Source organism: Ixodes scapularis, unplaced genomic scaffold (assembly GCF_016920785.2).
Source record: "Ixodes scapularis isolate PalLabHiFi unplaced genomic scaffold, ASM1692078v2 ptg001152l_1__unscaffolded, whole genome shotgun sequence".
Classification (NCBI taxonomy): domain Eukaryota; kingdom Metazoa; phylum Arthropoda; class Arachnida; order Ixodida; family Ixodidae; genus Ixodes; species Ixodes scapularis.
In genome coordinates this window covers 387,067-459,155 of record NW_024610105.1, presented here as the reverse complement: position 1 = coordinate 459,155, position 72,089 = coordinate 387,067, and the positions used below count along the sequence as shown (strand labels likewise).

The following is a 72,089-nucleotide window of genomic DNA, read 5'->3' as shown; positions in this document are numbered from 1 at the left end:
AACAGATGATTTATACCGGCGAGGGTGCGCATTGTGTAGGCGCGTATGTGTGCGTGGTGATGGTTGAAAAGGAACGCCGCGCCGCTAGTCCTCTGGAAGAGCATTCGTTATCCACATCAAAACGTACAAAAATATGCGTGCACACACACATGCTTCAGCATCAGCTTCTCACCCACTGTGGATCCTTCTCCCAACCCGACCCCCAAACACGCTTTCAAAGAACATGTTGCTGAAATAAAAAGTAACGGCCGGCTTTGCCCGCTTTGTAGATTTGAATGCAAGCAAGGCCCGTTCCCGGCCCGGGCCCTTCATGAATGCAGCCGTGAAGCCCGAGCCCGGCCCGCGGGCCGGGCCGGCCCGTGTTCCGCGGTCTGGCCCGTGGTGCAGATCTCTACCTGCGAAGCTGACGGTGCCCCTCACTGTTATGACTGGGCAGACATCGCCACCTCGCGGTGACCGACGGAGCTAGCGCAATTACACGCGTACTGTTGGGGAGCGACCCGAATGGGTCGGCCGGAGAAGCTTTCGCGTGTGCGCTTCGGAATCTCAGAGGCCATGTTTGGGTTTATCAGGGGATAAGGTGGTAAGCTGGACGAGTTGGTTATCGTTGAACCAGATAAAAAACGGCGCACAAAGAATCAATGACATATTTCACCCTTGTCTCTTTGTTCGCAATATTTTATTATGTGTACAAGGAAGCCGCAAGTCACACCTGGGCCTCCGCAAAGCAGCAAGAGGCGCGCGAGGCGCGGTTCGGCGACCCTTGTTCTACACGTACACTTGGCGTCAACTATTGTGTGCAACCTTGTCAAGGCTAGTGTAGCTTCCACGGTGCCCTCTGGCAAGCCCTTCTTAAATATCAGAGGCGATACAATGTTTTTATACAATGTTATTGAATCCTAGAACTTACAACATATTGTATGGAAAACAAAAAGTTGCGAGAGCGTATGGATACAAAACGTTACAATATCTTGTATGGATGCAAGAAGTTCCTAGATTTTGTATCGGAACGAGAAGTAACGAGATCTTGCATGGAAACGAGAGGTTACTAGATATTGTATAAAAACATATATTGAAGCGTCATATCAAGGAATCCTGGGCACCATGAAGCCTTGCATGTAGGATACGTTTATTACTGATGATTGTGTCTATCAAATTTATCAAAAGAAACGTGGTATGTATAAAAATTGAATTCATACATATCATAATAAAAAATGTACCTCTTTTAATCGCAATATGCATGGGAAAAAAGAGGTAATCATATGATGTTTATGATGTCTATGGCACTTCACCAGTCATTCTAGAGAAATTGTTGTTTCCTAACTATATCATATGTAGTGGGGAATTCAATGTTTCAGGCTTCAGCTGAGCTAGTTGGTTTATACAATGTTTCAATAAGCCCGTTCAGAAATAACTTTATTGAAGCTTGTCAAGGTGACTTTGAAGTGCATCGGAAAATATGGCTTCGGTAAAACGTATAAATATTGCCGAAAGATTAAATATTTCCCGACACACTTAGTTCCTCCTCGGGTAGCAGTCTACCAGCTCTCAGCAGGCTGTTGGCAGGCCTGCTGCTGGGCAGACGGCTGCTGAGATGGTGGGCGCTCCGCTGCTGGATTGGCCTCCAGCTTTCTTCATTAGCTGGCCTCGTCTTGTAGAATGTGGCCACATACCTATTCGTTTGGGCCAGCCGCCTCTTCTCGTCAGGGGCACCCCAACAAAGCTGGAGAAGACAGCTCGAGACATTGAGTAGAACAAAAAGTACCAATGTCAGCATAAAGAAATAAAATTCCAGATAAATACCGGAATTTAACAAAGCAAACGCATGGGGCTATATAGACCATCACGCTGTCTACAAACAAGTCGGTGTTTGTCCTCACCACATGTGGGCACTACACATGCGCAGAAAACAGATTCGCGTGAGGTAAAGTGCCTGCGCTCTGCTGAAAGCAGCGCCACTGAACGTCAGAGCCGCGCCTTGGTGTATATGCTATAAATTGTCTTTTTCACAAACATCACTTGAATAAAAATACGTGTTTAATAAAGTCTTGCCAATTTACCGTCTTTTTAATGTATTAGCTTGGCCACCAAATATTTGCGCAACAAAAGCTTGTTTCACAAAAACTACGTGATCATGTCTGGCAGAGATTACAGCTATTATGACTGTTTTATGCAGCGCTGTCACTTTCAGGTAAATGATTTAACTTAAATATGCGAGTAAATGGGACATGCATGTTTACTTTGTTGTTTTAAAAATGTGCTTTGCTATTATAAGTGTCGGAAGGGGAAACGAAGGGAGGACTCGAATGCTTAAACTGGACAGGCCTCCTTTTAAACATCAAGAAGAAGGCACACACCATAGATTGGCGTATGTAAAGTGATTCCCCACTTCCCCACTGAGTGTAATCGGAAAATATTGTTATATTGTTACGTATGAATTTAGGTGTTTGCACTAAATATCGCTTCTTACTAAATGTTTGGGTTAGAAAAGTCTAACAGAAACGAAATGAAAATCTAACTAGTAGCATAAAATATTCCACCTCATATTCCGTGCACGTCACTGAGCTTTATTACATAGATAAAGCATCCACTCATTTTTCAATAAAGTGCTTACCCTGATGTCGTTCAAAATAAATATGAACTTTTATAAAACTTTAAATAAAAAAAATCAAAGCCGTTTATAACTCCCTGTAATGCCGAATTAGAGCGCAGCTCTCGAGGAGGAGGAGGGAAGGGGACTGAGGAGAGGGTATACCCCTCCTCACCTCACCCTCCCTGCTACTCCTCCTCCCCTCCTCTTCTCCCCCTCCCCTCCCCCTCCTCTCCTCCCCTCTCCCTCCTCCTTCCTCCTTCCCCTTCTCCTCCTCCTCCTCCTCCAATCCACCCTCCCCCAAACGTCACGAGGGCCACGTTTCGGCATGGTGCCGAAATGTCACCATGCCTAAACGTCACCGCGGTTACGCCGACGGCGACGCTTCTCAAGCCGGAAACGGGCGCGTAAGAGCTGCGCTCTAAAATATTTTGCAACGACTGATTTGCTAAATTTTGCAAGCATGATGACATACAACGAGCAAGTAGGCTGCTAGCATGTGCTACATTTCACAACGACTGATTTGCTTAGTTTTGCATGCATGTATTACATATCACAGACCATTGCACTCCCGAGTTGTGATGCCTGACTTGTTTTTTGTGGATAGATTTGAGCACATTTGCACATACAAATTCTTTTTCGGGAGTGAGGGTGTCCCTTGCCTCCCCCCCCCCCCTTTTCCGGCCTCCATATTCACAAAAAATCAACAGGGAGCCCCCGATAGGCTTCTATTGCGGAGCTCCCTGTCGGTCCACGTTGAGTGGACGGTACTTTTTACAAACTTTGCGTCTGCCGTAGGACGAGCGATGTGATGCCCCTTCGTCCTTGGACGGTCATGATGCCTCCAGCCTCTATAAAAAGAAATATTATTGCAATATTATCCCTACACTCGTGGAAATAGAGCGTGCTGGTTACGTTACGGAGCTGGAGGAGAATAACATAGATAACAAAACAGAGTTCGTCCTCTATGTCATTTTTGTCTAACACAGTATACCTACGGAATGTTCAATATTGTGGAAGTTAGCAGATACTGCTTTTTAGGACCGAACTTGAAATTAAGTGACTCTTGCTGAAATTGTAAAGGGGGCACATATCTTGTCGTGCATAACGTCTTTAGTGTCATCCACATTCCGAAAAAGAAATAAACAAATGAAGTGAAATTAATGAAGCATATGGTGATACTGCAATGAAGTGTGCAGTGCCGAAATTATTTAGTGGATGCAGCTCCACATGAATATGTACCACGTGATGAATTGTGCTCCACTCTATACTACATGCGAAATGCATCACACCAGGGATGTTTTGGTACTTGATTAAGCATGGTTCTAGCTTGGGAAATAAAAGGTTTGTTAAAGGGGCCGTCAAACATTCTTTTCCGAAGTTCTGAGCTAAATGTATATTTGAAATATTTTTGTTTCTTACATAACCTACGTTCGTTCGTTTAATCATCCGCATTCGTTTCCTCAAGACCATCAAGAGGAGGGAAGTTACTCAATGCAAGGCAAGCCACAAAACTCAAAGGCCTGTTGTAATGCTATACATCCACAATATCTCTCACGGTCTAAAGAAGGTTGGCAACCGCGAAAAACATTGATGTTTTGTTCTCTGCTCTGTACAAGCTTTCCAATGTATGCGGAAAGGTGAATTCTTCTTTCTTCTCGAACCGGGACTTAAGTTTTAAGTAAAAGATCCAGAACAAATTCATTCCATATACAGAAGGAGTGGTGTATTCAATTCGTCTGTCATATGGAGATAAGTATACAAGCTAAACCGACAGATATCTCAACAGGATTGCGTGAACTTCAATACCATATCCACAAAGTAATTTCCGGACAGCTGAGGATCTATTGCAGGACTGCTGTTGCTCGGTGGATATGACCAACTGCGCTGTCATCAGCAGGAGTGGCAAACAACTATCAAGGGAACTTATTAAAGCTGAGAAGATAGCTAGGACAAAAGAAGCCTATTTAAGCACCCCCTCTTTAGAGTTATCACAGAAGGAAATGGACTATCTTGCGAAAATACGAAAGGAACGACGGTTTCGTTTTATTTTAATTTGCTTATTTTAGGCGTACTATTTCTTAATATTTTTAATACTTTTTATTCTTCAACAACTTTTACACTTAAATTCTTACTGGCTAATTTTCTGAGATGCTTAGTTTAACAAAGATAAGAAGATGGTCCGAGAAAAAAAATACAAACTTGAGCTTCTAGTAAGCGCAGTGTACGTGTGTTTTTTTGTGTGCCTGTCATCTGCGTGTAGATCTTGTGCGCCGTTTCACCCAAACATGAAGAATCAACTTGCCCAAGCCTCCGTCCTCTCATTCCTATTTCACTTCGGCATTCTTTAAATAAATCACATATGTCCTTGTAAGTCCTTGTTATATCCGTATGTATCCTTGTTATATCCGTTTGGCATTTTTCATATAAATCACATATGTTCTTGTATATTCGTGTATTGCTCACATGATCTCTTGTAAAAAAATTCACATGATTTCTCAGAAGGGCATTCCAAGTAATGGGTACATAAATCTTAGCGACCGATTATTTATAGCTGACCTACATTTTGAGCGCTTGAGGTTCGAACAAAGCTATAGGGCTCTAGACCTTTTTTTCTTCATATGGGTTAGACAATTATGTGCATATTCCTACGTTGCGTCGAAGATCGAGCGCGTACGTGGTCGAATGGCTACCGTTCTTGACTGTCGCCCCAAGGATTTGGGTTCAATTAGAGGAAGTGGAACGTTCTTTTATATATTCGCTCTACTTGTCGTTCTCGCAAGTTCGAGAACTTTTTCGTCTCATCGAGTTGCGGATGTTCCACGCGCCGAACGTTCTAGGCCGGATGTTTCAGAAACACACGCCGGTACAAAAGGTGCTCCGAGTGACGAGCCAGGGTCTGTTTCGCCCAGCGTTCGATCCTGCTCTTGGGCCGACTTCGACGTCCGCAACGCTCTGTTGCTATCTTCTATTTCCTTTTTTTTTTTGGGGGGGGGGGGGGGGGGCACAAGTTCTCCTCCTTAAAATTATTTATTCCTGTTTGTTTATTGTTCTTTCGGTCACCACCCGGGACAATATGAAACCATTCTTTGGGTCGAATTTACGTATGCACTAGAATAAATAGATCCCCTATCGCGTAAAACTCATATCTTTCGCCTTATCTCCCACAGATTTTATGTTTGTTCAACTAGACTTTCTAGAGAGTGAGACGTTGTTAACCATATGCATTACTAGCGGCAGGATATACACCCGTAGTCGTTCTCTCACGTGTTGCTGCATAGACAAAACTGGAAGGTTGCGACTTCTAAAATATGCTTAAGATAGCAAAACAAAGACAGCATAATTTAAAGAATTTAATCTAGTAGAATTCTCTAACTCTCTTCAAATTTGTCGATAAAAACGGCTTCGAAACAAAATAAAATACAGGTTTGTATTTAAATATATGACTAACGTCCATTTACGTATATCTCACTTAATGTACAGATGGACTCGCCACAGCAAAATATCGCTCTCTTCTTTGTGCAATAATTATTTTGGGGACAAACTTATCTAACGCTTTAATGACGACATATATGAAATTTTATTAAATCATTTATTTCTAAAATAATAATGTTTTAACAAGATAAAAACGCAGATCTAAAATTTTAAAAAACGTAGTAAGGTAAATTTTCAACGTTATAGCTTCGATGGCTGTGGGCAACACCAGGCAAAACTCCGAAGGTGGCTCCCTTGCAAAGCTTCTATGGATCTCTATGAATTGCCAACAATTACTTCACATACGATAGCCTGAAGTAAAACGGTCACCTATCGCAAAATATTAGCGACATGAGAAAAACACTTATCCAGATTTTTCGAAATAAATCTGGGAAAACGCCGTTCACTGACGCACCATATTTGCGCGCCGAACGTATTTTATTTCGTAAACTATTTGCGTTTTTTTTTTTCACTAGATGGCGGTTTATCTCCAATTTTCAAAACTGTTTTCAGGCAACTAGGTAAAAAAAATGGGGATAAAACCCAAAAATATTTAACAAAAAAAATATTATGCGTTTGTTTTCTCAAGGCAGCATTCGTAAACGGCGTTGAGAGAATCGGCCAGTCTGTTAGAGATTGTGTTTACAAGAACTCGTTTTCATCTCCGTATTGAGCTAAGGTAGGATATTTACCATTATTGTTAGGTCTTGCCTGGGCGGAAATCGAATACCGAGAAGTTATAAATACAGGGTACTCCTCGTAGTCCCTGTACAGAACGTACCACGGCTCAGTCACTGGGAGCCCCTGAGGTAGACATTGGAAGAAACATGCTCATGAGTAAGAACTCCGATTCGCTTGGAGTATATTGGTTAGTATCTATTATATTTCTGTATTGTTTCAGTTCAGGAAAAAAAAAACGAAGGACATTGCGCAGAAAAAAAAAACCAACGTCATTGTAAGTACATTCCTACTATTTAAAATGTATTATTAAGATGACCCTTCTTAAGAATATTTGAATATCTAAAAAGTATTAACTTAAAGAGCGACTCCGTTCGATTTCGAATATTTTGAGATAGTGCGTAATATAAGCCTCAAAAGTATTCCAAAACAGCCCTAGACCGTTTGTTTCATGAAAACCAAATTATTTTTCTTGCGATCATGTTATTTAGAATAATCGCAAATCGAAACAAAAACTTTGGCACAGCCGGGCAACACTGTCCTCTACACGTCTGTTGCATACGGACCCACGTGGGTTACAAAAGGCCATGTGATCTACCTGCGGTAACCCAGAAATTATGCGGATGCACGGGGAAGGGCGAGGAGCGAGGACAGGCAAAGTGGCGGCTGCGAAAAGGCAACGCAAGCGGCGACAAAGCGGGCTAAGTAGGCGGCAACTGAGGTAACTAATCTGGCGACACGGATGTCAGCGAAACTGAACCCGTACCACCCTCTCTCTTCTGTTTTTTCTTGTTCTCGTTCCTTCTTTTTGTGTCTATCGTTCGCCTCTTCGCTCGCTCAGACGCCGAGCGCGCCGGTAGCGCCCGCCGGGTAAGCTCTCCCTAGAAAATAAAATACCAAGAAAAAAATGTTCGTGTGCAACAGACGTCAGCCACAACAGAAAAATAACGTTGGCCGCATGTCACGCGCTAAATTGGCGAATTTTGGTGACTTCGAGCATCTCAATCCTTGTTGGCAAATATAATGACCTTTTAGGTGGTATTATATTCCAATATTTGACATGCGGTCTTTCTAGGTGATACTAAAGAGAGTTGCAATCTTTGCTAACAACCCAAAATGAAGCGGAGTTTCCCTTTAATAAGGAAACAGCATATTAAACCTAATTACCTGAATTTGATTTGTAAGGATAAAGATAAACAATCTGGAGCAATAGATTAAAGTCCTTAAAAGGAAATAATTCACCTGGCAATTACTTTCATACTTCTAAAATTTTGTTGCTTTTGGACTAGCTGATACACTCACGTTGGAGAAAGCACGGCTAAGGTATATCGGGGTGAATTTAAAGCTTTGAATTGAGCTCTGGGCAATTCAGAGTTGCACTGCAATCTTGAAAAATCGAGAGAGCATAATCCACAAAGATATCCTGCCACATAGGAATTGTTATTAGTAGACAACGTGTTACAGCATTATGAGCTGTACAACTTATTCTTGTGAGAGCTTGCACGAGTTTTTATGCGTGATGTACGCAGATAACTCGACCTCTGTTTTGTATATTGCGGCGCATTTGGCGTTCCTTATTTCGCGGTGCGCGACTAATTTAAATAAAAAAAGTACAGGTACACAAACAGGACGAACTGCGCAAGTTATTGGTTTCTAACGCTTGCGTCTAAAATGACACTCCACCTGAGTTGTTTACAAAGAATGGCTTGGTGTTTATTAATAAAAACAAACAAGTTGCCCTCACTAGAAACTTGTCATGAGAACAAATTTCACGGATATAATACATTTGACAATGTTACGCTAATTATTACGGATGTCCCGCAGCGTCTAATTAGTTTTTACCTTTCCGGGTGCAATTTACGCATGTGCACGATATATTATCGTGCACATACGTTTAGTGTCTTCACGGTACATTATTCACATTAAATGAGCGACCCGTTAATCATGACACGTGCTTTGAATTTTGCCGGATGTGCACAGTACAACTAGCGAACATGCACAACCGATATGAACAGATATACCGCGGTCAAAGTTCACGTACACTTGTTGTAGCTATTATGGCATTCACGTGTTCCCAGCATCCCAATCTCAGCCCAGCTCTGGGAGGCCGTGGTGCGTCGCCATGTCGGTGCGCCTTCCGTAAGCGAGACCAGGCCGTACTCCTTGGTGGACGGCTCTCCCTTGCCCTTTCCGGGTGAATGCCTCCGAGAACCCGTGCCCGTCCATCCCCGCAGGCCATATAAGCCGGCCCAAAAGAACGGCCGGGAGCTCTCATTGAGGAAGACTCCACACGACGGAGACTTGCTTTCTTTTCGCAACCCCCCCCCCCCCCCCCCCCCCCCTCCCCTTTTCGTGATCCTGCCAATAGAGACAGCCCAAACTCCGAGCGGCGATCCTGCCAATAGACCATTCCATTTAGCGCTCTCTGGGCGGCACCATTTTGTTCGACAGCAGCACCTCCTCCATACATCCATGAAATTTAGCGGGTTCGGCGGGGTAAAACGAGAGAGAGGGCACGCGCCCGACTCCGCTAGCAGACGACAAACCGGGAGGTTGCCATTCTCCATCTTTGGGCTGTACCGGCGGGTTGTACGGAACATCGAACTCTCGCTCCTGGCTGCCGTTGTGAAGTGGTTCCCGTTCTTAGAATAGTTATGGCTATTCCAAAATCAGCCTAGAGCTCTCTGTTGTTCTATTTCGATATATTTTTTCCGTTACTTAAATACCAGTTGAGTCAGCCGGCAGTACTACCCTCAACTACTGCCTGCATTGCGGCAGGAGAGCACGTTTTTATTTATTATTTCAGACTTCCACTCATGGTCGCTAAAGGCCTACTCCAGTACGAACTTTGTAGAGTAAAAAATGTACAGCAACCGGATTTACTTTTCACCGGAGAGACCGGCTAATCTGACACAGTTTTCCCTATATATTTTTCTATTTGCACGCAGGTTACAGCGCAATTGGACCCTGTCAGTCTTTTTATCTAGCATAGTATTATACGGTAACTGTCATACCAAAATCTGCGCATTTGCGCTTGAAATTTGCAACATGACGCGATTTGAAACAGAGTTTGTACGCCAGCCGGATGCTAGGTACAGCCCCATCGGCGGAGCGGACGACATACCGCTGAGAGGGAAAGGGCATATTTTTCTCCTTTTACCCTCTCTGCTATGGCCCTAATGGAACGGTCTATTAGCCCCGAGAAGTTCGCGTGGCGCCCCCTTACGGCGAACCGGGGTGACGTCACGGCGAGGACGGAATTTTCCCCAGACTTGCACCGCTCGCCTTGTGGAGGCTGTGACGACGTTAGCTGTCGGCGCGCTCGTTTTTATTCAATTTTTTTTTTTGGAGGGGGGGGGGGGGGGGTGCGTGTTTTTCGTAGAAAGTGTAAATTTTTATATGTGGCTTTATTGAGGCATGGCCTGTAGCTGCAGGCGGAACTTGAACCAACCTTTCAGACACGGTTGACAGGGCAGGCAACGCATGAAACGCAACTGGTATATGAAAATAAAGAAATATGGCCACATTTGCGGGAGCATCACTATAGATTTACATCTCACACAATTAATGCTGCTGATGGTCTCAATGAATTGGCAGGTTGTGTATACCATTTTGTGTTTTTTTATGTATTTGTTTTTTTAACAAGATCGCCGAAGCAGAAAAGCTGCAGGCTGTTCGAGCAACATGTCAAATCCAGTCTGGGTCAAGGAGAGAGAATCACAAGTAAGACAGCCCAAGTACAAGGGCAAAATAAAGAATGAAGGAACATTTATTTATATACATTACTTGCATTTGACCTTTGCTGGATTCGGAGAGTATTTCAGTGGACCACACTGGTGGTATTTGTGGACTTGTTTATATCATCCCTCAAGTAATGTACAACAAACGTAAGCGAAGGTGTCTTGCTCGTTATTAGTCCCTGAGGTTCTAAAATCGAGATTTTAGCGAAATCAAATTGCCCTGAAGCTAAAATACCAGAAGCTTTTCTCACGCAGATGGTCACCCTTCATAGCTTCCACATTTTCTGCTACTAGTGCTGATGCAGCACTAGTAGCAGAAAATGTGGAAGCTATGAAGGGTGACCATCTGCGTGAGAAAAGCTTCTGGTATTTTAGCTTCAGGGCAATTGGACAGCAAACGGCTGTTGGACATTGGACATTGGACCAATGTTGGACATTGGACAGCAAACGGCTGTCCAATGTACCATTGGACGGCCGTTTGAATGCTTGATGTTCCTCCTGTTTTCCTCTGTCGTCAGATATTCCAGCTGTAGGGAGTTTGGAGGCTAAGGAGGGCTTTGGGGACCTGCAGCAGTATCTCTTTTAATTGGAAATGAAAATTCAAACTAAACGGTGCATTTTCCAAATATCCAAGGCTGGAATAAAAATGCCAGGAAGAAGTATAAGCATACCAAATTACGGTACTATTGCTGTGCGTATTTTGGGCAGTCAATGCATATCATACAGGTAACTGGGAGTGATTCGGCCGTTTTTCCTGCCACCATACAAACTAATTTCCAGTAATTGTGCATCTTCTAAAAAACATGCCTGCGTACGTGTACGAACTGTATAATTGATTCACGAAGAAGCTACATTTATGTAAAACAACCCTGTTCACGAGCACTTCAAAGGCCTTCAGACCCAGGGCCTTTTAAACATCTGCAAACCAGAGCATGCAGAGTGGCACGCGTAGAGTCGGGGTCGCGAGGTAATTTGCCGACCGCCCAAAGGCCCTTGATATAAATGCCATTTCAAATGGCTGCAAAGCGAGATGTATAATTCCCCGAAACATGAACATGCAAAGGAACAGAATTCCAGCGTCTGAAACACTTACGCCACCGCTTCACCGACCCCTCGCAATATTGCCTTGTGTCGTGTGGACGGACGGGAAGGTTCATCGGCGGAATTGCCTCCGCCGATAGCTTTCGGGATTTGTAACCCAATTATAAAGCTAAAAGTGACAAACAGACTTATAAAATCTACGGAAGCACGCCAATATCGGCCTTACTCAACGTCCTGTACACCGGGTAAACGTGGTTCCGCTCCTCGAAGAGCTTGCGGCACACAACGCCAACCCAGGAAACCGGAGTAGGGAAGCTAGCCGGATGCGAGATTGCGGAGCGGAGTTCTTCCCCTGACGTCACAAAACACCTCACCCAATCAGGGCGCGGCGACCGCAGCGACGCTTGTGTTCACTCTCGGGGCTAATAGAGGCAGGGCAGTCATCTCGCGCCTTCGGTCAAACGTGTTGACATTGAAGTAAATGTACACCTCGTTATTCGGACCCAGAGATACTTATGTTCCTACAAGGTAGCTCCTCTCCACCAAAAGAGAAGCCCACACTAAATTTAGAAGGGTTCCTATTATAAATATGTTTCTTTCGTGCAATTGCTCAGCAAATTTATTTAATATATAGCTAAGGTATTATTGTTGCTTTATGTTATGACCCATTGTGTGAAACATTCTTACGTATTAATGATGCGAAATAAAACCGTGACACTATTATCGGCTCATTATGGTAATCACAAACGATGATGCAAAAAACACGCTTAGGGCCACTGGCGAGGGAGCTGGAGTCTGACAGTGAGGCGAGTTCAGCACTTGCAAACCAAAAAAACGCCGGAAAGATACTTTCTCTTTTTTTTTGAGCCGACACGATGAGGGTGACGTTTAGTTATGGGGAATATTTCCAAAAGCTGGTACAAATGTTATTCGTCGTTTCTTTTTATATCTAACGAACAAAACTGGAATATTCGGTCAGTCACGATCAATCATCAAACTCAATACAGACTGTCTTCTGACGAGATACGTTATCGACCTATGTACTCAAAGCAGTGTTATTTTTACGAAATTTTCAGAAGCAATGGTAGCCTGAAATCAGTCTACAAAGCATCCACTGATGTTCAGCTGTAATGATGTTATATATTAGTATAAAAATATATTCCCGCGTTTTTTTTGAGCTGTGGCCTACATACTTACTGGCAAGCAGAAACATATCTATATATATATTTAAAAAAAATATCGAGTATGTCGTCGACGAAACCAATCGCATTGCTTTTGCTTCTTAACAACGTAAAACATAAAGGTGCCCGAATAAAGTAAACCGTGAAAGAGTAAAAATGAAGACGTTGGGAGAAATGTTCACTAAGGTGTTTGCAAGCTAATGAAAGTAAAAAAATCATTCCGCGAAACCGACTATACTCGGTTCCACCTTCAGTCTGAGCGCAGTGGACGCCACAGGCCATCCCAGCCGATCCAGCGCCGGGAGAAAATCGCGTGACCTGCCGGTTGGGCAGAGGGACACAGGGAGCTCAAGGTCACATGACACTCTCCCCACGCTGGATTGGCTGGGATTACTCCTAGTGTCCGCTGCGCTCGGACTGAAGGGGAAACGGAGTATAGTTGCGAGATATTTCCGGCCTTTTCCAATAAATGAATGACTGACATATTTAACAATATTGGACAGGAGTGTTTCACACGAAAGGTTGTGTAACCACAATAAGATCACGTACGCATATTAGTACATTTTTCTTCTTAAATTGAAAGCACCGCTCCGCTTATTTAAGAAATTATATCAATACTGAGAACATTTTCAACGCCGACGAAGGTGCCGGTGATAACTGAGGTTTGTACTTGTGATTGGCCTTAAATTCAACAAAGAGTACTGAAACAGAGGGCATTGTTATGGGGTTTTCCTGTTTACAACATACAGCAGAAAACAATAGGCGAGTTTAGTGACATCGGTATTTAATTGAGTCGTCGAACTTTAATGAGAAAAAATTGCAGATACGTTAAACTTATTGCTGGACATCTATTCAATGTTTCAATGCGTTTACCCGACGTCTTGCAATCGATGAAATATTCGACCAATGGGTCGGTTTTATATTCAAGCAAAATATCGCCAAAAGCTCAAGAATTCATTTTAATGCAGAAAATTATTTTTTACGCGTCCCAAAACATTGTCCGTCCGTCCGTCCTCGCATTTTTCGTTAAATTTAGCGGGAAAAGTGGCGTCAGTGACGTCATATGACGGCACGTGACCTTTACGTAAACGCAGTTGACCCGATAAATTAAGCGGGAAAATTAACGTCTTTTGGTAAAAACATCCATTCAGTTTCCCCTCTAAATTTAGCGAGAAACTGACGTCACTTAACCTATACACCTAATCAGTTACCCGCTAAATTAAGCGGGAAAACTATCGTTTTGTGACCTAGACACCAACCCAGTTTCCCGCTAAATTTAGCAGGGGAAATTGATGTGACGTGACTTGACCTCGTATGACCCTAAATAACCAGTCTCTTTCTTTTCGAAATTTAGCGAGAAAATGTACGTCACGTGACACACCGATTTCCTCACAAATTCTCCATGGTGCATTTCATGCGAAATAGGACTTTAAGGGTAAAGTTCACTGCCATGTTTTTATATGCCGCCTCAAACGGTCCAACCTGATCTACTTGGAGTCTTGATCATAGTATATGATTTTTTGGGAGGAACATGCTTTTTATGTAGAGCCCTATTTGTATCGCTTTCAAACTCAGTAGAATTTATTGGCTGACTCTAAATAGGTATTCCTCGATATTTTTTTTCTATGGTTTCCAATTTTGAATAAAATAGGCGGCAATAAAGCGTAAGTTTTTGGAGAACTCCTTAAATCCCAAACCTAAATACCTCATTATCCTCAAAATTTTCTTTGCACACTATTATGCATAGTTGAACTTGAAGCTTAAAGGTTATGTAGAAATATATAGATAGTTTATTGCAGAGTACATTTGTGTCTTTGCTCTATTTTTGTTATCTTGAAGTTTCTACTGGCTACAGTGAAAAAGTATCGCACGCGGCGGACGGATACTCACTGTTTGGCCTGTACAACAAGTTTGTTCCCAAGCGATTACAAGAAGTTTGTTGGCATGCAAAAATTAATACGGAAGCTCACTTTTAAATCGGTCAGTTACGCAAAACAAATGCGAGGCATACTTTCCTTTCAAAAGTCCCTTCTCGAGCTGGAACTTAGTGTTTCGGTAGCGTTAAGCAACATAGATACGAGAAAAAAATTATGTTTGTGTTTTCTCTGCACTCATATTCCGTTTTTTTTTTTTTTTTATAACTATATTGAGTTAGAAGATACGAAGTTTTATGCCGGTTGGCATAAAGCCGGGTAGTAAAAAAAATCTTCAAATGTGGCTGCCAGTGGCATTTAAGCGAAATCTGGTAACCCGCTGCCGGTGAAGTTCCAGCGAAATCTGTTTGCCGGCGAATATTCCAGCATACTAGTAAACTACGCTGGTTTCAGATGAAGACGGGTAAAACGTGACCCGTTTTTTCCGGATGTCACTGGAATTTCACCGGATGTCACTGGGAGCTTTTGCCTGATTTTTCATAAGGGTTACCGGTGTTTATATGGTACTCCCCCAAAAAATGGAAAGTGAATTTTGTTGCGAATATTTCAGACGCCCCTGATATCGACGACAATAAATACGACTAAAATGTCAGCCATTTCAAGTATATGTAATAATTTAAAGTGCATTGGTATGCAATGTTTACTATATAGTTTGGTGCGGTGTAGATTCATTTGAGGGTTCTCTTTGTTGAAAAGTTATATTTTTTTAATTTTATACACAAAGATTGCAAATTTAATGCGGAATTGTTGCCCACAACGTCAATGTTAGCGGTAATATGAGCATGTTTGCAGCCAGGATAGCAGTAGAAACAGTAAACTTTAGTTGTGCCTTTCATTTGTGAAATTCTAAAATTACGCTTCTTTTCTGCCCTTTGCGTAGAAAAATTATAATAAACAACTTTTTGTCGCCTATACTGGTGTCATTGAGGATTAACCTTGACCAGAGTCCTAGAATGGCTGAGAGTGTTTAGGCTGTCGAGGAATAATATTATTATATCTGGAAATCGTTTTTGGAGCCACCGCTTGTTCCATATGCACCCTTTCTGATTTTAAACAATCATGCTAGCTGGTTGTGAGAAAGTGCTTAATTGTATCCTCTTTTTACTCTTCATTTTTTTTCTGCTACCTTTGTTGGCAGGAACTGCGTGCATTTCAAGAGCATGGAACATCAAAGAGGAGGTTTACAATTAAACGTTATCGCTCGCTACAGTCATGGGGTTAGTAATTTCGTTACGTTTCCTCTAGAGCGAGAGGTACGCCCTCTGAGCTTTGTTGCTTCCTCCGAAATACTTGACTATTTTGCAAGACTCTGCATTTGCACTATTCTTGACAATAAAAGTCGTAACGTTAAAAGACGAACAGGACGCCCTCTCGTTTAGGCCTGTTTAATAGAAATTACGATGTGGCGGAGAAACAATACCGGTTAAGACAATGTTACAAATATGACCATAAAGTAGATTTATTGCTTAAACACCGTTAAATATTAGACATCCTTGGATTAACAAGCAGCGAACTTCACTTGAAATTCTTGCTGTTTCGCTGAATACATTTTGGAATTTATTGTAGCAGTGGTTACGGCAGCAGCCATGATAATTGTTCTACTTCCCTGATTACTACATGCAACCAAAAACAAGAACAATAAAACAGAATGGCTAAACTCGTTGTACGGATAGAGTTATGTGCCTTCTGGAAAAAAAGGACTAGAATCGAGAACAATTAAACATAATTTAGAATCCCTTCGCGTATTTAGAAACCTGGTTGGACCTGACAAAAATTACATTATATAAAGAATATAAATGCACATGCTTACTTTGCTTTTTAGTAAAACGTTCTCGTTTATTGGTCAGGAATAATATATAAAAAGGAAATACAATCGTTTAACGATTTTACAGTACTTTGGTGCTCAGCAGCTTATAGAACAAACAGTGAAAGCTCGTTCTGCCGTAGCGATTTTGATCTGGGTCAGAACAGTACCGTTCCATGACCGTAAAGTACCATAATGCATTACCCACATTAAATTCCTCCGGCTATCAGTAGTGGTCCACACTTTAAGAAACGTAGAAAAGGACCACCCAGTTGTTTTAGCTACATTGTGCTTCTCAATACCGACATTTCTACCCAAGTGACTTGACAGTTACTGACGAGTCAATTCTCTTCAGAAACTGACGCTTTGCTCGTTCCGCATCGAATGCGTGACAAGCATGTTTGTCAAATCGCGACGTCTAATCGGAAGAGAATATGACATTTTCACAAATTCTTAAACTGTCGGAAACAGCCCCATGATTTCGACAATTATTCAGTTCGTTCTATCAAATTTTTACTAAGAATTATTTAAAAAAATATAAAATTGCTCCCTGAGAAGCGCATCAAGCAATACGCGCATTTGGGACGCAAAATGAAACACTCAAACGGTAGTAATTTACAGAAGGTGTAGGCATAATTTCTTGGACGCTGAAGTGCCAGCGAATTACTACAGGGCGAAACAAGGAGGCGGCAGGCTCTTCAAATCGACCGGAAAATTCGGTTTCTTAACCTATCGCGCTACGACTTTGTGCAGTGTTGCCCACAGATGGTGCATTTTTTTTATAAAATTTTCCAAGAACGAACTTAGCTGAGAAATAAGTAAAGAAAGAAAAAGGCTTAGCTCCTATGGAAACGCAGCGACGCCACCGTTCTTCAAACAACACGGCGCCGTTTCGCACGGGAGACAAGAGATGGCGAACGAACGCCGCCAACGAACGAGCATACGGCGCCGAGAGCCGGCACTTTAGCAGACGATCTTTTCGACTCAAAAGCGGCTCGCGTTCCGCAGGCGGCGACAGTCGCAGAAACAAAAACAGGCGCGGTAACAACAAGGAACTGCAGTTCCTTGTCTGCTAAACACGCCGGCTCTAGGCGTCGTCTGCTCGTTCGTTGGCGGCAGTTGGCGTCGCGACCGCTTGCGCCATCTCTTGTCTCCCGTGCGAAACGGCGCCGTGTTGTTTGCAGACCTGTGGCGTCGCCGCATTTCCATAGGAGCTAAGCCTTTTTCTTTCTTTACTTTTTCCTCAGGTAAGTTCGCTCTTTGCAAATTTTACAAAAAAAAAAAAAGCACCACCTGTGGGCAACGGTGCACAAAGTCGTAGCGCGATAGGTTAAGAAACCGAATTTTCCGGTCGATTTAAAAAGCCTGCCGTCTCCTTGTTTCGCCCTGTAAATTAAAGACTTCGATACCGAGGGATTCTCGCACGTTTCGTGTCAACCGGGTGTTAAACCAACTAGCCCAACTTACCGCCTTGTTCAACCGGGTGAATAAGCAGGGGATTTAATTCAAACGACTCCTGTAGCCAGCCACCGCTTTTTCCTGGAAGATAGTTTGAGAAAACTATTATTTTACTAGTTTACAAATTTGAAAAAAAGCAATATTTGTGGAACTAATAAGATAGCAGCACTCACAGATCACATTGAAACAAACAGGATACAGGGAGTTGTTTTCACATAGGTGTTTACTACAGAAGCGAAAGATTCTAGAATTTCACTTACATATTTTCAGTTTGGCGAAACATTCATCTAGCAGTTTTATTTTGCCTGAATTATACTAAAAAAAAAACAAAAAAAAACCCTATTCGCCTTGGTAGTTGTAGTGGGGTAAGGCGCTGAATATTTTCTTTTCATTATCCTGCTTTTATTAGTGGGGAAGGGAACAGCAAGTCGCCATCTTAGCGCTTCGATCCCTTGGCGCCAAAAGTGTTTGTTAGCACAAATACGCATGCAGTGGTTTCAAGCTTTTCGTAAAATGTCCTTCTACAAATATCACTTCACCTTGCGTGAACGCAATGCGTGAAACTGGCGTTGATATACGTTACCAAAACAGCGCATGAAGCCAGCTGTTGAGCTGAAGAATTAATGATCTGCGCTCTCTGTACCAGTCTGTCCTACCCTTAACGTTACAAACGATGATGAACATTGGTAGAAAGGCGCCCCCTGTAATTTACGTACGCCGCGAATACCCGTTGGACATTTTGAACCCTGATAGCTTCGGTGTACTCCAAATACGTTGTCAACTACAATATTCCATTTATCACCGATAACCACGGCAGCCCCGAAGAACACGAAACTAGATCAGCAGGCATTCCTTGAACGGCTACAGCGTCATCCGTCATCTTTACCGCGTAATCACGCTTCTGCCCTTACCAGCGCGCAGAGAGCGTAGTCAGTGATAAAGAGCAGACGGTTGATTGGATCGGCGAGGGCGCACTTTTTATGCTCAATTCACCTATAAGCTGTCAATGCGGTGGACGCTACATGCTCGTGGATTCAATCATGCGTACACCTTTCGCCATGTGATCACTCTCCTTATCCATACCCATGAGTAGAGGAGCGGGGTCATGTGATGAGAGGGAGGCCGTTGATTGGTCCGGCGAGCACCTACCTCTTACTGAACTGTGAACTTAGTGTTTGTCGGAGTACACTACCCTTTCAGCTTAGAAAGGCAAGACCTCCTCCGAGATCAGAATGGGAATGCGCTTGCAAAGGGCTAGTTTGGAGGGGCTTATCCCCCCAAAAGAAACGAGCACCAAGAGAAGACGCGTCACACGTATCCACTTGTAACCTCGTCCCTAATGATTAAAAGCGCAACAAGACGACGGACACGGTCGAAGACAGAGACACAGCTCTGTGTCTGTGTCTCTATCTGTGTCCGTCGTCCTGTTGCGCTTTTTAATCATTATGAATCACCAAAATACCCAACTTTCTACCCTCGTAAACTCGTCCCAAAAGTTTATAGTGCATTGGATGCTTAGTGCGTTTCAGAAGGCTCTGGGCCAACCAACCAGTCCCCCCGGCAGCTGCGCGTTCTACGCCTTATCAACGACTTGTAGTTTGCTGTCACGAGACCCTAACCGGAGGCACGATTGGCATAGAACCAGATTTGTGCCCATCTTAAAGGGATACTTCAACTAAATTTGAAATATACCGTCGTCTTCAGAAATAGGCTGATTATGATCCACAATATCCGTAAATGACAATCGCACGTTTGTAATATGAGCCTGATGGCTGTATTTTTCGTTAAAAACGGCCCACTCTTGTTAGAGCTCAGAGAGCTGCCAGCGTAAAGTCCCTGTATCTGGGAAAAGTGGCGCATTCTCTTCCCAGCTCCTCCAATAACCCTCCTTACCCCACCCCTAACTTCCGGTTTGCTACGGAGGCGCCCTCTGGAATTTCCCAAGCGTCTCGACGTCTCGGTCAGCTGGAGTGGTCGAGTTGCCGATCGTGTGGGCTTATCTCGTCAGACAAGTGTGGCAATAACCTCATTTAGACCCCGCATTCGTATCCGATCATCCTGAAGCTACTCTAAATCTGTTCGTCCAACCATGGATGTCGAAAATGCTTTGGATAATCGCCCCTACCAAGTTGCATTAGGTCAGTGTCTCGTGAGTGTTCGGCTTCGCAGCTGGAGCGGGCGAGTTGCCGATCGTGTGGATTTTTCTCGTCATATAAGTGTGGCAACGACCTCATTTACAGCCTGCATTCGTATGCGACCGTCCTGAAGCCGCTCTAGATATGTTCGTTCAACCGTGGATCCCGAAAGTGCTTTGGATAATCGTCCGTATCGAGTTGCATTAGGTCAGTGTCTCGTGAGTGTTCGTCTTTACAGCTGGAGCGGGCGAGTTGCTGATTGTATGGACTTTTCTTGTCATACAAGTGTGGCAATGACCGCATTTAGAGCTGGCATTCGTATCTGACCGTCCTGAAGCCGCTCTAGATCTGTTCGTCCAACCGTGAATCCTGAGAGTGCTTGGATAATCGTTCCTACCGAGTTGCATTAGGTCAGTGTCTCGTGAGTGTTCGGCTTCACAGGAATCGCAAACCGCTTTTGATCATCATATCAAACCGCCAAATTGCAATTTTATTCTTAGCGATTTCCAATGAGTGACTACTTTATAATACGTGACCTTGGCGAACTTTCGGGAGGGTTTGGTCTACGGGCGCTAAAAACAATTTGGCGGCCTAGAACGCAAGATACTATTTTCTTTCTAGTCGGGGACGCGGTGATGTGGTTGACGCTAAGTTAGAATTTTTATGCTGACTGCAGTACTAGTAATGATAAAAATCGCTAGGTATTTCTGTGCGTGTATTCTGTGCCTGCTGTAAAAATTTGCGGCACCGCGGGACTTTCGCTACGGGGCTACGCATTGCCGCTACTCTTCCGAGCGTAATAAATACTTTTCTCGTTATTTTATACGATGAAACCGTTTTTAGACATCAAAACTCCGTTTTCGTTTAGGCTTGTTACTCCGTAATTTTATCAGTATCTGTTTCTTTTCTGTTTATCACTCATACTAATAAAATCCAGGTTTAATTACCATTTACGCTGCTTTTAGACTCCTCGGCCAGCGTCCTAGGGCTAGAAACCTGGTGCAGACTTGGAAACCAGCGCTCGGTTTCGGCACCTAATCGAGTCACGCAATTGCAGGTTATTTCAGTAAAAGGGAATGAGTGAGTCAAAAAATATTTCAAATCTCATCCAGAGAACAATGCAAAACAAGCGAATGCGAGATCAAAATCTCCGTGAAAATACACAAGCACAGATGACATTAAAGAGAAGAAAAAAGTCACAATTTTATTAATTTCACAAAACTGCCAGCCGAGTAAAAGGCCACGGCAGGAGTATTCACTACAAGTAGAACACATGGCGGGTACATAACAGATCACAGAATGAAAAAAAAAGAAGATAGATGACACGGGGATGCACCGTACACCATCAAAATACTTTTATTAGTTCACGAATGTGCAAGTTGCTTTACTGACAGTTGCGGTCACTTTTACGTATCATAAAGTACTTCTAAAGCCCTTACACCTTCCAATTCTGTTACTGGTATGGTACAGCCGAAGACAAGAAATTGTACAAATCACATGGGGTTAAACATCGAGCTGCTTGATGAGACGGGTCTGCAAGTATCCGACTTCAGATGCATACTCAAGATAAGGATGCATGACTGTGTTATATGCTGCAAGTTTTTGTATTTTAAAGAATCCATCAGCTCGTGTATTCTGTCTTTCACAAACTTGAAGTCCTGGAGATGCCAATGAAGTTTACGTTCTACAGGCAAAAGCTACCTTAATTCCTGAGTACCACATTCAAACCATGGGAAACACAAGAAAAATATATCCTAAAAACTTTCTCGAGGATGCCTTTACTTCACGCAGTCCTCTTCATAGTGGACTTTCTGCAACGAAAGAGCGCTTAAGTCCAATTCGTTCTCTTCGCGTGTCAACTGATTGCGCCAATATCAGTTTTATCTGTATAGAATATAGTTGTCTTTGTAGCTCTTTGTTATTCATCAGTACACCAGAAAGACCTGCATTCTGATGAAACGGCCTGATGCCAAGTGTAAACAGTGTGCCTGAAAAAGAATAAAAGATTATTATTTAGTCTTGTCAAGTCGCTAACAGTGAGACAATAAAATTGGATGTAAATACCAGTGTGTAACTGTCTGCACTCTGCTAGGAAATAAACAGCAGTCGAAAATGAAAACTCATCAGCTGTTGCTGCGGCAATCTGTCCGGGAAAAGCTGGAGAAGCAAGGGCCTATTGGGCGCTGCTCAGACCTTGTTCAGGCAGCCATGTGACAGTACACACTTCTAGAACGAATAAATAAGCAGAGACGACAGTCGCTGAGGTGTGCCTCGGTCGACTTGGAAACAGTATCATTGTGCTACACTCACCAGCAACTGGGAGGGGAGGGGAGGGTTGCCGAACCAGGCTGCTCTAGGGAAGCTGGGAAAGTTAGGTTCTGTACAGCACCGTTTGGAACTTCCTGTGAGGCCTCAGGAGGACACACTCGCCTAGAATTGACAAAGATGGAACTAGTGATAGGTGAGCCTCAGTTGACCTGGAAACAGTATCGGACTGCCAAACTCACCAACAGCCGCGGTCACTGCGGCAGATTGCCCCGAGGGAAAAGCTCCGCTTGGACATTGGTTGGGGCCCTCCAATGGATACACACTTTTAGAATGGATAGATATGGCACTAGTGGTAGGTGTGGCTCGGTCGACCAAGAAACAGTATCAGACAGCCAAACTAAAGAGTAGCTGCGGTTGCTGCAGCAGTCTGTTCTGGGGATGTTTCAGTACTGTGGGCATTGCCTTGTGGTGTTCTATTCAGTTTTTCCTGGGGGTGCCTCGGTAACTTTAGGGAGCCAACATAAAGAACAAATAAATGGAACTGCATTTCGTAAAGGAGGAATCCATAATCTTCAATTTGTGCATTGAATTTGTATTGTAAAACAGATAACGTGTCTTACTGAATAAAAAAAATAGTTTGTGAGATGTTGTACATACCACTTACATTTCCAGTTCCCTTGCAGTGGTGGTTTACACCCTTGGTTGAAGGTAACGAAAAAAGAAATGTTTGGAAGCGCATATATCATTTCTGAATTTTTTGCTCTCCTTTGTTTTGCATGATTAGTGTTTTGAATTGCTCGATACTGAAGTGGTCCTGTAATATATTAAAGAGATCGGATTTTAGTTGAGAGCCCATCATCGAAAGCACACCTAAAACGCCCGTTTCTGCAGATCCCAGGTTAGCGTGCCAAAGACCTGCACGTAAAGTTTGCGCTGTCAGAGCTGCTCGCGCGACTGTGGGGTTGATCTCAAATGTTTTATTTGCTTGCGAGTTTGTTTCAATAAGACTGCGAGCGAAGGAGACCCTATTGACACTACGAGAGCGAACGCACTTTGAGCGGGCTAAGCACATACGCTTGTCCAGTAAGAACGTCGTCAGAGACATACTCTTGCTTGTCGCACTGGCTGCGCTCGCACTTATATTTAAACGGAGTATAGATACATCCACATGCTCGGGTTCGCAGCCGTGGCAGCGTTGCAAGCTGTGTGTGCAAAACAAAGTATAGTATGCGAGCACGTACGCAACACTTCACGAGAGCGCGTACTCCGCACGCACCCGTAATTGGGAGCGACGCCGATGCCACAAGCACGAGCAGTCGCGACTGTGCGTGGGGGCGTTTTGAACGCCCCTACGCACAGTCGCGTTTGAAAGCGTTTCACTGCGTTCGACTGCAAGAACGCAGGACATCCGCACTTCTTTTATCACATGCCAAGCCATTCCTTGAATTGGACTCCACGCTTCATACGAAGCACAGTTGTGCCGATCACTCACTTTCGTTTCTCGACGCAACGCAGTTGGACGCTCTCAAACGCAACTGTGCGTAGGGGCCTTTACTTCCACTGCACGGGCATCCGTGCATGCCAAGTGGCAATGTCGTGCTCGCTATTACATCGCTCGCGTTTACGGTGGAATGGAGTGCATAACTCGCTCTAAACAGCTGTCTTCTTGCATGCTGCTCAGCTTTATACGGAGCACTCACCTGGCATAACTTTGCGGCTTCCGTCGGGTTGAAATCTTTTTGATCGATTCGGTGAAGCAATTAAGATCTTCCTCCGAGGTTCATTTTCCGTTCCAGAGGGAACACTAAAAAGCTTTCCGGCCGACTTTTCTACAGGCGCAGCAGCCCGTCAGCTGCGGCGTAGCAACCATAAAGTTATTATAATAAACGCTAGAGGCTCAGCTGGCGCTAGTGTCTACGGGACTTCCGGTTGCAAATTGAAGCAGTCAGCATGCAGTCTACTTTTCCAGTCTTCCTGTGTATTCCTATGGGAAAACGCACGTGAATTTTGTCTCGTCGCCGAAAAATAACATTAATAACTTTTGTTATTTCGGTTGTACCGGATAGTAGTTACCATTATTAATATTGGGAAAGTGTAATTGCTTTAGTTACAGCATTTTTTCTTTACAACTGAACGATGTTAAACTTCGCTATATTTCAGGCCCAAACCTCTGTTCCATGACCGGTATGTAAAAATGAGCGACAATTCTAAGCAAAAAAACAATCGAAAGGAATGTAGAGTGTGTTCAAAGTTCGCCAGCATTCCGTTGGTGCTTATATATTGCTAATACGCCTGTCCTCTCACTATATGAAAATGACCCCGTCGTGCATCTTTACGAGTGGTTAAAAAAAACGTTCGAAACGTAAAGAATAAAGTATGTGGGCTACGAAAGGTGTGTTTCCTTATTATTACCAATGTTGGGCACTTTTTATGGCGCACTTGTTCTCTGGCTTCCCCCCATTTGCAAAGAATTAAAGCGTGCGAGTGATGATTTGAACACAGAACAAGCATGTTCGCATATATTCATGAGCAGAAAGAATAAAGCAGTACTTATTTATTGCAAATTGGGCTATATTACGTGACTTTCAATCTATTTTGATCGTCTGCAAGCACAAGGAGTTACTTATCCAGTGTTACTGCGTAGTTCTTGCCGCCTCTCCTGGTTTTCCACATGTCCTCCGTTCGTTTGGCACGTATATCCCCCATGCTGGAAAGCGCCGACGCCGTGTTCGCGCTAACAGTGTCCGACAGTGCACATAAATGCATGTACGAAGCGGTTTTAGCACCGTTTTTTATGCCACGATTTTAAAATAAAAACGCCGTAACTGACCAATTATTTCATCTGCGTGTCTGGGAAATGTTCCAATGTGCCTAGTAGGTACTAATTATTCGTGATATTTGCACTTATAATCGAGCGCAGAATGGCAATGCACTCGATTATTTCCGTAGAAATGCGTTACCGGAAGTCAATTTCGGTCTGCTTGCTGTCTGCTTCAATTTGCAACAGCACACTAGCGCCAGTTGAACCTCTAGCGTAAATTATAATAACTCTATGGTAGCAAAGTGGTTTGTTGGGCGAGTTGGTAATGATTGAACATGGTTAAAATTGCGCACAAATAGAAAGGTACAGAGAAGAGGGAAGAGAGAAGAGACAAGCGCAAACTCACAACTCGATGTATTCATGGAAAAAAAAAGAACAGCCCTCGGTATCAGCTCGAGCCGAGGCCACACTCGCACGGGGGCACCCGAGCACGCGGAGGACACACACCATCAACCACATTCGAACGACTGTAGAAAGGCTATTTCCTTGTCGGTTAAAGCCACAGAAGGATGGCTGACACAACGCTCGCCTAAGCGGAGTATACTAAAGGCTTCAAAAATTTCGCGAGTGTGTTTTTCGGTGAATCTGCCAATTATCGAGGTCTTTTGTAAAGATGGTGTACACTTACACGCTTGACAATGCAGAGGTAGGTGACCCCCCACTGTTGAATTTAGAGAAAGATTGTGCTCCCTTAACCGGTCATTAATACACCGTCCCGTCTGTCCTACGTAGGATCTGCCACAGGAAAGGGGAATGCTATAAACCACTCTGGTTGAACAGGGCACGTAAGGGCGGACGTGTTTTGTGCGGCACCTGTGTTTTGTAATATTTTCTATTTTTGCTCGAACTTTAGAACAAATTTGACCCATTTTTTGGGGTGCTAACATCACTAAGGGGACTCCGTACCTATTGGCTACCTGTTTAAGATTGTGGGATATTCTGTGTATATACGGAACCACCACCACTCTTTTTTTGTCGATATCACGTGCAGCTTTTTCGCAACCTTTTACTTTTTTTATCAGAGTTCCTACCACTGATCTCTATGACAATTGCTGGATCGCGCTTCCCCGCTTGTTCGCTGCAGCGCAAGTGAAGCCACCGAACTTCACTCGCTCGGGATACGATTTGCCGTTTTTGCTAGCCTTTGCTGCGGTTTTCCAGCGTGCTGTGGATACGTTTTCTACTCGTTCGTCGTCATTCGCCGAAGAAGTTTTTTGAAGACTCTGTGTATTGTTGAGACTTGCCGTTGTGAACACGTGGAAAATTTTACGAAAGTGCAGTGTCGCAGGAAAAAGGCACAACTCGTCGAAAGGAAGGGCTGGCGGCGTGTTCAAAGCTTCCTTGGCACGCCGAAGTGCCGTGTCTCTGTGCCTTCGCACGCTTGGATACCGACCAAGAACCGACGCCGTGTGTATGTGTCTAGCGAGTGCAATGTGCGTAAAGCTGTTCGTGCCTCTGGATCAGCGTCTTTTCCCCTCGCGGTTTAGGAACGAGCTTAATCCAGCGTCCACTAGCGACGGAAGATGGGGGGAAGGTACGTCTTTTTTTCGTCCTTAGACGATTTACACAATACCGTGCACAACAGCTCCTCATCACTGATCAGTACTGGCTTATTATCAACCTACTTAATTGCACTTGACGTTTGAGCGCGGCTCGCCTAATTGTAATTGGTCAGCAGATTGCACACGACCATATCGGCCGCGCTTCAAAGATTTTCATTCTCGCCGTCTTGTACTTTTGCTTTCGAAAACCCCCCTGGCTCCACAACGTTGCCCTATTCGTGCTCCCACGGAATCTATTAGAGTAGATTTGGGACATAGCCATGGTTAATATAGTACATAAGAACACGTACAGATCTCTCCCTTTTATTGATAGCAACTCACCGGAACAGCTGGACGATCCAGAACTCCGTGGCCGATATATATAAATGATCTAAAGGCTTCTACACGCGACACACGTTCAGAACTTTGGCGCGGCGTCAATTCTTGACCGGTATCCAAGCGTGCGGAGGCACAAAGATGCATCACTCGGCGTGCCAAGGAAGCTTTGATCACGCCGCGACACCGGCGACACTTGTTTTCGACGAGTTGTACCTTTTGATACGGCTTCACGCACATTGCACTCGCAAAACACATCCACACGGCGTCGATTCTTGGTCGGTATCCAAGCGTGCGAAGGCACAGAGGCACGGCACTTCGGCGTGCCAAGGAAGCTTTGAACACGCCGCCAGCCCTTCCTTTCGACGCGTTGTGCCTTTTTCCTGCGACACTGCACTTTCGTAAAATTTTCCACGTGTTCACGACGGCACGTCTCAACAATACACAGAGTCTTCAAAACACTTCTTCGGCGAATGACGACGAACGAGTAGAAAACGTGTCCACAGCACGCTGGAAAACCGCAGCAAAGGCTAGCAAAAACGGCAAATCGTATCCCAAGCGAGTGAAGTCCGGTGGCTTCACTTGCGGGAGCGGCAAGCGCGATCCAGCAATTGTCATTGAGATCAGTGGTTCCTACCACTTCGGTTAGCACCTGCGCTGGAAAGCCGGACGCTGTAAGCCTCTCAATTTGAGCATTAAAACTGCTTTTGATGGTGTGGAGGCATGACTTCTTTAGGGCTGAAGTAAGGCAGGAAAGAGCTATGCCTCTCTTTACGACTTTTGAGTGCGAGGACGTATAGTGCAGTAAACCTTTTTTAGAACGGGGTGAAAATGACCAGCACAGGTGGTTTGTTTGCAAAGATAGAGAAAGGTCTAGAAATTGCAACACACCTTCCTTAGGAGTTTCACAGGTAAAAATAAGTCCTGAACCGCACTTGTGGAATATGTCCATGATGCCACTAATTACATTATTGTCCAATGTCTTTTGGTACACTAGCAGAAAATCGTCTACATACCTAAACACGTGAAGAACTGGCATAGACGCTATGGCCGTCTTAATGGCGCGGTCGACCCCCGCAAGAAAAATATCACTTAGGACCGGTGCAACGCAAGAGCCTATACAGACTCCTGACTTTTGCAAAAATACCCCGTTTTGCCACCCAATGAATGTCGAATTAAGATAGAAATGTAGCAGCTCAAGAAAACTTTCTATAGGTACACCACTTGAGTTACGGAACGAGAGCTCACCGTGGGACTCAAGACAGGACTTAACAGAGGCAAGTAGATGTTCGTGGGGCAGCGAGTAAAAAAGATCTTGAACGTCCACGCTGAAAACACTGTGACTGGACAGTTCATTGGACCTTAGTACTTCAACGACGGCTTCGGAATTGCAGACTCTAAAGGGATCCGTAATCTTCACACCCGAAAGGTGCTTTTGAAGATAGGCCGACATCTGCCGTTGCCATGACCCTCTTTCGGTGACAATTGCTCGGAAAGGGCAGGCTTCCTTGTGTGTTTTGGCACTAAAGAAGACTTCAAGGTGTAGCCCTTCAGCTTTTTTGATGTTGCTTGCTAATTGGTTCAACGTGAAACGTTGACAAAGGGAGAGTGCCTGGCTCTTGGCCTTCTTCAGGACTATCTGCACTGGCCGGAAGTTCTTCTGAACCGCTGCGCATGCTTTTTCATTATACATGCCTTCGGGCAGTATCACAAAAGAGCCTTCTTTGTCCGCTTCCAAGACACGCTGCTGGTTGTCAACCAGAAAGTTAACAAGTTGTCTAGGATCTTGGGCATGAACTCCCCTTGAGCCAGATAGAGCATCAACACATTCGGAAACACATCTTGGTCTAACCTCTTCACTGGTTCTGTAGGCAACCTTCCTTGCCAGAGTAAGAAGCTCTGGTGGTCGCAGGTTCGGTTGAAGGCAAAACTTGGGACCCAGACCCAAGGTTGTTTCTAGGTTCTGGGGAACCGCTACATTTCCGAGGTTGGTAAATCGTCCTGCAGCTGACACAGATCTTTTCTTTTTTGGGAGGTTATGCCGAATTCTTTGCCACAAAAACTCGGTTACGTCAGCCAATGTCCTATTCATTTTCGAAAAGGAACGCCGTTGCCCCTCCAAATTGCCCTCGCGTGCACCACAGGCGACCCATAGGCAGTCTTTGAAGAATCGGGCCTGGCGCCAATACTCAGATCTTAAGATTCTGCAAATCCTTCTTGTGTGACCAACGGATGGTGTAAGGAAGCCACTCAGTCCTAGAAGTTCAACAGGACAGGTACCTTGTTTGATGTGCCAGGAGGCGGTTCGGGCGCTGCACACACATTGGGCGGCCAGGTTGACGAGAATGATAGGGTCTGTGTAGGGTTGATTGTAGTAGACAGAGGAAGAGCCCGATGCACAAGAAATAAACTGTAGTAAAGTGGTTAGTTGGGCGAGTTGGTAATGATTGAACATGGTTAAAATTGCGCACAAATAGAAAGGTACAGAGAAGAGGGAAGAGAGAAGAGACAAGCGCAAACTCACAACTCGATGTATTGATGGAAGAAAAAAGAACAGCCCTCGGTATCAGCTCGAGCCGAGGCCACACTCGCACGGGGGCACCCGAGCACGCGGAGGACACACACCATCAACCACATTCGAACGACTGTAGAAAGGCTATTTCCTTGTCGGTTAAAGCCACGGAAGGATGGCTGACACAACGCTCGCCTAAGCAGAGTACACTAAAGGCTTCAAAAATTTCGCGAGCGTGTTTTTCGGTGAATCTGCCAATTATCGAGGTCTTTTGTAAAGATGGTGTACACTTACACGCTTGACAATGCAGAGGTAGGTGACCCCCCACTGTTGAATTTAGAGAAAGATTGTGCTCCCTTAACCGGTCATTAATACACCTTCCCGTCTGTCCTACGTAGGATCTGCCACAGGAAAAACCAGTGTGGTTTATAGCATTCCCCTTTCCTGTGGCAGATCCTACGTAGGACAGACGGGACGGTGTATTAATGACCGGTTAAGGGAGCACAATCTTTCTCTAAATTCAACAGTGGGGGGTCACCTACCTCTGCATTGTCAAGCGTGTAAGTGTACACCATCTTTACAAAAGACCTCGATAATTGGCAGATTCACCGAAAAACACACTCGCGAAATTTTTGAAGCCTTTAGTATACTCCGCTTAGGCGAGCGTTGTGTCAGCCATCCTTCTGTGGCTTTAACCGACAAGGAAATAGCCTTTCTACAGTCGTTCGAATGTGGTTGATGGTGTGTGTCCTCCGCGTGCTCGGGTGCCCCCGTGCGAGTGTGGCCTCGGCTCGAGCTGATACCGAGGGCTGTTCTTTTCAATAACCGGGCTGATACCGGTTATTTCAGTAAAAGCGAATGAGGCAAAAAAAAAAAATTCAAATCACGTCCAAAGAACAGTTTACAACAAGAGAATATCAGATCTAAATCTCCATGAAAATACACAAGCACAAATGATGTTGAAAAGAACAAAATCAGTCACAGTTTCACAAAAGTTCCAGCCAAGTAAAAAGCCACGGCAGGAGCATGCACTACAAGTAGAACACATGCTGAGTGCATAACAAAGCAAATCACAGAATGAAAAAGAAAATAAATGACACGTAGAAGCACAATACACCATCAAAATGTTTTTTTTTTTAAACTTCACAAGTGTGCAGGTAGCTTTACTGACAGGTGCAGTCACTTTTACATATCATAAAATATTTCTAAAGCGCTTACAACTTCTAATTCTGGTACGGGTGCGGTAGACCTGAAGTCAATAAATTGTACAAACCACATGGAGTTAAACATCGAGCTACTTCATGAGACAGGTCTGCAGGTATCCTACTACAGATGCATACGAAAGATAAGGATACACGAGTGTGTTATATGCTGCACGTTTGTCTCGCCTGGTAAGCTGAAGAATCCATCGGCTTGTGCATTATGTCTGACACGAACTTGAAGTCCTGGAGATGCCAATAAAGTGTGCGTTCTGCAGGCAAAAGATACCCCAATTCCCCAGTACCACAATAAAACCATGGGAACCACAAAAAGGTGTATCTTATACGCGAGGAGTGCTCAAGCTTCGCCGCTGACTGCAGCGCTATCCCAGACCCTAGCGGGACGTTTTGGTACTATCGGATCGCGTGGTTTGGCATGTCTCGAGGGTTTTCGCTAGGCGTTTCGCTGCCATCTTCGTCGCTTCACTAGTTATTTACGCAGGAGGAATGGAGAAAAAGAAACGTAAGCCCGGCACACGATACTGTTGCGTGGTTGGTTGTAGCAAAAACCTCAGGGCACGGACTAGCAAGTCTCTGCACTTCTACCGTTCCCCTGGCAAAGCGTACGAGACCCAGCGACGAAAAGCTTGGATCGCGGCAGTGCGCCGACAGAAGTATGTACTTTATTAGTAGTGCATGGATTTTGGCTAATGCGCCGATAATGAAATGGGACGGAATTGCGTTTTTTTTTTCGACTATAGTGCGCGGCCTATGCATGTTTAAAAGTTGAAATTTCAACCGGTGCGGACTATCTGGCAACCGGGGACGTCATGCGATCCACGTGAAGTTTGTCTACAAAAGCCCGCCCGATCCGCCTCCCAGTTGGGGCACGACATTGCCGCTGGAACTGTCATGCAAACTTCCCGTCTGCTACAGGTTTTCCTGGCTGCTGCCCTTGCGGTGGCTCTACCCGCCAGCCCGCCACTCTACGACCACCGTGGAGACGAAACCACCTGAATTCACCCGCCGCCAGTCCGAGTGGCTTCCGATCAGCCGCTACCCTGCCCGCACTTCCTTCAGCTGACCCTGGCTCTCAACCACCTTAGGATCTGGCAACCGGGGACGTCATGTGATCCACGTGAAGATTGTCTACAGAAGCCGTCCCGATCCGCCTCCCAGTTGGGGCACGACATTGCCGCTGGAACTGTCATGCAAACTTCCCGTCTGCTACAGGTTAGTTATCTTAGCAACGCTGCTAACGCTCGTAACGGTTTCTGCTGTTTTATGGTGATGTCGTGCCCCTACGACTTGTCAGTGTACCGTAATAATATTTTGAGATGTTTATTCAATTGCGCATACCACGCAATGATCTCCCATCTTTTGCTTTTAATCTCGGGAGATATTGAGACTAACCCTGGCCCTAACTCCCCCGTAAACAATACCATTCTAAAAACGCTGACGCGTCTTGAAGCAGGCCAAGCAAATATGCTTGCTGCGATTACATCTTTGCAACGTGATCAGCGAGCGGCCGATGACAGGGCCATACTTCTTAACAATAGGATTACTAACATTGAGCATGACATCATGGCATTGAAGAGTGCATCAGCTCAGCCACAATCACCTAACAGCCCTCTGAATACCATCCCATCGGAACTTTCTAAATTAAAAGCGAGGTGCGACGACGCCGAGAACCGTCTCCGTCGATCAAACTTACTTTTTTTTGGTATACAGGATTCCCAGAGTGAAACGTGGGCGAAGTTCGAAGAAGTTGCTATTAATTTCTGCTTACATAGATTGGGCATCGAGCTGAACCCTTCCAACCTCGAAAGGTCCCATCGCTTAGGACGCTTCACAGAAAAGAAATCCCGCCCTATAATTGTCAAGTTGCTACGTTTTAAAGATAAGGAACCAATCTTGGCGGCCGGTCACAAACTAAAAAATACTACTTTTGCCGTCCGTGAAGACTTTTCTGAATCAGTTCGACTAGCGCGCGGCAAGATATACCAGTTTGCAGAGCCGCAAAACGTGCCCTTTAAAATCCGCTTTGATAAACTTCACATTCATAACAAGCGTTACATTTAAGATCCGATTAGTGACTGCATAAAGGAGCTTGAAGCATAACTAAATGGGAATAAAAAGAAACGCCTCCCGACACCAAGCAACTGTCGTATCAAATCTAAAAAATTGCAGTCTCATGTTGTTACTTTTACAAATGTTCGTAGTTTCCTGCCTAAGAAAGATGAAATATGCAGTCTTCTCGACGACTGCAACTCCGACATAGCTATATTTACGGAAACTTGGTTAAAACCGGACGTTAACGACTATGAGCTTTTTTATTCGAACATTAACTTTTCTGTACATCGCTGCGATCGGCCTCAGCAGCGTGGTGGTGGCGTCCTTGTGGCCATAAAAAAAGAAATGCCTTCATTTTACGTTCAACTATCTTGCAATCTCGAGCTATGTTGTGTTTGTCTTTCATCGCAGTTTAGCAAAACGCTTCTTGCAGTGTGCTATAGGCCCCCAGGTTTTGACTGTTCTTTTGTTAATAAACTACATACTGCCCTAAACGAAATCACGATACGATTTCCCAAAGCGAATCTTTTACTGTTCGGTGATTTCAACTTCCCTGAAATCAACTGGCAGTTACTCACATCTACGTCACGTGATTCCAAGCACTTTCTTGACGTTTGCATGTTGTTCAATCTTAGTCAAATGATCGACAAGCCTACCCGTGATGATAATATCCTTGATTTAGTCCTTGTATCATCGCCCGATCTTGTGCAATCTACTATTTACATGCCTGGTCTTAGCGACCATAGAATAATGAATATATTGATCACACTGCCTGTTCTAGTTAAATCCCCCATGTCTAAAGTCATACGCGATTTTAATAAAGCTGATTACGCTGGTATTAATGCTAAGCTCACCATCTTTTTTGACGTCTTTCTATCTTCTTTTTCGTCGCGGTCCGTAGAGGACAATTGGTTGTTATTTAAGCAAAAGGTTACTGACCTGATCAACTTACATGTTCCCTTGCTGCGGATTCGTGGAGATGTTGGGCAACCATGGTACAATAAAAAGCTGAAATCAACTGATTACAAAAAGAAGCGCCTTTTTCGAAAAGCGAAGGCTAGTGGTTCTCCTTCTGTGTGGACTAAGTATTTTCAGTGCCTAAAAGAGTACACTGCGTTAATTAAAACTTTCAAGAAGTATTTTCATCAGGACTTGCCCAACATTCTTCGAACCAACCCTACTAAATTTTGGAAAACGATTACACCCAATCCTAGTATGCAGTCTATTGAGCTAGTTGACAAGGACGGTGTCGTTGTGCCCGGCGAACTTGCCCCGTCAGTAATGAATGATTACTTTTCTTCCATCTTTACAACGGAGCCACCAGATAATATTCCCTCCCTCCCTCTACTTCCGTTTTCCCAAATGCCTCCGATCACTGTCACTGCATCTGGAATTTCTAATCTTATAGATAAACTAAAGGTATCTTCTGCCCCGGGACCTGATACAATTTGCTCGAAAATACTGAAGAATACGAGAGACATCTCCTGTTTATTTCTTCAGCTCATTTTTAACCAGTCATTGTCAGACGGCTACGTTCCAACGGACTGGAAGATTGGCCGCGTCATTCCTGTCTTCAAAAGCGGAGGTCGATCCCTTCCTGATAACTATCGTCCCATACCGCTCACATGCATTGCATCGAAGCTTTTAGAGCATATCATCCTCTCTAACGTTATGAATCACCTAACCTGTAATAACTTTTTTTTCCATAACCAGCATGGTTTTCGCCAGGGTTATTCCTGCGACACCCAACTTTTTGAATTTTCTCACGACCTGCACACTAACCTTGACTCGCTCTCTCAAACGGATGCCATCTTCATAGACTTTTCGAAAGCTTTCGATCGGGTTCCTCACCTACGCCTACTCGCAAAACTATCGCGACTCAATATTGATCCTTTAATCGTATCTTGGATTCGCAGCTTTCTCTCATCCAGAGTCCAATATACAGTCGTCAACACTTTAGAATCAAGCCTTACCGATGTTTTGTCTGGGGTCCCACAAGGCAGTGTCCTAGGTCCGCTTCTTTTCTTGATCTTTATTAACGACCTTCCAAATTCTATCACCTCTAACACGTTTATTTGCTGATGATTGTGTCATTTATCGCCAAATAAATTGCTCCTCCGATCACCTTCTTCTTCAGAAAGACCTCGACAATATAACCAAATGGTGTGATCAATGGCTAATGTTACTAAACCACTCTAAATGTAAGTTTGTCTGTTTTTCTCGAAAACATTCCCCATCTCTTTTCAAATATTCTCTAGGCTCATCAACAATTGAGTGTGTTCAATCGTACAAATACCTTAGCGTTCATTTTTCTTCCCCTATGTCTTGGACCCTCCACATTGACTCCATACATGCCGAAGCTTCCAGAACGCTTGGTTACATTCGACGTTGTCTGCACTCAGCCCCTCCAGCTTTGCGCCAGCTGGCCTACGAAACTTTTGTGCGTCCGAAGATTGAGTATGCTGCTGCCATTTGGTCCCCACACCAGATTTACCTCACTAACACCTTAGAATCAATTCAGAATCGTGCTGCCCGATTCATTCTTTCTAATTATGAACGCACTGCCAGTGTGTCGGCCATGAAGGCTTCCTTATGCCTCCCCACTCTCATTTCTCGCCGAAGAATATCACGCATCTGTCTTTTCCAGAAGATTTTTTATTACCACTCTCTACTCAGGCAGTCTCTACTGTTAGAACCGCATCGTTCATCCCGACGACTTTTTAACTCCCTTAGTGTACGTCGCATCCATGGTTCCACTGTCACCTTTAACAACACATTTCTTCTCCTTGCCATAATAGAGTGGAACAATCTACCGGACCGTGTAGTGCTCATCAGTGACCCCGACCTCTTCAGACATGCTGTATCGTCTATATTTAATATGTAATCAATGCGATGCTCCTACCTATGGCCAGTGCTCAACCACATCTTGTTTCTATGTTTTGTTTTTTTGTTTTTTTGTATAAAAGTTCTACTTGTGTGCTTCTTTGTATTGCCCCCCCCCCCTTATGTAATGCCCCTGGCGGGGCCTTTAAGGGATAATAAATGAAATGAAATGAAATAAAGGTGCGGATTATACAAGGTTTTGTATGTTTCTGGATCGTTCCCTGTGACAAGAAGCGAATGATTTTATAAAGGATAGAGTATATTAATAGTGATTTATGTATGATACAAGCTTCTTTGTGAGCTAATACACCAGGCATTTCTCAAGGTGTGTTGTGTATGATAATTTGTACGTTCGGATTACGCACTAAGTGCGGAATATGCGCCGCGTGCGGACTATCTAAGCAAAAACTTATTTTTGACCCCAAATTCTTTTTTGCGTATTATAATCCGGAAAACACGGTAGTATGACGGTCAGCATAAGAAATGTGGATATGCCAAGTGGGTTAAAGCACTGTGGCAATGCCGGCGTCACGAGAGTTTGCAATTTACGTGCTCGTATCGTAGCATTTATACAGTGACGCTACGCTACTCTGGCAAACATATTCCATCTGAGATATTTAAAAATGTGATGTCGACTTGACTTGGAAGCTAATAAAAGGTCGGCCTGATTTCCGGCTGGTCAGGCCAGAGCTCGGTCTCAGGTTATTTTATTTTCCAGCGAGGATGGCTCCAAGTGGTTGCCGTCCCCAGCGACGAGAATTTGGGTGCCCATTTTGTGGACAACTGTAAGAACGACGCTGAGGCAAACCCCTCGTACATCCCCACGATCTTCCCACCTGTCTACAAGAAAAAGGCGCCCAATGTGGAGAGGGCAACGAGGTGATAGTATTGTAGTCTAGCATATAGTGCAAGATGTGACCTGTTCAACCTTTCAGGAGGCTGAAACGATCCAGCCGCTGCCAACCCATGCCACCTTCAGTGGGGACGCCTCCTGACCCTGACACGGTTTCTGAGCCAGAGGCGACAACAGAGGCCGAGAGTTCCAATCGGGATTCCTTTACGACACTCCTCCACGCGGCAGCCCAAGCTATGCCTACGAAGTGCACGTCTACAGTGGTAATTGGAGGCAATTTATGGTGGGTGGGGGGGGGGGGGGGGCACACTGTGACTGCAAGTAATATCATTTAAAGGCCCCATTTCAAGGACTGTAAATGCAAGTTTTACCTCAGCATAGAGAATATTGCTTTGGACCTTCGTTTCTTACTTTTCAGTGCCTACCATCTTAAGTGCAGAGTATTCATACATTTGTTTGTGGCACAGGATGTAGAGTGCTACTTTAATTTCCGTGTTACTGTTTCTTAGGCGACGCAGATAGACACAACGGATCAACGCAGGTCACTCGCACAGGGCAGGTGGATGAGGTGATTTTAACAGAGGAATAATACATTTAATATTGTAGCGAAGCTGATGTCGCGGAAAAGAAGACACCGAAGAGAAGAAGACGGAGTGCTCGCGGGAGTTGGAAGCCTACGAGCAAAGCAAGCGGACGTCCATTAAATGAACAGCTTGCAAGCGGTAATCGTTACATTTGGTGTCAGAAATGGAGCTCCGTTCCGGCCGACGTTTTCCCCAAAACAACCCCAAGATTCTCGGACAAGCGAGCGCCGTTACTACTTACGCCATCTATCGGCCGCCGCTGCGCCGGCGCCCGTAACTCAATGGACCAAAGCGATCTTTTTTTATACAAAGAAAACTAATCACTCAATCCCTTTGCACTTTTGTGTCACGTTTTAATACGTTGCCCTCAACCTCCACGAGAGTTTTCGTGGTCCTGGGTTTATATTAAGTCTGGCCAAAATGCAACCAAACTTTTACTCATTGGTTCCTATGGCGAACCGCAGAAAAATCATAGTCTTTTCAAAATTCGATGCAAACCCTAAGAAAACCACACGATCAATTTAGTTGCATTTTTTTTATATATATAGCCAATATCTCTAGCTCCATGGAAACAGTTTTTATTTTCGAATTACTTAAATTTAAAGTGGTTCCCCAGGGCTTTAAATACCAAAAGGAATCCGCAGTTGGTGAGGAGACTCGAGGAGTCAGTGACGTTGTTGCGTTCCTAAATACATTTTTTTAGCAACATATGTAATGTATAACAAAAAGGCAACTAGCTGAATATTTTCTTAATTGATAAACACAAAACCTAAATGCAGGGTTTTTTTTGTTTTGTTCTTATCGCGTAATTAGCTCAAATACATTATACTTAAAGCGCTGAATAATTAAGGAGTCAAAGCGTTTTTTGATCCGAACTATCTTTTACAAAGTGTCCAAATTTCATTTCACCAGATATTCCACTTCCAAGAATGGTATTAAAAATAAAAATGCCAAAATGAGTGGGCGTGGTCCAGACACTTTGGCAAACGGGACATGAAGAGTACCATTTATGGCGACATTTAGCACGCTGTTACTGCTAATTAATCAATCTTATGTAGGTTTGCTTCGCGTGCGCCCAAGAGCTTTTGAAACGGCCCAGTATCTCTCAAGTCATCACAACCTCAGACGTCAAAATCAGGCAAAAAAGGGGTGTGTCCCAGAAATTTGGGCATACGCACCGTCCATTCTACCATCAATGGCGACACTCAGCAGTCTGTAATTCATTATAAGGAATCTCCTCTAGGTGTACGACGCGTATGCCCGAGTGCTTTTGAAGCGGCCCAGAATTTATTTAGTTATGGCTCTCCAAAGGTTGCCTCAGACGTCAAAATCGGCCAAAAAGGGGGCGTTCCCCACAAATTCGGGCATACGCGCCGTCAATTGTACCATCAATGGCGACACTCAGCAGTCTGTAATTCATTATAAGGAATCTCCTCTAGGTCTATGACACGTATGCCCGAGTGCTTTTGAATTGGCCCAGAATTTATTTAGTTATCGCTCTCCAAAGGTTGCCTCAGACGTCAAAATCGGCCAAAAAGGGGGCGTTCCCCACAAATTCGGGCACACGCGCCGTCAATTGTACCATCAATGGCGACACTCAGCAGTCTGTAATTCATTATAAGGAATCTCCTCTAGGTCTATGACGCGTATGCCCGAGTGCTCTTGAAGCGGCCCAGAATTTATTTAGTTATCGCTCTCCAAAGGTTGCCTCAGACGTCAAAATCGGCCAAAAAGGGGGCGTTTCCCACAAATTCGGGCATACGCGCCGTCAATTGTACCATCAATGGCGACACTCAGCAGTCTGTAATTCATTATAAGGAATCTCCTCTAGGTCTATGACGCGTATGCCCGACTGCTTTTGAAGCGGCCCAGAATTTATTTAGTTATGGCTCTCCAAAGGTTGCCTCAGAAGTCAAAATCGGCCAAAAAGGGGGCGTTCCCCACAAATTCGGGCATACGCGCCGTCAATTGTACCATCAATGGCGACACTCAGCAGTCTGTAATTCATTATAAGAAATCTCCTCTAGGTCTATGACGCGTATGCCCGAGTGCTTTTGAAGCGGCCCAGAATTTATTTAGTTATCGCTCTCCAAAGGTTGCCTCAGACGTCAAAATCGGCCAAAAAGGGGCGTTCCCCACAAATTCGGGCATACGCGCCGTCAATTGTACCATCAATGGCGACACTCAGCAGTCTGTAATTCATTATAAGGAATCTCCTCTAGGTCTATGACGCGTATTCCCGAGTGCTTTTGAAGCGGCCCGGAATTTATTTAGTTATCGCTCTCCAAAGGTTGCCTCAGACGTCAAAATCGGCCAAAAAAGGGGCGTTCCCCACAAATTCGGGCATACGCACCGTCCATTCTACCATCATGTGCGACACTCAGCAGTCTGTAATTCAGTATAAGGAATCTCCTTTAGGTCTATGACGCGTATGCCCGAGTGCTTTGGAAGCGGCCAAGAATTTATTTAGTTATCGCTCTCCAAAGGTTGCCTCAGACGTCAAAATCGGCCAAAAAGGGGGCGTTTCCCACAAATTCGGGCATACGCGCCGTCAATTGTACCATCAATGGCGACACTCAGCAGTCTGTAATTCATTATAAGGAATCTCCTCGAGGTCTATGACGCGTATGCCCGAGTGCTTTTGAAGCGGCCCAGAATTTATTTAGTTATCGCTCTCCAAAGGTTGCCTCAGACGTCAAAATCGGCCAAAAAGGGGGCGTTCCCCACAAATTCGGGCATACGCGCCGTCAATTGTACCATCAATGGCGACACTCAGCAGTCTGTAATTCATTATAAGGAATCTCCTCTAGGTCTATGACGCGTATGCCCGAGTGCTTTTGAAGCGGCCAAGCATTTATTTAGTTATCGCTCTCCAAAGGTTGCCTCAGACGTCAAAATCGGCCAAAAAGGGGGCGCTTCCCACAAATTCGGGCATATGCGCCGTCAATTGCACCATCAATGGCGACACTCAGCAGTCTGTAATTCATTATAAAGAATCTCCTCTAGGTCTATGACGCGTATGCCCGAGTGCTTTTGAAGCGGCCCAGAATTTATTTAGTTATCGTTCTCCAAAGGTTGCCTCAGACGTCAAAAAAGGCCAAAAAGGGGGCGTTTCCCACAAATTCGGGCATACGCGCCGTCAATTGTACCATCAATGGCGACACTTAGCAGTCTGTAATTCATTATAAAGAATCTCCTCTAGGTCTATGACGCATATGCCCGAGTGCTCTCGATGCGGCCCAGGATTTATTTAGTTATCGCTCTCCAAAGGTTGCCTCAGACGTCAAAATCGGCCAAAAAGGGGGCGTTTCCCACAAATTCGGGCATACGCGCCGTCAATTGTACCATTAATGGCGACACTCAGCAGTCTGTAATTGATTATAAAGAATCTCCTCTAGGTGTATGACGCGTATGCCCGAGTGCTTTTGAAGCGGCCCAGAATTTATTTAGTTATCGCTCCCCAAAGGTTGCCTCAGACGTCAAAATCGGCCAAAAAGGGGGCGTTTCCCACAAATTCGAGCATACGCGCCGTCAATTGTATCATTAATGGCGACACTCAGCAGTCTGTAATTCATTATAAAGAATCTCCTCTAGGTGTATGACGCGTATGCCCGAGTGCTTTTGAAGCGGCCCAGAATTTATTTAGTTATCGCTCTCCGAAGGTTGCCTCAGACGTCAAAATCGGCCAAAAAAGGGGCGTTTCCCACAAATCTGGGCATACGCGCCGTCAATAGTACCATCAATGGCGATACTCAGCAATCTATAATTCATTATAAGGAATCTCCTCTAGGTCTATGACGCGTATGCCCGAGTGCTTTTGAAGCGGCCAGGAATTTATTCAGTTATTGCTCTCCAAAGGTAGCCTCAGACGTCAAAAATGGCCAAAAAGGGGGCGTTTCCCACAAATTCGGGCATACGCGCCGTCAATTGTACCATCAATGGCGACACTCAGCAGTCTGTAATTCATTATAAGGAATCTCCTCTAGGTCTATGACGCGTATGCCCGAGTGCTTTTGAAGCGGCCAAGAATTTATTTAGTTATCGCTCTCCAAAGGTTGGCTCAGACGTCAAAATCGGCCAAAAAGGGGGCGTTTCCCACAAACTCAGGCATACGCGCCGTCAATTGTACCATCAATGGCGACACTCAGCAGCCTGTAATTCATTATAAGGAATCTCCTCTAGGTGTATGGCGTGTATGCCCGAGTGCTTTTGAAGCGGCCTAGAATTTATTTAGTTATCGCTCTCCAAAGGTTGCCTCAGACGTCAAAATCGGCCAAAAAAGGGGCGTTTCCCACAAATTTGGGCATACGCGCCGTCAATTGTACCATCAATGGCGATACTCAGCAGTCTATAATTCATTATAAGGAATCTCCCGTACGTCTATGACGCATATGCCCGAGTGCTTTTGAAGCGGCCAAGAATTTATTTAGTTATCGCTCTCCAAAGGTTGCCTCAGACGTCAAAATCGGCCAAAAAAGGGGCGTTTCCCACAAATTTGGGCATACGCGCCGTCAATTGTACCATCAATGGCGGCACTCAGCAGTCTGTAATTCATTATAAGGAATCTCCTCTAGGTCTATGACGCGTATGCCCGAGTGCTTTTGAAGCGGCCCAGAATTTATTTAGTTATCGCTCTCCAAAGGTTGCCTCAGACGTCAAAATCGGCCAAAAAGGGGGCGTTTCCCACAAATTCGGGCATACGCGCCGTCAATTGTACCATCAATGGCGACACTCAGCAGTCTGTAATTCATTATAAGGAATCTCCTCTAGGTCTATGACGCGTATGCCCGAGTGCTTTTGAAGCGGCCCCAGATTTATTTAGTTATCGCTCTCCAAAGGTTGCCTCAGACGTCAAAATCGGCCAAAAAGGGGGCGTTTCCCACAAATTCTGGCATTCGCGCCGTCAATTGTACCATCAATGGCGACACTCAGCAGCCTGTAATTCATTATAAGGAATCTCCTCTAGGTGTATGACGTGCATGCCCGAGTGCTTTTGAAGCGGCCCAGAATTTATTTAGTTATCGCTCTCCAAAGGTTGCCTCAGACGTCAAGATCGGCCAAAAAAGGGGCGTTTCCCACAAATTTGGGCATACGCGCCGTCAATTGTACCATCAATGGCGATACTCAGCAGTCTATATTCCATTATAAGGAATCTCCTCTACGTCTATGACGCGTATGCCCGAGTGCTTTTGAAGCGGCCCAGAATTTATTTAGTTATCGCTCTCCAAAGGTTGCCTCAGACGTCAAAATCGGCCAAAAAGGGGGCGTTCCCCACAAATTCGGGCATACGCGCCGTCAATTGTACCATCAATGGCGACACTCAGCAGTCTGTAATTCATTATAAGGAATCTCCTCTAGGTCTATGACGCGTATTCCCGAGTGCTTTTGAAGCGGCCCGGAATTTATTTAGTTATCGCTCTCCAAAGGTTGCCTCAGACGTCAAAATCGGCCAAAAAGGGGGCGTTCCCCACAAATTCGGGCATACGCACCGTCCATTCTACCATCATGTGCGACACTCAGCAGTCTGTAATTCAGTATAAGGAATCTCCTCTAGGTCTATGACGCGTATGCCCGAGTGCTTTGGAAGCGGCCAAGAATTTATTTAGTTATCGCTCTCCAAAGGTTGCCTCAGACGTCAAAATCGGCCAAAAAGGGGGCGTTTCCCACAAATTCGGGCATACGCGCCGTCAATTGTACCATCAATGGCGACACTCAGCAGTCTGTAATTCATTATAAGGAATCTCCTCGAGGTCTATGACGCGTATGCCCGAGTGCTTTTGAAGCGGCCCAGAATTTATTTAGTTATCGCTCTCCAAAGGTTGCCTCAGACGTCAAAATCGGCCAAAAAGGGGGCGTTCCCCACAAATTTGGGCATACGCGCCGTCAATTGTACCATCAATGGCGACACTCAGCAGTCTGTAATTCATTATAAGGAATCTCCTCTAGGTCTATGACGCGTATGCCCGAGTGCTTTTGAAGCGGCCAAGCATTTATTTAGTTATCGCTCTCCAAAGGTTGCCTCAGACGTCAAAATCGGCCAAAAAGGGGGCGCTTCCCACAAATTCGGGCATATGCGCCGTCAATTGTACCATCAATGGCGACACTCAGCAGTCTGTAATTCATTATAAAGAATCTCCTCTAGGTCTATGACGCGTATGCCCGAGTGCTTTTGAAGCGGCCCAGAATTTATTTAGTTATCGCTCTCCAAAGGTTGCCTCAGACGTCAAAAAAGGCCAAAAAGGGGGCGTTTCCCACAAATTCGGGCATACGCGCCGTCAATTGTACCATCAATGGCGACACTTAGCAGTCTGTAATTCATTATAAAGAATCTCCTCTAGGTCTATGACGCATATGCCCGAGTGCTTTTGAAGCGGCCCAGAATTTATTTAGTTATCGCTCCCCAAAGGTTGCCTCAGACGTCAAAATCGGCCAAAAAGGGGGCGTTTCCCACAAATTCGGGCATACGCGCCGTCAATTGTATCATTAATGGCGACACTCAGCAGTCTGTAATTCATTATAAAGAATCTCCTCTAGGTGTATGACGCGTATGCCCGAGTGCTTTTGAAGCGGCCCAGAATTTATTTAGTTATCGCTCTCCGAAGGTTGCCTCAGACGTCAAAATCGGCCAAAAAAGGCGCGTTTCCCACAAATCTGGGCATACGCGCCGTCAATTGTACCATCAATGGCGATACTCAGCAATCTATAATTCATTATAAGGAATCTCCTCTAGGTCTATGACGCGTATGCCCGAGTGCTTTTGAAGCGGCCAGGAATTTATTCAGTTATTGCTCTCCAAAGGTAGCCTCAGACGTCAAAAATGGCCAAAAAGGGGGCGTTTCCCACAAATTCGGGCATACGCGCCGTCAATTGTACCATCAATGGCGACACTCAGCAGTCTGTAATTCATTATAAGGAATCTCCTCTAGGTCTATGACGCGTATGCCCGAGTGCTTTTGAAGCGGCCAAGAATTTATTTAGTTATCGCTCTCCAAAGGTTGGCTCAGACGTCAAAATCGGCCAAAAAGGGGGCGTTTCCCACAAATTCAGGCATACGCGCCGTCAATTGTACCATCAATGGCGACACTCAGCAGCCTGTAATTCATTATAAGGAATCTCCTCTAGGTGTATGGCGTGTATGCCCGAGTGCTTTTGAAGCAGCCTAGAATTTATTTAGTTATCGCTCTCCAAAGGTTGCCTCAGACGTCAAAATCGGCCAAAAAAGGGGCGTTTCCCACAAATTTGGGCATACGCGCCGTCAATTGTACCATCAATGGCGATACTCAGCAGTCTATAATTCATTATAAGGAATCTCCCGTACGTCTATGACGCATATGCCCGAGTGCTTTTGAAGCGGCCAAGAATTTATTTAGTTATCGCTCTCCAAAGGTTGCCTCAGACGTCAAAATCGGCCAAAAAAGGGGCGTTTCCCACAAATTCGGGCATACGCGCCGTCAATTGTACCATCAATGGCGACACTCAGCAGTCTGTAATTCATTATAAGGAATCTCCTCTAGGTCTATGACGCGTATGCCCGAGTGCTTTTGAAGCGGCCCCAAATTTATTTAGTTATCGCTCTCCAAAGGTTGCCTCAGACGTCAAAATCGGCCAAAAAGGGGGCGTTTCCCACAAATTCTGGCATACGCGCCGTCAATTGTACCATCAATGGCGACACTCAGCAGCCTGTAATTCATTATAAGGAATCTCCTCTAGGTTTATGACGTGCATGCCCGAGTGCTTTTGAAGCGGCCCAGAATTTATTTAGTTATCGCTCTCCAAAGTTGCCTCAGACGTCAAGATCGGCCAAAAAAGGGGCGTTTCCCACAAATTTGGGCATACGCGCCGTCAATTGTACCATCAATGGCGATACTCAGCAGTCTATATTTCATTATAAGGAATCTCCTCTACGTCTATGACGCGTATGCCCGAGTGCTTTTGAAGCGGCCCAGAATTTATTTAGTTATCGCTCTCCAAAGGTTGCCTCAGACGTCAAAATCGGCCAAAAAGGGGGCGTTTCCCACAAATTCGGGCATACGCGCCGTCAATTGTACCATCAATGGCGACACTCAGCAGTCTGTAATTCATTATAAGGAATCTCCTCTAGGTCTATGACGCGTATGCCCGAGTGCTTTTGAAGCGGCCCAGAATTTATTTAGTTACCGCTCTCCAAATGTTGCCTCAGACGTCAAAATCGGCCAAGAAGGGGGCGTTTCCCACAAATTCGGGCATACGCGCCGTCAATTGTACCATCAATGGCGACACTCAGCAGTCTGTAATTCATTATAAGGAATCTCCTCTAGGTCTATGACGCGTATGCCCGAGTGCTTTTGAAGCGGCCCAGAATTTATTTAGTTATCGCTCTCCAAAGGTTGCCTCAGACGTCAAGATCGGCCAAAAAAGGGGCGTTTCCCACAAATTCTGGCATACGCGCCGTCAATTGTACCATCAATGGCGACACTCAGCAGCCTGTAATTCATTATAAGGAATCTCCTCTAGGTGTATGACGTGCATGCCCGAGTGCTTTTGAAGCGGCCCAGAATTTATTTAGTTATCGCTCTCCAAAGGTTGCCTCAGACGTCAAAATCGGCCAAAAAGGGGGCGTTTCGCACAAATTCGGGCATACGCGCCGTCAATTGTACCATCAATGGCGACACTCAGCAGTCTGTAATTCATTATAAGGAATCTCCTCTAGGTCTATGACGCGTATGCCCGAGTGCTTTTGAAGCGGCCCAGAATTTATTTAGTTATCGCTCTCCAAAGGTTGCCTCAGACGTCAAAATCGGCAAAAAAGGGGGCGTTTCCCACAAATTCGGGCATACGCGCCGTCAATTGTACCATCAATGGCGACACTTAGCAGTCTGTAATTCATTATAAAGAATCTCCTCTAGGTCTATGACGCATATGCCCGAGTGCTTTTGAAGCGGCCCAGAATTTATTTAGTTATCGCTCCCCAAAGGTTGCCTCAGACGTCAAAATCGGCCAAAAAGGGGGCGTTTCCCACAAATTCGGGCATACGCGCCGTCAATTGTATCATTAATGGCGACACTCAGCAGTCTGTAATTCATTATAAAGAATCTCCTCTAGGTGTATGACGCGTATGCCCGAGTGCTTTTGAAGCGGCCCAGAATTTATTTAGTTATCGCTCTCCGAAGGTTGCCTCAGACGTCAAAATCGGCCAAAAAAGGGGCGTTTCCCACAAATCTGGGCATACGCGCCGTCAATTGTACCATCAATGGCGATACTCAGCAATCTATAATTCATTATAAGGAATCTCCTCTAGGTCTATGACGCGTATGCCCGAGTGCTTTTGAAGCGGCCAGGAATTTATTCAGTTATTGCTCTCCAAAGGTAGCCTCAGACGTCAAAAATGGCCAAAAAGGGGGCGTTTCCCACAAATTCGGGCATACGCGCCGTCAATTGTACCATCAATGGCGACACTCAGCAGTCTGTAATTCATTATAAGGAATCTCCTCTAGGTCTATGACGCGTATGCCCGAGTGCTTTTGAAGCGGCCAAGAATTTATTTAGTTATCGCTCTCCAAAGGTTGGCTCAGACGTCAAAATCGGCCAAAAAGGGGGCGTTTCCCACAAATTCAGGCATACGCGCCGTCAATTGTACCATCAATGGCGACACTCAGCAGCCTGTAATTCATTATAAGGAATCTCCTCTAGGTGTATGGCGTGTATGCCCGAGTGCTTTTGAAGCAGCCTAGAATTTATTTAGTTATCGCTCTCCAAAGGTTGCCTCAGACGTCAAAATCGGCCAAAAAAGGGGCGTTTCCCACAAATTTGGGCATACGCGCCGTCAATTGTACCATCAATGGCGATACTCAGCAGTCTATAATTCATTATAAGGAATCTCCCGTACGTCTATGACGCATATGCCCGAGTGCTTTTGAAGCGGCCAAGAATTTATTTAGTTATCGCTCTCCAAAGGTTGCCTCAGACGTCAAAATCGGCCAAAAAAGGGGCGTTTCCCACAAATTCGGGCATACGCGCCGTCAATTGTACCATCAATGGCGACACTCAGCAGTCTGTAATTCATTATAAGGAATCTCCTCTAGGTCTATGACGCGTATGCCCGAGTGCTTTTGAAGCGGCCCCAAATTTATTTAGTTATCGCTCTCCAAAGGTTGCCTCAGACGTCAAAATCGGCCAAAAAGGGGGCGTTTCCCACAAATTCTGGCATACGCGCCGTCAATTGTACCATCAATGGCGACACTCAGCAGCCTGTAATTCATTATAAGGAATCTCCTCTAGGTTTATGACGCGCATGCCCGAGTGCGTTTGAAGCGGCCCAGAATTTATTTAGTTATCGCTCTCCAAAGTTGCCTCAGACGTCAAGATCGGCCAAAAAAGGGGCGTTTCCCACAAATTTGGGCATACGCGCCGTCAATTGTACCATCAATGGCGATACTCAGCAGTCTATATTTCATTATAAGGAATCTCCTCTACGTCTATGACGCGTATGCCCGAGTGCTTTTGAAGCGGCCCAGAATTTATTTAGTTATCGCTCTCCAAAGGTTGCCTCAGACGTCAAAATCGGCCAAAAAGGGGGCGTTTCCCACAAATTCGGGCATACGCGCCGTCAATTGTACCATCAATGGCGACACTCAGCAGTCTGTAATTCATTATAAGGAATCTCCTCTAGGTCTATGACGCGTATGCCCGAGTGCTTTTGAAGCGGCCCAGAATTTATTTAGTTACCGCTCTCCAAATGTTGCCTCAGACGTCAAAATCGGCCAAGAAGGGGGCGTTTCCCACAAATTCGGGCATACGCGCCGTCAATTGTACCATCAATGGCGACACTCAGCAGCCTGTAATTCATTATAAGGAATCTCCTCTAGGTGTATGACGTGCATGCCCGAGTGCTTTTGAAGCGGCCCAGAATTTATTTAGTTATCGCTCTCCAAAGGTTGCCTCAGACGTCAAAATCGGCCAAAAAGGGGGCGTTTCGCACAAATTCGGGCATACGCGCCGTCAATTGTACCATCAATGGCGACACTCAGCAGTCTGTAATTCATTATAAGGAATCTCCTCTAGGTCTATGACGCGTATGCCCGAGTGCTTTTGAAGCGGCCCAGAATTTATTTAGTTATCGCTCTCCAAAGGTTGCCTCAGACGTCAAAATCGGCCAAAAAGGGGGCGTTTCCCACAAATTCGGGCATACGCGCCGTCAATTGTACCATCAATGGCGACACTCAGCAGTCTGTAATTCATTATAAGGAATCTCCTCTAGGTGTATGACGTGCATGCCCGAGTGCTTTTGAAGCGGCCCAGAGTTTATTCAGTTATCGCTCTCCAAAGGTTGCCTCAGACGTCAAAATCGGCCAAAAAGGGGGCGTTTCCCACAAATTCAGGCATACGCGCCGTCAATTGTACCATCAATGGCGACACTCAGCAGTCTGTAATTCATTATAAGGAATCTCCTCTAGGTCTATGACGCGTATGCCCGAGTGCTTTTGAAGCGGCCCGGAATTTATTTAGTTATCGCTCTCCAAAGGTTGCCTCAGACGTCAAAATCGGCCAAAAAGGGGGCGTTCCCCACAAATTCGGGCATACGCACCGTCCATTCTACCATCATGTGCGACACTCAGCAGTCTGTAATTCAGTATAAGGAATCTCCTCTAGGTCTATCACGCGTATGCCCGAGTGCTTTGGAAGCGGCCAAGAATTTATTTTGTTATCGCTCTCCAAAGGTTGCCTCAGACGTCAAAATCGGCCAAAAAGGGGGCGTTTCCCACAAATTCGGGCATACGCGCCGTCAATTGTACCATCAATGGCGACACTCAGCAGTCTGTAATTCATTATAAGGAATCTCCTCGAGGTCTATGATGCGTATGCCCGAGTGCTTTTGAAGCGGCCCAGAATTTATTTAGTTATCGCTCTCCAAAGGTTGCCTCAGACGTCAAAATCGGCCAAAAAGGGGGCGTTCCCCACAAATTCGGGCATACGCGCCGTCAATTGTACCATCAATGGCGACACTCAGCAGTCTGTAATTCATTATAAGGAATCTCCTCTAGGTCTATGACGCGTATGCCCGAGTGCTTTTGAAGCGGCCAAGCATTTATTTAGTTATCGCTCTCCAAAGGTTGCCTCAGACGTCAAAATCGGCCAAAAAGGGGGCGCTTCCCACAAATTCGGGCATATGCGCCGTCAATTGTACCATCAATGGCGACACTCAGCAGTCTGTAATTCATTATAAAGAATCTCCTCTAGGTCTATGACGCGTATGCCCGAGTGCTTTTGAAGCGGCCCAGAATTTATTTAGTTATCGCTCTCCAAAGGTTGCCTCAGACGTCAAAAAAGGCCAAAAAGGGGGCGTTTCCCACAAATTCGGGCATACGCGCCGTCAATTGTACCATCAATGGCGACACTTAGCAGTCTGTAATTCATTATAAAGAATCTCCTCTAGGTCTATGACGCATATGCCCGAGTGCTCTCGATGCGGCCCAGGATTTATTTAGTTATCGCTCTCCAAAGGTTGCCTCAGACGTCAAAATCGGCCAAAAAGGGGTCGTTTCCCACAAATTCGGGCATACGCGCCGTCAATTGTACCATTAATGGCGACACTCAGCAGTCTGTAATTGATTATAAAGAATCTCCTCTAGGTGTATGACGCGTATGCCCGAGTGCTTTTGAAGCGGCCCAGAATTTATTTAGTTATCGCTCCCCAAAGGTTGCCTCAGACGTCAAAATCGGCCAAAAAGGGGGCGTTTCCCACAAATTCGGGCATACGCGCCGTCAATTGTATCATTAATGGCGACACTCAGCAGTCTGTAATTCATTATAAAGCATCTCCTCTAGGTGTATGACGCGTATGCCCGAGTGCTTTTGAAGCGGCCCAGAATTTATTTAGTTATCGCTCTCCGAAGGTTGCCTCAGACGTCAAAATCGGCCAAAAAAGGGGCGTTTCCCACAAATTTGGGCATACGCGCCGTCAATTGTACCATCAATGGCGATACTCAGCAATCTATAATTCATTATAAGGAATCTCCTCTAGGTCTATGACGCGTATGCCCGAGTGCTTTTGAAGCGGCCAGGAATTTATTCAGTTATTGCTCTCCAAAGGTAGCCTCAGACGTCAAAAATGGCCAAAAAGGGGGCGTTTCCCACAAATTCGGGCATACGCGCCGTCAATTGTACCATCAATGGCGACACTCAGCAGTCTGTAATTCATTATAAGGAATCTCCTCTAAGTCTATGACGCGTATGCCCGAGTGCTTTTGAAGCGGCCAAGAATTTATTTAGTTATTGCTCTCCAAAGGTTGCCTCAGACGTCAAAATCGGCCAAAAAGGGGGCGTTTCCCACAAATTCGGGCATACGCGCCGTCAATTGTACCATCAATGGCGACACTCAGCAGTCTGTAATTCATTATAAGGAATCTCCTCTAGGTCTATGACGCGTATGCCCGAGTGCTTTTGAAGCGGCCCAGAATTTATTTAGTTATCGCTCTCCAAAGGTTGGCTCAGACGTCAAAATCGGCCAAAAAGGGGGCGTTTCCCACAAATTCAGGCATACGCGCCGTCAATTGTACCATCAATGGCGACACTCAGCAGCCTGTAATTCATTATAAGGAATCTCCTCTAGGTGTATGGCGTGTTACCCGAGTGCTTTTGAAGCGGCCTAGAATTTATTTAGTTATCGCTCTCCAAAGGTTGCCTCAGACGTCAAAATCGGCCAAAAAAGGGGCGTTTCCCACAAATTTGGGCATACGCGCCGTCAATTGTACCATCAATGGCGACACTCAGCAGTCTGTAATTCATTATAAGGAATCTCCTCTAGGTCTATGACGCGTATGCCCGAGTGCTTTTGAAGCGGCCCAGAATTTATTTAGTTATCGCTCTCCAAAGGTTGCCTCAGACGTCAAAATCGGCCAAAAAGGGGGCGTTTCCCACAAATTCGGGCATACGCGCCGTCAATTCTACCATCAATGGCGACACTCAGCAGTCTGTAATTCATTATAAGGAATCTCCTCTAGGTCTATGACGCGTATGCCCGAGTGCTTTTGAAGCGGCCCCAAATTTATTTAGTTATCGCTCTCCAAAGGTTGCCTCAGACGTCAAAATCGGCCAAAAAGGGGGCGTTTCCCACAAATTCTGGCATACGCGCCGTCAATTGTACCATCAATGGCGACACTGAGCAGCCTGTAATTCATTATAAGGAATCTCCTCTAGGTGTATGACGTGCATGCCCGAGTGCTTTTGAAGCGGCCCAGAATTTATTTAGTTATCGCTCTCCAAAGGTTGCCTCAGACGTCAAGATCGGCCAAAAAAGGGGCGTTTCCCACAAATTTGGGCATACGCGCCGTCAATTGTACCATCAATGGCGATACTCAGCAGTCTATAATTCATTATAAGGAATCTCCTCTACGTCTATGAAGCGTATGCCCGAGTGCTTTTGAAGCGGCCCAGAATTTATTTAGTTATCGCTCTCCAAAGGTTGCCTCAGGCGTCAAAATCGGCCAAAAAGGGGGCGTTTCCCACAAATTCGGGCATACGCGCCGTCAATTGTACCATCAATGGCGACACTCAGCAGTCTGTAATTCATTATAAGGAATCTCCTCTAGGTCTATGACGCGTATGCCCGAGTGCTTTTGAAGCGGCCCAGAATTTATTTAGTTATCGCTCTCCAAAGGTTGCCTCAGACGTCAAAATCGGCCCAAAAGGGGGCGTTTCCCACAAATTCGGGCATACGCGCCGTCAATTGTACCATCAATGGCGACACTCAGCAGTCTGTAATTCATTATAAGGAATCTCCTCTAGGTCTATGACGCGTATGCCCGAGTGTTTTTGAAGCGGCCCAGAATTTATTTAGTTATCGCTCTCCAAAGGTTGCCTCAGACGTCAAGATCGGCCAAAAAAGGGGCGTTTCCCACAAATTCTGGCATTCGCGCCGTCAATTGTACCATCAATGGCGACACTCAGCAGCCTGTAATTCATTATAAGGAATCTCCTCTAGGTGTATGACGTGCATGCCCGAGTGCTTTTGAAGCGGCCCAGAATTTATTTAGTTATCGCTCTCCAAAGGTTGCCTCAGACGTCAAAATCGGCCAAAAAGGGGGCGTTTCCCACAAATTCGGGCATACGCGCCGTCAATTGTACCATCAATGGCGACACTCAGCAGTCTGTAATTCATTATAAGGAATCTCCTCTAGGTCTATGACGCGTATGCCCGAGTGCTTTTGAAGCGGCCCAGAATTTATTTAGTTATCGCTCTCCAAAGGTTGCCTCAGACGTCAAAATCGGCCAAAAAGGGGGCGTTTCCCACAAATTCGGGCATACGCGCCGTCAATTGTACCATCAATGGCGACACTCAGCAGTCTGTAATTCATTATAAGGAATCTCCTCTAGGTGTATGACGTGCATGCCCGAGTGCTTTTGAAGCGGCCCAGAGTTTATTCAGTTATCGCTCTCCAAAGGTTGCCTCAGACGTCAAAATCGGCCAAAAAGGGGGCGTTTCCCACAAATTCAGGCATACGCGCCGTCAATTGTACCATCAATGGCGACACTCAGCAGCCTGTAATTCATTATAAGGAATCTCCTCTAGGTGTATGACGTGTATGCCCGAGTGCTTTTGAAGCGGCCTAGAATTTATTTAGTTATCGCTCTCCAAAGGTTGCCTCAGACGTCAAAATCGGCCAAAAAAGGGGCGTTTCCCACAAATTCGGGCATACGCGCCGTCAATTGTACCATCAATGGCACACTCAGCAGTCTGTAATTCATTATAAGGAATCTCCTCTAGGTCTATGACGCGTATGCCCGAGTGCTTTTGAAGCGGCCCAGAATTTATTTAGTTATCGCTCTCCAAAGGTGGACTCAGACGGGAGAGGCCCTTTCGAGCGCACGACACTAGCCGGCCTCCAGGTGAGGCGCTTCGTGTAGAACCTGCCAGGTGGCGCTGGTGTTCGATTCCGGAGCACTCCTGCCAGCGAAGCTCGCGCCAAGCGCTGTTTTTGATATTAGCGGTTCATTAGTGTGGCCTTTGAATGCTTCATGGGTGTTTCAACGTGTATGAATAAATTGGTTAAAGCTTACTTCCACAATTTAGTGAAAACTGGGGTAACCAGTCTTGCATGCTGGCGCGTAGCGCTGCGCATCCGTCTTCTTTCTCTTCGTTTTCATTGCATAGCGACAAAACTCGAACCTATGTAATCGCAATGCCAAGCACTTGATAATCACAAAAAGAAATTGCAAAAACGACCATAGACACTACAGAAACCATCCGAGAACGTACGCGACGCCATATCCCATGTTACAGTAGCCATGTCCTCCGGATTTCGACAACAGCGCCACTCGCGGCAGTCTGCACTTCTGGCTTTACACGGCCGATGGGACGCCGCCGACATTTTTTCCACTGCCCCTATATTCTAGTTCAGTGTAACTAGAGCGCCGACGTTAGAACGCGCGACTCGAGAGCGCTGCGATAGGAGCGCGCTTACCATTAGAGTGCACGTCACAAGAGCGCATGACCAGTAGAGCGCATGTCACGAGATTGATTACCTTGTCCGAAAAAGAAGCTTTATTGTACGCAAACACTTTAGAGCACACAGAACCACTTGACGATCGATCGGCTGGGTGCAGGAGCCGAGATTGAATGTTATTTCGAATGGTGAAGTTGTGTACATTAGGAAGTGACTTCATACTCAAAAATAACCACATTTTCTGAGTTCCATGTTTGCGAAGCGCTGCTCAACAACACAAGGTGCACCTCACTAGACTGTTTCTTTCTACCACACAAACTTGTGGTGTAGTGGAAAGTCATCACTTGGGCCACTAACTTTAGCGCGTCGGTGCCGTATTGGCCCTCACAGCATTCAGAAACACGTTATGAAAGTGCGTCACACACCGATAACAAATAAATGCGCCCCGCAAACTCAATAATAAGCGGCCGCATCATCGACGTCTGTCCTGAGCCGGCTCTGCATGCCATTCGTGCCTTCTTTTTCTGGACAGCATCTCCGTCGCAGTGCACACCGATGTTGCGATCGCCGGAGTACGGTAGAAGCTGGCCGTGTAGTTTCCGCTTCTTTTTTGTTGCGCGAGCGCTTGCTGCAGCCCAACGCACCACCGTCTTCCATAGCTCCGCTGCAAATCGCGGTCGTCTCAACCACCAGCATGGTCGAAACCGGCGTGCGACGTTCTTCTGTGGCGTAGGTGCAGCCCATGTATAGTACAATTGTTTGTTTTAGGCTTCATCTAGCAGTCTGAAGAGTCTAGGACATTTCGGTGCTCGAAATACTTGGTGTGCGGAGTTTTTGTTGCATGGTCGTGGAACACAAAGCGACGCAAAGAGTCGCTTTTGTCCTTATTTTACGATTATATTTTGCCCGAACTTTATTAAAAAATGTCATCTTCTCTTTCTGCTCGACTTTTTAGCAGATACCACCGCCCCACGGGGGTTAGAGCATGTGTTTCTCGCCTCCGACCACAATGAATAAACTTGCACCCCCGTGTAGCGTCTTTTGGAAAGCCGGGATCAGGGACTGCAATGGTGCTCGACGATTCCTCAGGGGCGCAATTGCTAGCAACGCCGATTAGGTCACAGAGCAGTGAGCACACGCGTTTTGTAAATAAAAGGGGCCCACATTACCCTTTGTGCATGATTATATTTCTTTTGAAGGCAGCTGGCCTCAGACGTTATTACGTATACGACGACTCACTTGTGATACGTGGCCGTTATAGTATTTGGGAGGGCTAGAAACTGGCATTGTTTCCGGAATATATTATTATCAAGCCACACATGCGAATAACTTCATATGCGTATGCTTATGCACGTTACATACCTATCATCCAGACATAATTATGACAAATCTTAATAAAGATGTCCTAGACGTATATTCTATTCTAACCTTTAAAATATTAAAGCATGCTATTGCCAGAAATGACGGGCCGTTTACACCGAAATATCCGTGTACCTTACGTCTTCTATGAACATGTCCTCACAGGATCACACAGGCCAATAATTGCTTGATTACACCTATCGTATATTTTCATTAGGGGGAAAAACATAGTCAAATAAGACATCTCGATAATTACATCCCTTATATTGGGTCCGGACATTTCGTCGAACGCCGTTTCATCGAACGCTGTTTCATCGAAGCCGCTTCATCGAACACCGTTTCATCGAACACCGTTTCATCGAACGCCGTTTCATAGAAGCCGTTTCATCGAACGCCTTTTCATCGAACGCTGTTACAGCCTGCAATATTTTTGCAATTTATTTTGATTTATATACACAACGTCATCTAATTCTCCATTTTTTTAAAATCACAGTATGCAGAGTTCCATTGTGAACATGTCCTGCTTCGAGAAGAAAACCTCCATGAAACAATGACCCCTCTTCATGTCACATGAAACAATTAAAAATTAGACAAAAAAAAAAAAAAAAAGAAACAGAAAGCACGATGTGCTTTCTGGGAAGCGGGTAGTGTTTTATTGTTTGACAGCGTGTACCTGTAACCTTGGGTTATGTGAGGATCCGAAAGGGTGACAGAGTACACCCAGGGCTTTTCTATTGTCTGGTGCGGGTTGGCCTTCCTAAGAAAGCGTCCTGAAGATGATTCATAATAGGCAAAAGGGTCGGTAATAAAGTTGACAGTGAAGGGGAGGTGGTTCCAGTCCAGGTGTAGCCCGAAACCATGTTGGCTGCCACTTTGTACAGCTTTTGACTCTGTAGAGTTTGAAAACTAAAAAAGAAAAAAGCAGAAACGTTCAATCTGAGCATAAAGCTGATAATCAGAGTATCATTATATTTTATTTCGTGTGCTCTCCTGGCAGAGCATCGTTTTATTATAAGCGTGCTGCCCTGGCAGTTAAATGCTTTTCGTGAATAAACCTTCAACTAAGCGTAAGTGTGCAAATGAGCTGGTGTGAATGGCACATTACCGAAACCCCCGGACAGCCGGTAAAAAAAACGACAGACGTTCAAAAGTGTTTTAAGTGTCGGTCCTTTACCTCCAGTATCATGTTTTCTGACAGGTACATGAGTAAAACTTTTCAGTAAGTCGCATACCCATTTGTTTTTATACCAATGGTTTTATTTCTAGTAATTTGGCTCCACCCTAAAGACTGCTTCTTAAGTGACTACCTTAGTCTTAACAAATGTAAGGTAAAACATCTACAAAGCACTGTTATGCCTCAAAACTCGATACAGAGAAATTCGATAAAACGGCCCTAAGCAATTCGATGAAACGGCGTTCGATGAAATGGCGTTCGATGAAATGTCTATTCATTCGATGAAACGGTGTTCGATGAAATGTCCGCTAGCCGTCTGCAATGCCTGCTGGAAAGCTCAGCTATTCGAACTTCCAAACGTGTATTTACACAAAAATATCCATGCAGCGAAAAGTCTCTGCACCGAAAAGTCCGTGCTCCTAAATGTCGGCACCGAAACGACCTACACCGAAACTTCCTACACTAAATTGTTCGGATCCCCAGTCTGAAGAATCCAACCACCTTGCGAATAAAGACAGAGCCATTTGAATCTCCTTGTATTTTTCTAAATTTGTAAAACGCCAAGTATCCGGGTTCATCAGAGATTTAAGCCATAAGTGCAGCGACTGGCGGCTTCATAATAATATATAAAAACAAAACTTATGCAATCTTTCACAAGAGCAGTCGTTGAAACAGTGCGCTCTCGCACTACCCCATGCCTCCCGCGCTTGGAAATATTGAATTAAAAAAAGAAAGAAAGAAGCAATACTGGAACGGGGTGTGTGTGATTCATGCTGAAAGCGAGGAAGGGGGGGGGGGTGCACTTATCATTCTTCTTTGTTCAGTATACCAGGAACTCTGTGATAACGTTATTGCCCGTTCAAGGTTTTCGAAACGCACAATGGGTCGCTTTAGAGCCTGCTTGCGGAATTCCTTCGGGTCGCTGAGGTGGGGCTTGATGGAAGTAGGACATCCGGACGCTACAAGCTGTTCCAGCAGATGCACTGCTGTGAGGGTTTCATATGACTTCTCGCTCCTTGGCGCGCATCGCTGCACCAAATCCGAATGCCACGTGTCACTTTTCCCAGCACTGAGTCACCTCCGATGTCTCATGGTATCGAGGCGCTCGAGGGGGAAGGGGGGGAGAGGAGTCGCCATTGCGTTCTTTCTTGTGTTCGGGTTCAATGTTTCAAGCCCAAGTCTGTAAATGGGCTACGGGCCGTTCGTCGAAAGACAATTCGTAACAGGGCAATTCGTAGCAGGGCAATTTGTCGCTTAGGGCAATTCGTCATAGGGCTATTCGTCGCTAGAGCATCTAGTCGAAAACTGGGTTTTCTTTTTGTAGTTCATTATTTTTTTAGGAAAGCTAGGGGAATCGGAAAGGGGGAGGGGGAGGGGATAGCACGTGTATGTATAAATATAAAGTGCAGAAGCCTTCCAAGAAAAGTTCGAACAACCCCTTGTTGTCCGCGTTCTTTTGGAGTTTCGGAAAGGTCGGGGGCTGTTCTTCTAAACATGCGTGCTGTGTTGTATCCTATTTGGATTGTTCACGACACTTTGTCCGGTTTCGATACTCTATTCACCTTTAAGCCGACAGTGCACGGGAGGCTGTATGTTCGCCGGGCCAACAGTTTGAGTGGTTCAGCAAGCGTGCGACTTTTTTGTTATTTCTTTGTTATTTAGATTTAGCTTATCTCTTTTTCGGAAAGTCCAGAACGAACTTTCAAGACTTACGAGATAAAGTTTATAAAACGTCTTTGTCATCCACATCCATTTAGTTCCGAGTGCACGTTCGTACACCAGCCAAATGCTATAAAATAACTGGTCTGAGCGTTTATTTTGGCAGTCGCTATGGAAGTCATCAGGACTGAAAGAGGCGGGGGAGACGCTGGTTATGAGTAGGGTGACGAATCGTCACCTGCACGAATTACCCTATTACGAATTACCCTATTACGAGTTGCCCTATGACGAATTGCCCTATGCGACGAATTGCCCTGCTACGAGTTATCCTGCTACGAATTGTCTTTCGACAAATTGTCCTACAGCCACGAAATACGTGCATAATGAAATGTCCGAAAATATTTGTACCCTTTCTTTTATCCCTTTCATCGCCTCATCTAAACTTTCTGGTTTTCTCGTGCGTATATGACATCTTTAAAACAATTGTGATCTTGGGTGTACCCTATTTTAGACAAGCTTAGTAGCACAAGTGTGACACAAATAGGCGGCGCACACCAAGTCACTGAGCCAGAAACTTTCTGGTTGTCACGGGGTAGTCAGCACTGCATAGTGTACGCGTGTTTGTCCTCATTATATTGCCGGAGAAAAGCAGTTCTTTTCTTGGTCCTGACATTTAATTGAAAATATGGCATAGAATATAGTTGTCCTTCGATGCAAAAGGAGCTATTTCCGAAAACGAGAAACGATCTCCAAATACTATTTTAAAGCATTCAATTAAACGGCTTCGATCAAATGGCGTTTGATTCAATAACGTTCGATTAAATGGCTTCGATGAGACGGCGTTCGATGAAGTGTCCGGACCCAATCACCAGCATTAATTTGAAATACGAGTTAATCTTTCCTACCTTGCTCAGTCCACGGATAAAACCACCTCATCTGGTTGGTTGCTAATATCAATGACCTAACTTTATTATAAATGCCATCAGTGACGTTTTTGCGGTGGCCCGTGACCTGCTTCTTTGTTTCTGTTTATTATTAGTAATTATTTGTTACAGATGTACAAACTATTTTGGCAGTGTATTTACCTTCCGCTCTATATCGACTTCGGGCCACGAGAGCGCATTCGATAAACAAGTACACAAAAGTAGTAATTGTGGTCGCGTTGTCAACTCCATCCCTTGCTTAATCATGTATACAATGCGTAGGAAGAAACGCGTTGATAGCAATATAAGGGGAGAAGCTTGGAAAATTGTTAAGCGGGCGTTGGTTTTTAAAAGCCGGGGATATTGAAGATGTGTGACAAAACGCGGGGGTTTGCGGCAGGGGTATGGAAACGGGGCTTTCGGATTTGGATTATTTCTTAAACTAATCATGGAATGGGGCAGAATCGTAAATGTCAGCGAGGAGCACTTTATTCTGTCAGGAAGACCCGGCTTGCTTTTGTAAGTAAACGACCGTTGAAACAGATAACAGACATACACTGGATTCTCCAGTAGCTTCGAAAAGCCACGTTACGTTCTCCGCTCAAACCGTGACATTGAACTTTAAAAATACGTGGAACAGAAAAAACGATCAGATAGAAAAGCTACACGGACTGAGTGTATCTCCGTTTCACCATAACTTGGTAAACGGCGAAAGCTACGATCCCCGTTGGCCAATCAGAGCAAGGGAGCGACGCACGAGACAGCTCTCCGTGGGAGGATCGTGTTTCTATGGCACATCGTCAAGTGCTTTGCTCCGATGCCCCGATTGGCTCACGAGGGTCGTAGCTTTATATCCTTACTTCAAAGGACTGGCTCTCACAACGCTTGAGCGAGCACTTAACCCCTCGCCTTGTCCTGTGCGGAAGGTACTCCGTGATAATGGTTTTGTCCGGTTCGACATTCTGACAATATACAATGACACTTTTGTGAGCTGCTTGGAGATGTCTTCGGGGTAATCCGAGAAGTCAGACATACTGCTTTGGTACAAGATTATGTTCTGTATACCCAGGGATGGACCACACCGGACGCTGCAAGTCGTTCCAGCCAATGCAGCGCTGCGAGCGCTTCATTTGGCCTCGTGCCACACTCAGCGCATGTCACGTGTCACACACTCGGAACTGATTTACCTCCGATGGCTCGTAGCGTCCGCTGCGGTCCATTTTAAGGTAGAACGGATCGTAACAGAGTACGCTGCTTTGTGTTTGCGAATAATGGATCGCTTAGAGTGGTTCATTGGTAAATCCTGCTTGAGTTCAGCCTGAGCTCGCAAACTCTGGACACAATAAAACTATGTGGCGTAGAAATAAAAGCTTCTGAAAATGTCGGTATCGTTTTTCTTTTTTTACTTGTAACTTTTGTTATTGCTTGGGACCGAGTTTGGCCCTGGAAGCTGTTTGCCGCACTGTAAATTTGTCCAGTTATTAGTGAGTGTAATGATATTTATGTAGGTGATAGGCCGTCTTGGGAAGAACATATCAGAAATAGTTCAATGCTATATCTTGAAGACATTGCCAGATAACAACTCACAAATATTGGGTAAAAATGTCAAAGTTGCCTAGTTCGTGTATTTCGAAGCGCTGCATTTTGCATGGAGACAAAATAATGCAACATGTTAATGGAACACCACGCGATATAGTGTAAAATATTTTCCTCGAGAAAAAAAAGAAAAACGAAGTTTTTTTTTAATTGCACGCTGAAGTTGGGGAACTTTTCACATTGAAGCACGTTTGAAGCGTTGTAAATATTTTCAGTTATAAAACTCGAGTAAAAAATATTTTTAGATGATTTACCGTTCCGGAAAGAATATACAAAAAAAAATTCAACGCTATATCTAGAAAATATTACGAGATATGCACTCCTAAACATCAGATACAAATATCAAAGTTACACGCACGCACACACGCACGAAGGTACGCAATAACCTGAAAGCCGAATGCAGTGGCTGATGTACGAGTAGTGATCAAACTGTTTCTGCGGTTGACATCATGGGACGTCGCGTTCATGTGGGAGCTGTAAAGGTTAGGTGATCAAAAATGCACAATCATGACAATCAGAGCACATATCTCCAACATTTTTTACCCTCAACAACCTTCTCTCTCCCCCCCCTCCTTTGTTTTTCTCGCTCAGAAAAAAAAAAGAAAAAGAAGGGAGATCATTTAATGGTGCGACTTTTGCCGACGGTGCACGCGCGCAAAAGTACATGTCAATCGCAAAAGTGTTATTTACAAGATAAAGTACACAGGAAAGTGATTGTCGCTTTAGATGTCATTATAATTGGTTTTAGTAGTGCACCCAGACAGTAGCCTAACCACATAGTTTTAACCCAACTACGTGAAAACGATCAGTTTTTTTGTTGACCCGTTCAAGACTGGCAGTTGTTGAAATATTTTAGCAAAGCGAAAACCGGGTATCGGCGCAAATGATAATCTATACGCAAACCCGAGCCCCTGAGACTTCAACAGTGCCTCCGGTATATGTGTGCGTGTGTTCACCTCGATTAGAGAAGTCATTCCAGATATAGTCACGGCAGTCCGGAAAGTCGAAGTGCTTCCGTCGCATTCCAATTAATGCTCGGAGCCTTTATTCTTGGCTGTAGGTATAGGTTAGGTTAGCTCGCACCTCACGTGTGAACCTAAGAACAAACGATTCCGTCAAAGCCTTTTATGCTGCACAGGTTATGCCACCTCAGCTTATCGGATATCAGTGATACATTACAATATACTTGATTAGCTCTTGCTGTGTTGCAACTTACAAGCACAAGAATTAAAGAAAAAAATAGTATCTCCTTTTTTTATTAAAAACGAGCTTGCGAGAGCACGGTTATGGTCTCATCTCATATGTTGCGCTGTAGTACAGCATGGCGACACCACTGATTCAGATACTTTGGAGTTACTAGCGCATCGTAAAACCTCGTTGTCATCGGCGGCTTCCTGAACAAGGTTGCGGCATGACAGTAATATATTATATTGCGCCTACATTGCACTGTTTGCAACAGCAGACTGATATTTCATTATCGACAAGCAAACTCTACCTGCAAAAATTAAATGTAATACGAAGAGAATGCCCATAGTTTTAGTAATCAGTAATATGTAATGTGATATAATTAAATTTTAGTGATTTTTAAGAAAGGAATCGGTAATGTAAAACAGTTAGTTTTGGAAAACGCTTTTGCCATCTCTCGTCTAGAAATCTCAACAGGGCGACTGTACTAAAGTGATTAACCATTTCGAGAAGAGATAATGAGTTGAGAAAAATTAACGCAATATTGTAATTACACTCCCAAAATTTGACGGGTGAACTTGTACTTTAAACTTTTGTTTACGGAAAGGTGGAGTTCTAGACACCGGTGTGGCCACATGCAATATGACGACTAAACGCGGCACTGGTCACTAGTAGGATCTCAAAACGCAATATAAAATGCAAGGAACCGAAAAAAAAAAAGGCTCTGCTTCGTATTATGGATTTTTGCAGATCTCAATATTTGGAGTTTCGGTCAAATTTCAGAGCAAAAACAACGGTCTGACAGCCCCCAGCACTGTTTATTTCAACGTGTGTCCCATTTGGGCAACACCAGGTGGGTTGGGGTAAAAGCACCGGACATGTTAGAGTACGCACGCTGGCATGAATTCCCGTCCCGTAAACACTTTTTGTAAGGCTCGCCACTTCCTCTTCAAGTACCCAGGGTCACAATACACTTTGTAGTACCGTATTTTCCGGACTATATAAGTTTAAAAGTTGAAAATTCACCCGATGCGGACTATCTACAGGTGCGGACAATACAATGATATAATTTTTCTAGATCCTTCAATATGACAATCGTGAAGGATTTTATGAGTAACGGACTATACTAATGTTGATTTACGTACGATAAATCTTCATCGTGAGCTAATACAGTAGGCGTTTGTCAAGGTCTGCTGAGTATGATACTTTTTACGTTCGGACTAGGTGCTAAGTGCGGGCTTTGCACTGGGTGCCGTTTGTGTACCGGGTGCGGACTATCTAAGCAAGCACTTCTATTTTTGACGCAAAATATTTCCCTGCGGACTGTGCACCGGGTCCGGGCTATAGTCCGGAAAATGCGGTAGTTCCTTCGAACTCTAGGGTTCTTGGACGATGGCCCTTAGCCTATGCCCATCCTCACATGGCCTTGGGTCACTTTACATGGACGGCAGAAGCAGTCAAATGCTCGGAGTAGCCAAGCATGCTTATCGCAAAACAAAACGAAAATTCAGAGACAAAACCGAGAGGCTAGGCTCTGAAATGCTGCAGAAAGGAGAGTTCGGTTTCGGGCGCTTCTCTGGTATCGCCGGAGGAAAGGGGTCGCTGTGCCTCCCGCCGCAAATCGCCCATTATGCGCTTAGCTTGGCTTATCTGGCCCCGAGATGCAGCAACAAAAGGAGTCTCCCCGCCGTCAAGTCAACTGTGGGAGAGGAGGAAATGGGAAGTGTGGCGAGGGGAACTTTTTTCTGGTTGAAAAATATTCTGCAGGTTGGTCTTTGAGCGCCGCGTGGTGGGAAGTTTTGAAACTAGCCCGAATGTCTCGGAATCTTGGCCTTGCATGGAATCCACTTCCCAAGGTGAACACACCGCAAGTGTCAGCGCCGGAAATCTGGCCGCCTCGGACCCACCAGCTTCCCAACTCGTAGCCCTTATAACCAACCACCTCCAGCATGCCGAAGCCTCCTACGCACGGCGGGAGAGTCAGCTTCTGCAAAGCGCAACCTCTTCCTTTCGGGAATTGACAGAATCTCTCTCCCAACGCCTCCAGCGTCTAGAGGACCGATTGCCTGACCCCATGGAGCCCCGTGTCGTTGACGCTCCAGCCCAAACCCCCTTGGGACACCAGAGCCTGCGACTGAAACCATCCACATACAACGGTACCGCTCCTTGGCCCTCCTACATATTGCAATTCAACCTCATCGCTGACGCGAACCATTGGTCAGCGGCCCAAAAGGCTCAAGCCTTGGCCGCCCATCTCGCCGGACCAGCGTTGACCCTATTGCATCATTTGGCACCTGAAAAACGTCAATCCTACCAGGCTTTGGTCGCGGCATTGGACGAGCGCTTTGGGGAAGGGCCGCTTCGGTTCCTTCATCATGCACAACTTCGCAACCGTCGTCAGTCTGCGCTGGAGACCATCTCCGACCTCGCGGATGACATTGAACGCCTCGCACGTCTTGCGTTCCCAGGCTGCCCAGAGGACACGGTGGAGGCTGTCGCTACCATGGCATTTATCGACGCCATCTCGTCTGTTGAGGTACAGGATGCGGTTCGCCTCGCACGCCCTAAGACTCTGCGGGTAGCACACACTTGTGCCTTGGAGGTACAGGCTGCCCGACAGGCATCTCGATCCACGCGTGTAGAGTCCTTCATGCAACCGCAAACTCCAGCTATAAAGACGCCAACACCTCCAGCTCCAATTTGCTGGAATTGCCACCAGCAAGGTCACACGCGGTCGCAGTGCCGAAACCATGACCTTGGCTCTGGTAACCGGACCTCAACGACAATGGCTCCAAGAAGAATTACGTCAACTCGCGTCTTGGCTTCATCTTTGACTTCCATCTACCTCCAAGGCGAAGTAGACGGGGTACCAGTGCGTGCGCTTGTCGATACCGGCGCAACTACCTCTGTAATCCGGCCAGAAGTTCTGGTGAAAGCAAACCGAGTTGTCCCAGCAAACCGAGTTGTCCCAGCAAACTCCGGTGGCTATGCTCTACAGACCGCAACAGGGGAGACGGTAGCTGTACTCGGCTACACTACCGTGCCTTTCACCGTGGGAAGCCTTCAAGCTGCTTTGCCCGTTGTCGTCGCGGCTGTCGAGGAGCAGTGCATTCTTGGCGTTGATTTTCTCAAAGCACACAAATGCGTGCTTGACTTCAATGCCGGATTGCTGCACTTGGGAACTGACTCGTTTCCCCTGGGTGCTGCCACAGTGACGGTTCTTTGCGACAGTGGACTCCCAATAAATGCCGAGTTCCCGTGTCCGTGTCCCCACGTATTACCAACCAAGCTGGACCCACACGTGTTACCTCTCTACGAGGGCGCGACTGTTGGCCTCGATAAAACCTGCGCGGGTAAGCTTCATCAGCTACTTAAAACATTTACAAAGCTTTTCAGCACGGGGGACAGTGATATGGGCTTGTCATCAGCAGCAACACACCACATCGTGACGGGACAGGCTACCCCTGTACGACAGTCTCCTCGGCGAGTTCCCCTTGCACTGCAGTCATCTGTTAACGACATGATAAAGACCATGCTACAGCAGGGCGTGATTGAACCCGCGTGTTCCCCTTGGTCTTCACCAGTCACACTGGTGAAGAAAAAGGACGGGTCAGCACGTTTTCGCGTGGATTATCCACGACTTAATGATGTCACCAAAAAGGACTCCTTTCCTTTGCCTCGAACTGACGATATCTTGGACGCTTTCGCAGGCAGCGAGTGGTTTTCTACGCTTGACCTTAAGAGTGGATATTGGCAGGTTCCCGTACACCCGGATGACCGAGAAAAGACTGCCTTCAGTACAGGTCATGGCTCATTTCAATTCCGAGTGATGCCATTCGGGCTCGGCAACGCCCCGGCTACATTCCAGAGACTAATGGAATCTATGCTGCATGGTCTCATAGGCAGAGTTTGTCTTGTATACCTCGACGACATTGTGGTATTGGGCAAGACACTTTCCGATCACCTGGCGAATCTCGAGCTTGTGCTTGCACGACTTCAAAAGGCAAACCTAAAGCTTACTCCAAAGAAATGTTCGCTGTGCACAAAGCAGGTTGAGTACCTCGGGCACATCATTTCGACGGACGGAGTTTCCACAGATCCTCGGAAACTCTCTGCTATTGCCGAGTGGCCAACCCCAAGATCCACCGCTGACGTTCAAAGCTTCATTGGGCTGGCATCCTATTATCGAAGATTCGTCCCTAGTTTCGCCGACATCACCAAGCCCTTGTATATCCTGACAGAAAAGAAAGCTCCGTTTGTGTGGTCCCCAGAATGCCAACTGGCCTTCGAGACACTCAAAACGGCCCTCACATCTCCACCAACTCTTGCCTTCCCAAAAGACACAACACCATTCATCCTTGACACCGACGCTAGCGCCTCGGCAGCCGGTGCTGTACTATCGCAAGAACAAGATGGACATGAGCGAGTCATTGCGTATTATAGTAAGGTTTTTACGAAGCCAGAACGCAACTACTGCACCACCCGACGCGAACTTTTGGCCATCATCAAGGCCATAACCCATTTCCATCATTATCTTCTGGGACGGAAAGTCATTATCCGAACCGACCACGCATCATTGACTTGGATGTCGAGTTTTAAAACCCCTGATGGACAGGTCGCCCGATGGCTGGAACGCCTTCACCAATACAACGTCGACATACAGCATCGCCCCGGCTCACTCCACACCAATGCCGACAGCCTTTCGCGTCGACCATGCGGTGAGAAGTCGTGCAAGCAGTGCACAAGCATTGAAAAACGCAGCTGCATCTCACTCAAAACAATTCCTTGTGGCAACGAAATGTGGACACCGGAAAGTCTTCGGGCAGCTCAACTTGACGATCCAGACATCGGCCTGCTCATACAGTGGAAAACGAAGAATAGACGACCTCAAGGCAAGGAGGTATCCAGCTTATCTGCTACCCTTAAGGGCTACGTGGTGCAATGGGACTCTTTGTACCTTCGCGACAACGTTCTCTATCGACGCTGGGAGTCCGCTGCGGGTGGCTCTGTCGTCTGGCAACTGGTTCTGCCACACACACTCTGCTCCCACGCATTTCAACAACTGCACAGCAGTCCAGAAGGAGGACACTTCGGCGTGAATCGCACGATAAAGAAGATTCGCCAACGTTTCTACTGGCTGCAGTGCCACAGTGACGTGAAGCAGTGGTGTCGACAGTGCGACATGTGCGCCTCCCGTAAAGGACCTCACGCCAAACAGCGAGCACCGCTTCAAGAGCATGTGACGGGGGCGCCTTTTGAGCGCGTTGGCATTGACGTGCTAGGCCCACTTCCCCGATCTAAATCTGGTAACAGGTTTTTGCTAGTCATTGTTGACTACTTTACAAAGTGGCCGGAGGTTATTCCAATTCCAAACCAGACCGCCCCTGAAATTGCTGACGCCCTGGTGAGGAATTGGATCACCAGGTACGGGGCGCCCCTGAGCATTCACTCGGATCAAGGCAGGAGCTTTGAATCTCACGTGGTTAAAGAAGTTTGCAAGATATTCAACATCGCCACAACGAGGACCACACCTTTCCACCCGCAGTCAAACGGCTTGGTAGAAAGAATGAACCGAACCATCTTACAACATATGTCGATATTTGTAAATGATCGTCAAGATGACTAGGACACCATCGTGCAGCTATTTTTGTACGCATACCGTACAGCAGCTCACGAGGTCACCGGTTACACGCCAGCGATGATGCTGCTCGGCCATGACCTTCGTATGCCCTGTGAACTAACCATCCCACGAGCATCAGAACCGGCCACAGACCCTGTGTCTTTCGTGAGCAAACTGAGAACAAATCTCGAGCGAATGGACGCATTTGCTCGACAACGGCTGTCAAGCGGCCTCGATCGCATGAAGAGCCAGTATGACGCACACGTCACATCACGCCCTTTTTCACCAGGCGACAGGGTATGGTCGTATAACCCGGTTCGGAAACGAGGACTGTCCCCAGAGCTGCAGCGTCACTGGCAAGGACCTTTTACAATCGTGAAACGGCTCAGTGACGTGGTCTATCGCATACGTCAAAACGATCGATCCCGGGCTCTCGTGGTTCACCGTGATCGACTGTCGTTGTATGAAGGACTTCGTTAAACTTGGATAAAATTCCAGAAGACGGGAGGGGGATAATGTAGCGAAGCTGATGTCGCGGAAAAGAAGACAACGAAGAGAAGAAGACGGAGTGCTCGCGGGAGTTGGAAGCCTACGAGCAAAGCAAGCGGACGTCCATTAAATGAACAGCTTGTAAGCGGTAATCGCTACAATATTAATATTCTCTATGGGAGAATGTCATAACTCAGTTTCTATCCTATGCCGCTGTGTTAAATAGGAATGTTTTATTCCGATTTTCCTTCCAACCATTAGGTCCCAAGCACGGCCTCAAGCACGGCCTCAAGCACGGCTCCCAGCACGGCCCCAAGCACGGCCCCAAGCACGGCCCAAAACACGGCCCCAAGCACGGCCCCAAGCACGGCTCCAAGCACGGCCCCAAGCACGGTCCCAAGCACGGCCCCAAGCACGGCCCCTAGCACAGACAGAAAGTGACGACGGAGGTGCGGTTTCCTTGGGTTCCAGTCTCTCAAGGATTCAGAGCAGGCACTGCAGGACCTATGCGGTGTCACAATGACTGTTTTCAGCCTCCTACTGTGTCTTGACACCCGCAACCAGGTACAGTAGTAGTGACATTCCGGCCGAGGACAAACTCGTTCTCTTCATGAAACTTAAGTTGGGGATCAGTTACACCGCACTGGCCGCTCTCTTTTCCGTCCACAAGACCACAGCTTCTCGGATCTTCAGGACACTGATGGACACTCTTAGTGTGAGGCTTGAACGATGGGTATTTGCGCCAGCCCGTGAAATTATCAAGGAGTCGCTACCGCAAGCCTTTAAGACGCATTACACAGATTGCACATTCATTATTGATCGGACAGAAATTAAAACTGAATCGCCATCTGACCCTGAGCAACAACACTACTTGTACTCTAGCTACAAAAGTGGTTACACCGTCAAATTGCTGATTGGCATAATTCCCAATGGCATGATTTTATTTATATCTAAGAAATCTATGGGGGCCGACAAAGTGACAGCAACATTACTGTAAACTCTGGGTTTCTGTCCCTGGTTCAGCCCGGTGATGTTGTTTTAAGCGACAAGGGCTTTCCAAGCATCCGAACTACAGTGGCTGAAAAGAGTGCTGTCCTCGCCATGCCGCCATTCTCCAGTGCTGGTCAGCAGTTTTCTCAGGAGGACATGGACAATACTTACCGCATCGAACAGGTTCGCATTCATGTAGAAAGGGTAATACAGAGGCTCAAAACTTTTCACATTCTGAAGCACACAGTTCCACTCGCGCTTATCCCACAGATGAACCAGGTTATTCAAGTTTGCTGAGCTCTTGTCAACATGCAGGCACTCATTATAAAAAAGTAAGATGTCTCCTTCCAAGTCAGAACGAGCATGTAGTAAAGTACACGTAGCTCAGGAAGGAAGGAAAATAAAGGATGGACACAGTACAACTTCCCAACAAGATACAGTATTTATTTGCACCGAAGTTTGTATAGTAACAGACAAGCTTCAGTGGAAATAAACATTGTCTCTAGTTAGAAGTTGTACCGTGACTGTCCTTTATTGTTCCCCATTCCTAAGCTACATTTCTCCTTTTTCCATACAAAAATTATGACATTCAGCTTTATTTCCTTTAAGCAAGTAGGATGCAGGATATTTCCTCAAAACATGCGTCAAGCTCTCATGGACAACCTTTAAGTCGTTTACAGTAGGCCCCACAGATCATAGTTTAGGCGGAAACGTCTTGCAGTCCGTGGTTTTATGTGAAGTGAAAGTAGCCAGGTTGCCTCCAAGAGTCTGATCTCACCAACCAGTTCAGCTACGCTGCTGCGGTGCGTAGTGGGAACTTTAGTTTTTCTGCATTTGAGACAACCTCGCCTAAACTCTGCATGTGCAGAGCACGAGATAGTATGAGCAATATCGTGCACTGCTGGTTGCCTCCTGAGAAGTAAAGTTATGGCGGCATCACCCATGCGCCAAACATTTGGTGAAATCGGTCTATTTGACAGAAGCTAATTGCAGTGAAAGTACCATGTGAGGGATCGTCAAAGAGTGTGTCCTCACTTTCACCTCAAGAACCGTAGTAAAAGAAAACTTCTTCTCCACGGGTAGCATAACTAATTTCATCATTTGTGTGGCAGTTTATGCACTTTTATGGGCATACAAGGTGTATTTCGTTTCGTATAGTTTATGATAGCACACAGCTTTCAAAAGTAAGAAATTTTTTTTCGTTTACTGTCAACCAAATTCTGTAAGAAAAAGGGCTGGAGGCACACCTAAGCACTTCTTATGAGTTGTGAATGCGGAAGCATGCATGTCATTATTTCGCTTCCTTATTTAGTCTTCAACATACTTGCGTCGACGGCGGAGCGCACGTTTACGTGCCATTTGGCGCGGCTTCCAAGCTCATGGCGTCGGCTCGCTCCATGGGACAGTTAATGTTTTCACTATAAAACTTCATGAAGCGTTTGAACTATATTCAAGACACTTTTTTTTCTTGAGAATCCGAGTAAAAAAAATATTCACTTGCTCACTGGTGATCTAGTTAGTGGGAGTGTTGCCCCATTCCAGTACTGAAATTGGTTTGTAACCTTGTGCCCGAATCAGTCATCTCTACCTTGTTTCATGTTCAAGATATGTTTGGTGCTTGAAATTAACCACCACCTCCTAAAGGTAGACAGGCATTGCACTGCCTAAACGCTCGATACGAATTTGCGTGCAATTTAAACGAACATCGCTGTGTGTAGTGCTTAGATTTGTTTTATAAAGTGTAACCAGTCTGAGCTCCTTTTTTACGTCATATAATGTGCCAATGTTAAACCCACCACTATTTTTTCTTGGTGAAGGTTACGACGGCTAGTCATGCATGGATGACAAATTGAATATAAATGATCAAGGGAAAAAAAACACTCCAGTGTGGAATCCAGTGAGTTTAACGCAAATTCTGAACGCAGTGCAAGTCACTGTCACTGGAAATGTAGACTTGTAAGTCTGAAAGCAGTTTTGTGTACAAGAAGACTTTATTTGTAAGAGCAATACAGTGGCCCGAAATACCTTTGCCAGAACATAAAAATGAGACTGGTTCATGTAGCATTTCAATTTTCCTTGTGACATGTTTTCTGCTGTTACACTTTCATCTGTGCAATAAATGCGACTTGCTGTGTTTCATAAGCATTGAAACCCTCATTTGCAAATAATTGGGAAAAAATAGGTGAAGTAAAAATGTTCTAGTTTTGGGATGGTCTCTGCAAGAAATCCATCCTCTCTTTTCACAAGGATGGACTCTGAGCCTTTCGGGCTATAGAAATAAAATACTGCCTTCTGCGGGTTCAGCACATACAGCTGAACCTGCACTTGGGTGTAGTATGGGTGAGGTGGCTCAAGTGACAGATCACCTTTTCTGTATACAAGGTAGGAAACATTGTACCGACTTTCGGCACGATCCAGAATCAGGCAGTCCTGGCAGGTTTCTGGGCATTTATTTTCTACCAGCACCGTCTCAACGTCTAACATCATGAGGCCGTCTGGGCTGCAACAAAGCCAGGGCCGCTGGGGCATGACAACAAGACCTGCCTGATATTGCACACAGTGAATACCTTATCGCACTATTGATCCAGGATGATGAATATCATAAAAGACATCTACCTGGATAATTGGCGTGCCTAGCTTCTCCTGCAGCTCTTCTCTTGCGGTACCTTCTTTCTAGATACCTGCACGCATATTACAGAAAGAAGGGCAATAAAATGCAAAATCATGCCTGAATAGGTTACTCCAAAGGTAACATGCCGTTACAGTTTACTACCTTGCTTAACAAGATCAACCAGAACAATATCCATGTCAGAAAATTTACACAGAGAACTTTGCTTCTATAGACCAGAATTTGTTATGTTCCATTCGTGCCGCCATTTTTGTCGATGCTGGCACCGCCGACGATAGCAGGGCTGGGCAGGTATTCAGGATGAGCTTTTTAAAGCTTTGTGCGGATTGTAGTGCAGGAACGGCAGAAATGCATAAGCATGAAACACCAAGAACACCGATGCCAATGTTGCTGCAAAATGCAAAAACCATTGTAACCGCAGTCGCCCTTTCATCATTCGCATGCTACCAGCACGAGCCGGTGTAAAGGATAATTAACCTTGGCGATAAAGGCATTACCTGAGGCTATATGCTCGTAGCGAGAATCTCCAGAGTTTATGCACTGCCCAAGCAGCACCAGAAAGTGAATTTCGATCGGCCGACGGTTGGCCAGTGTCTGGACAGCTTGGCCACTTTAAGTGCTTGGCCACCGGAGACATAAACAAGGCCGGCAAGAGTCCGGCCATAAACAAGCTGTTTTAGCTTGTCCGCCGGAGACATAAACACTGCCGGCAAGCGCCTGGCCAGAAGTGCTGGTTTTCAGCTTTGCCGCCGGGGACATAAACACGACCGGCAAGTGTTTGGCCAGAAGTGATGATTTTCAGTTTGGCCGCCGGAGACATAAACACGGCCGGCAAGTGTTTGGCAAGTAGTGCTGATTTTCAGCTTGGCCGCCAGAAACATAAACATGGCCGGCGAGTGTTTGGCCAGCAGTGCTGATTTTCAGCTTGGCTGCCGGAGA

The 72,089-nt window shown here is 45.5% G+C and overlaps 1 long non-coding RNA gene and 1 pseudogene across 1 annotated transcript; both read left to right on the top strand.

Annotated features, from left to right (window-relative positions):
• Window positions 1–31,067: 31,067 nt before the first annotated feature.
• LOC115315149 lies at window positions 31,068–68,072 on the top strand. Its single transcript, XR_005715358.1, has 4 exons — window positions 31,068–31,386; window positions 36,387–36,547; window positions 36,604–36,784; window positions 67,793–68,072. It is a non-coding gene; the product is annotated as an uncharacterized LOC115315149 (long non-coding RNA).
• An 18-nt stretch (window positions 68,073–68,090) lies between these two features.
• On the top strand, window positions 68,091–69,563 carry LOC115321952 (annotated as a pseudogene).
• The last annotated feature ends 2,526 nt before the right edge of the window (window positions 69,564–72,089 follow it).